We start from the raw sequence: 72,089 nt of genomic DNA on the forward strand, positions 1-72,089 counted from the left end.
TATATGTGTAGTGTATGTATGTATATGTGTAGTGTATGTATATGTGTAGTGTATGTATGTATATGTGTAGTGTATGTATATGTGTAGTGTATGTATGTATATGTGTAGTATATGTATGTATATGTGTAGTGTATGTATGTATATGTGTAGTGTATGTATGTATATGTGTAGTGTATGTATGTGTAGTGTATGTATATGTGTAGGGTATGTATGTATATGTGTAGTGTATGTATGTATATGTGTAGTGTATGTATATGTGTAGTGTATGTATGTATATGTGTAGTGTATGTATGTGTAGTGTATGTATGTATATGTGTAGTGTATGTATATGTGTAGTGTATGTATGTATATGTGTAGTGTATGTATGTATATGTGTAGTGTATGTATGTATACGTGTAGTGTATGTGTATATATGTGTAGTGTTTGTATGTGTAGTGTATGTATGTATATGTGTAGTGTATGTATGTATATGTGTAGTGTTTGTATGTGTAGTGTATGTATATGTGTAGTGTATGTATGTGTAGTGTATGTATGTATATGTGTAGTGTATGTATGTGTATGTGTAGTGTATGTATGTATATGTGTAGTGTATGTATGTATATGTGTAGTGTATGTATGTGTATGTGTATGTGTAGTGTATGTATGTATGTGTAGTGTATGTATATGTGTAGTGTATGTATATGTGTAGTGTATGTATGTGTATGTGTATGTGTAGTGTATGTATGTATATGTGTAGTGTATGTATATGTGTAGTGTATGTATGTATATGTGTAGTGTATGTATGTATATGTGTAGTGTATGTATGTATACGTGTAGTGTATGTGTATATATGTGTAGTGTTTGTATGTGTAGTGTATGTATGTATATGTGTAGTGTATGTATGTATATGTGTAGTGTATGTGTATATATGTGTAGTGTTTGTATGTGTAGTGTATGTATGTATATGTGTAGTGTATGTATACATGTAGTGTATGTGTATATATGTGTAGTGTTTGTATGTGTAGTGTATGTATGTATATGTGTAGTGTATGTATATGTGTAGTGTATGTATGTATATGTGTAGTGTATGTATGTATATGTGTAGTGTATGTATGCATATGTGTAGTGTATGTATGTACGTATATGTGTAGTGTATGTATGTGTAGTGTATGTATGTATGTGTAGTGTATGTATGTATGTGTAGTGTATATATGTATGTGTAGTGTATGTATGTATATGTGTAGTATATGTATGTATGTGTAGTGTATGTATATGTGTAGTGTATGTATGTATGTATGTGTAGTGTATGTATGTATATGTGTAGTATATGTATGTATATGTGTAGTATATGTATGTATGTATGTGTAGTGTATGTATATGTGTAGTTTATGTATGTATATGTGTAGTGTATGTATGTATATGTGTAGTGTATGTATATGTGTAGTGTATGTATGTGTATGTGTAGTGTATGTATGTATATGTGTAGTGTATGTATGTGTATGTGTAGTGTATGTATGTGTATGTGTAGTGTATGTATGTATATGTGTAGTGTATGTATGTATATGTGTAGTGTATGTATGTATATGTGTAGTGTATGTATATGTGTAGTGTATGTATATGTGTAGTGTATGTATGTATATGTGTAGTGTATGTATGTATATGTGTAGTGTATGTATGTGTATGTGTAGTGTATGTATATGTGTAGTGTATGTATGTATATGTGTAGTGTATGTATGTATATGTGTAGTGTATGTATGTATATGTGTAGTGTATGTATGTATATGTGTAGTGTATGTATGTGTATATGTATGTGTATGTGTAGTGTATGTATGTATATGTGTAGTGTATGTATGTATATGTGTAGTGTATGTATGTATACGTGTAGTGTATGTGTATATATGTGTAGTGTTTGTATGTGTAGTGTATGTATGTATATGTGTAGTGTATGTATGTATATGTGTAGTGTATGTGTATATATGTGTAGTGTTTGTATGTGTAGTGTATGTATATGTGTAGTGTATGTATGTATATGTGTAGTGTATGTATGTGTATGTGTAGTGTATGTATGTATATGTGTAGTGTATGTATGTGTATGTGTAGTGTATGTATGTATATGTGTATTGTATGTATGTATATGTGTAGTGTATGTATGTGTATGTGTAGTGTATGTATGTGTATGTGTAGTGTATGTATGTGTATGTGTAGTGTATGTATATGTGTAGTGTATGTATATATGTATATGTGTAGTGTATGTATGTATATGTGTAGTGTATGTATGTATATGTGTAGTGTGTGTATGTGTAGTGTATGTATATGTGTAGTGTATGTATGTATATGTGTAGTGTATGTATGTATATGTGTAGTGTATGTATATGTGTAGTGTATGTATGTATATGTGTAGTGTATGTATGTATACGTGTAGTGTATGTGTATATATGTGTAGTGTTTGTATGTGTAGTGTATGTATGTATATGTGTAGTGTATGTATGTATGTATATGTGTAGTGTATGTGTATATATGTGTAGTGTTTGTATGTGTAGTGTATGTATGTATATGTGTAGTGTATGTATGTATACGTGTAGTGTATGTGTATATATGTGTAGTGTTTGTATGTGTAGTGTATGTATGTATATGTGTAGTGTATGTATGTATATGTGTAGTGTATGTATGCATATGTGTAGTGTATGTATGTAAGTATATGTGTAGTGTATGTATGTGTAGTGTATGTATGTATGTATATGTGTAGTGTATGTATATGTGTAGTGTATGTATGTATGTGTAGTGTATATATGTATGTGTAGTGTATGTATGTATATGTGTAGTATATGTATGTATGTGTAGTGTATATATGTATGTGTAGTGTATATATGTATGTGTAGTGTATGTATGTATATGTGTAGTATATGTATGTATATGTGTAGTATATGTATGTATGTGTAGTGTATGTATGTATGTGTAGTGTATATATGTATGTGTAGTGTATGTATGTATATGTGTAGTATATGTATATGTGTAGTGTATGTATGTATATGTGTAGTATATGTATGTATGTGTAGTGTATATATGTATGTGTAGTGTATGTATGTATATGTGTAGTATATGTATGTATGTGTAGTGTATATATGTATGTGTAGTGTATATATGTATGTGTAGTGTATGTATGTATATGTGTAGTATATGTATGTATATGTGTAGTGTATGTATGTATGTGTAGTGTATATATGTATGTGTAGTGTATGTATGTATATGTGTAGTATATGTATATGTGTAGTGTATGTATGTATACGTGTAGTATATGTATGTATGTGTAGTGTATATATGTATGTGTAGTGTATGTATGTATATGTGTAGTATATGTATGTATGTGTAGTGTATATATGTATGTGTAGTGTATATATGTATGTGTAGTGTATATATGTATGTGTAGTGTATGTATGTAAGTATATGTGTAGTGTATGTATGTGTAGTGTATGTATTATTATTATTATTATTATTATTATTATTATTATTATTATCCTTTATTGATATGGCGCCACAAGGGTTCCGCAGCGCCTTACATAGTACATAAACATAGTACATAGACATAGTACACAGACATAGTACATAGACATAGTACACAGACATAGTACATAGACATAGTACATAGACATAGTACACAGACATAGTACATAGACATAGTACATAGACATAGTACATAGACATAGTACATAGACATAGTACACAGACATAGTACATAGACATAGTACATAGACATAGTACATAGACATAGTACATAGACATAGTACATAGACATAGTACATAGACATAGTACACAGACATAGTACACAGACATAGTACACAGACATAGTACACAGACATAGTACACAGACATAGTACACAGACATAGTACACAGACATAGTACACAGACATAGTACATAGACATAGTACATAGACATAGTACATAGACATAGTACATAGACATAGTACATAGACATAGTACATAAACAGTGGAGCAGAACAAGAAAACAGTGTCATACAGTTTAAGACACTACAAGACAAGTACATGGTATATAAACACTGCTGCAACAGAAGCAGGATGGCAAACGTCACGGGTTAGGTGCTTTTGAGTATAGAGCAGATAATATAAGTAAAGAAAGGATAAGCACAAGAGGATAGAGGGCTCTGCTCGTGAGAGCTTACATTCTAAAGGGGATGGGCAAACAGACAGGGGTGACACGGATGGGGTAGACAGTGAGCGTGGGACAGAGGGTTAGGATGACAGATGGCTGGATTCCTATTTTACAGTATGTGAGAAAGTCATTTGAATTAAGATTTACGCCACTGACATTCTACTTTAAGAGGCTGTTTTTGTAGGTGTCTGTGGAAAGCCATGGCTGTTATATCAGGGTATGTGACAGTATATGTAGGTGTCTGTGGAAAGCCATGGCTGTTATATCAGGGTATGTGACAGTATATGTAGGTGTCTGTGGAAAGCCATGGCTGTTATATCAGTGTATGTGACAGTATATGTAGGCAGGGCCGAAACTAGGATTTTTGTCACCAGGGGCAAGACAGTAATTTGGCGCCCCCCATGTAATTCCCCCTGCAGTAGTGCCCATATTGTAATGCCCCCATAGTAATGCCCATATGTTAATACCCCCATAGTAATGTAGTAATGCCCCTGTAGTGCCCACCATACAGTAATGCCCCTGTAGTGCCCATGCTCCCATATTAATGCCCCTGTAGTGCCCATGCTTTCATAGTAATGCCCCTGTAGTGCCCATGCTCTCATAGTAATGCCCCTGTATTGCCCATGCCCCCATAGTAATATCCCTGTGGTAATGCCCCTGTAGTGCCCATGCCCCAATAGTAATGCCCCTGTAGTGCTCATGCCCCATTATTAATGCCCCTTATTGCCTATGCCCCCATAGTAATGCCCCTGTGGTAATGCCCCTGCCCCCATAATAATGCCCCTGTAGTGCAGCTTATTAAAAAAAAAAAATACTTACCTTGAACCCCGCTCCTGCATCCAGCGTCGCGTCCGGTCCGCCGGCTGCTCCTTGGAACTATGGGGGAGATGTCATGACGTCTCCCCCATAGTGCCCGTGGGGAGAGCCGGAAGCTGGAGTTTGGGAGAGAACTCCAGCCTCCGGCTCCGGCTACACCGCGTCGCTGCAGAGAAGGAGCCGGGCGCCCGCTGGTAATAAATATTACCAGCGGACGTCCGGCTTGGAGCCTCTCTGCAGCGCCGGGCTGGAGGTCACTGGCACCAGGTACAGCGGTTCACCCGGTGCACGTGCACCTCCAGCCCCCCCCTAGTTGCGGCCCTGATGTAGGTGTCTGTGGAAAGCCATGGCTGTTAAATCAGTGTATGTGACAGTATATGTAGGTGTCTGTATAAAGCCATGGCTGTTATATCACTGTATGTGACAGTATATGTAGGTGTCTGTGGAAAGCCATGGCTGTTATATCAGTGTATGTGACAGTATATGTAGGTGTCTGGGGAAAGCCATGGCTGTTATATCACTGTATGTGACAGTATATGTAGGCGTCTGTGGAAAGCCATGGCTGTTATAACAGTGTGTGTGACAGTATATGTTGGTGTCTGTGGAAAGCCATGGCTGTTATATCAGTGTATGTGACAGTATATGTAGGTGTCTGTGGAAAGCCATGGCTGTTATATCAGTGTATGTGACAGTATATGTAGGCGTCTGTGGAAAGCCATGGCTGTTATATCACTGTATGTGACAGTATATGTAGGCGTCTGTGGAAAGCCATGGCTGTTATAACAGTGTATGTGACAGTATATGTAGGTGTCTGTGGAAAGCCATGGCTGTTATAACAGTGTATGTGACAGTATATGTAGGTGTCTGTGGAAAGCCATGGTTATTATTACAGTGTATGTGACAGTATATGTAGGTGTATGGGGAAAGCCATGGCTGTTATATCACTGTATGTGACAGTATATGTAGGTGTCTGTGGAAAGCCATGGCTGTTATAACAGTGTATGTGACAGTATATGTAGGTGTATGAGGAAAGCCATGGCTGTTATATCAGTGTATGTGACAGTATATGTAGGTGTATGGGGAAAGCCATGGTTGTTATATCAGTGTATGTGACAGTATATGTAGGTGTATGGGGAAAGCCATGGCTGTTATATCAGTGTATGTGACAGTATATGTAGGTGTCTGTGGAAAGCCATGGCTGTTATAACAGTGTATGTGACAGTATATGTAGGTGTATGAGGAAAGCCATGGTTATTATATCAGTGTATGTGACAGTATATGTAGGTGTATGGGGAAAGCCATGGTTATTATTACAGTGTATGTGGCAGTATATGTAGGTGTATGGGGAAAGCCATGGTTATTATTACAGTGTATGTGACAGTATATGTAGGTGTATGGGGAAAGCCATGGTTATTATATCAGTGTATGTGTCAGTATATGTAGGTGTCTGTGGAAAGCCATGGTTATTATATCAGTGTATGTGACAGTATATGTAGGTGTATGGGGAAAGCCATGGTTATTATATCAGTGTATGTGACAGTATATGTAGGTGTATGAGGAAAGCCATGGTTATTATATCAGTGTATGTGACAGTATATGTAGGTGTATGGGGAAAGCCATGGTTATTATATCAGTGTATGTGACAGTATATGTAGGTGTATGGGGAAAGCCATGGTTATTATTACAGTGTATGTGACAGTATATGTAGGTGTATGGGGAAAGCCATGGTTATTATATCAGTGTATGTGACAGTATATGTAGGTGTATGGGGAAAGCCATGGTTATTAGATAAACGAAATGACTGTATAGGAGTGGAGAGGGTTAAACTTCCTAGGCTGGGGGCAGACCAGTGTGAGGAATCATGTGATAATTAGGGCCAATGGGTTTTTAGGGTTGTAGGTTATAGCAGGGATATTAGAGATTGTTGGAGGCGGAGTCAGCCTCTTTTGTTCCTGTCTTGGGAATGGGTAAGTGCTCTTACCTGAGCTCTGTTATATTTTCTTCATAGCCATCCTTCTGTTTTTCTTTCCTCTTCTTATCTTTGTTCTTCACCTTCTTCATCTATCCCTCTCTCTCTCTGCCCTCCCCCACCTTTGCGCTCTGCATTTTCTAACAATCCTCCTAACCCTTATAAGGACTGTGACCCCCCCCCAAATTGGTAGCATGCCCCGCCCGCACCGCTCATCGCGGATCCCCGCCCGTTACCGGGCACAGGAAGAAGGCCCAGGGAGTTCTGGGGAGGCTCCTGCCTCTCAAGAGGGAGCTGAAGGGGCTAGCGCGAGTCGCGCAGCCCCGCGGCGTCATGGGCGGCCGGGCGCGGCCGCGCTTACCCGCGGCCGTCAAGCAGGTGCTGTCAGGGCGGCTGGACACAGCCGCCGGCGGGGGGAAGGCGCGGCTGCTCTGAGCAGCCGCGAGAGGCAGTTAGTGAGCCCGCGGGAGGGCAGAGCTGCCGCGATTAGGGCGGTGAGCGCTCGCCCCCCGCGGGTTCAAAGGTCACAGGCGCACACGCGCACCGCAAGGAGGGCTGCTAATAGCCCTGTTAGTGCCCGGAGGGGCAGGGGGGACTCCCCCACAGTTAATGAAGTGGGGAATGTCGAGGTGGGGGAGATGGACAGCCCTGGCAGCACATTAGGGGCTTTGTCAGTCAGGGAGGCAGCCATTTTAGGACAGGGAGAGCTGATGGAGGATGATTGGCAAGCTAGTCAGCAATCAGCAGACAGGGCCATGTCTGGGGCAGCAGCTTCTGGCTATGTGGATACTCAGGTCCCTAGTGGGGGTGCAAGTCAGTCCTTTGACCCTGCAGCTTTTGCGGCCATGATGTCATCAATGACATCTGCTTTTGCTCCCATGGTTGCGGCATTGGCTCCTAGCCAAGCAGATAGTGAAAGGGTGGATCAGAGGCAGCGTTCAATTTCTGCTACTCTAGGGCCAGCGGTAGATCAGTTCATGCAGGCTTGCAAGGCTATGGGCTCCGCTGCGGCTCAGTTGGCAAGACCAGAGGCGTCTGGGGCTAGTGCTGCTGTGTCTTCTCCTGCTGTGTCGACCGTGCCCAGGGTTTCGGCCCAGGGGGCGGCTTCATCGTCTGTTTCAGATACTGCTGAGGGCGAAGCTATGGAACAGGATTTCAGCGTCGAGGAGGCTTCATCATCGGTCGTGTCCGGGAGGGAGCAGTCCGGATCGTCAGGTGAGATCTCAGAAGATGATGATGTTGCTGACTCTGCCTCCTCTTCTTCCTCTGTCTCTGACTTGTCGTCGACCTCTTCTTCTCTGGCTTCTTCTGTCAGCAGCGCGAAAAAGGCGCGGAAGAGGGCTGCTAAATATGCGCGCAAGGAGGCGGATAGGCGGGATAAGCGGGCTAAGCAGCAGCGTCAGAGTAGTAGCGCGCGGAAGTCCAAGAAGCGTCAGCATCAACCAGGTGTGGTGCATTGCGACAATACAGCAGTATTGCGGGGTCTGCGCGATTGTTGCAAGAAAAAAATCAGGAAGGGCGATTATGTGGACATGTTCATTTTAACTGAGCAAGCCAAAAAAGATTTCAAGGCAGCTAAGCTTAAAGGCGGGGTGGGGTTGGAAGTTTTTCGTTCCTATGATAACTGGCTTGCTGGGTTTTGCGTATTCGCAGCATGCTACTTGAAAGATCGCCCAGGGGAGCACCTGAACGTAATAAGGTATATCCACCTGATTCATGGGATGCAGCGTAAATCCAGGGGCAGCGCCTGGAGAACATATGATGAGGAATTTAGGCGCAAGCAGGACGGATCCAAGCGCTTAGATTTTGGGTGCAAGGACGTGGAAGTGTGGCTTGACGTCACGCAACCACCAAAAGGTGGAGTGGAGGATTCTCGGGTAGGCGGGGATACTCATAAGGGGGGGGGGGGGGTCTGGGGCGTGGCGCCCGAGTTCTGATCCCTCCCCGGGGCGTCGACAGACGGGCCCCGGTCGGCTTTCTGCGCAGACACCTTTTAAAGGTAAATGTTTTGCCTTTAATAATGCCTCCTGTTCCCAGGGCCAACGGTGCCGTTTTCGACACCTTTGCTTGCGTTGCAACGGATCGCACCCCGCCTCTAATTGTTTCAGGTTGTCAGCCCAACAGGGATCCAAGTCGGGAGGAGGAGCTATTCCCAAAGCGGGAGGTAGCGCAGGCGCTAAATAGGGCACCAACCCCTATCCGTTTGGATGCTATGTCCAGGTGGCTAGGGTGGTACCCTAATAGGCAGGACGCTAAGTTTTTGTTTTTCGGGTTCAAGTTGGGTTTTCGTTTACCAGTTATAGGGGAAGTTCGAGTCGGTTCCCCGAGAAATTTACAATCAGCTCGACTTTTTCCTGACGTTCTTCAGTTAAAAGTCGAGAAAGAGGTTCAGTTAGGATGTATGGTGGGTCCATTTGCGCATCCTCCAATGGGGAATCTGATTCTTTCCCCAGTGGGGGTGGTGCCTAAGAAAACTCCAGGAAAATTTCGGCTGATCCAGCATCTGTCTTATCCATTGGGGTCCTCCGTTAATGACGCTATACCTCCTGAATTCTGTTCAGTGAGGTATCAGTCTTTTGATGATGCTCTCAGTATCGTTAGGGCATATGGACGCGGGGCCCTCATGGCTAAGATGGATGTGGAGTCAGCTTTTCGTTTGCTTCCTTTGCACCCCGAATCGTTTAGGTTCATGGGTTTTCGCATTGGGGGGGAATACTTCATAGACAAGTGCTTGCCTATGGGGTGTTCGATTTCCTGCGCATACTTTGAAAAATTTAGCACTTTCCTTCATTGGTGCGTAGAGTTTTCTTGTGGGGGTCATGGGATAGCGCACTATCTCGATGACTTCCTCTGCGTGGGGCCCGCTGGGTCAGAGCGTTGTAACGAGTTACTTGGTTCCATGAGAGCGCTGTTTTTTCATTTTGGAGTACCTGTGGCAGACGAAAAGACAGAGGGACCCCTCTCGTGTTTGTCATTTTTAGGTATCGAGATTGATACCTTGGCTGGATCCTGTCGGCTGCCGCGCGATAAAATTGACAAATGGCGAGATTCCATTTCAGAGTGTTTGGTTGCGCGCAAAATTTCGCTCAGGCAGGCCCAATCACTGTTGGGTTGTATGAACTTTGCCTGTAGAGTTATACCGATGGGGAGGGTATTTTGCAGAAAGCTAGAGAGGGCCACAGCGGGGGTTTCCAAACCTCACCATTTGATCCGTTTATCGTCAGAAATAAAGAGAGACCTGGAAGTTTGGGTTTCCTTTTTGGCAGATTTTAATGGGATCAGGATATGGTTATCCCCTCTGGTGGGCAATGTCGATTTGCAGCTTTTCACCGATGCAGCAGGATCTTCGGGGTTCGGTTGCTACCTGAGGGGATCCTGGTGCGTCGCAACTTGGCCAGAGGAGTGGATTCGTGCAGGTTTGACAAGAGATATGCTGCTCTTAGAACTGTTCCCAATAATGGTCGCCTTGGAGGTCTGGGGCGAGCGCATCTGCAATCGCAGCATTCTGTTCAGATGTGACAATCTGGGCGTGGTGCATGCGGTAAACGGGCAGCGAGCAAAGTCGTTGCTGGTTTTGCGTGTGCTAGCGCAGCTGGTGCTTGCCTGTTTGCGCCATAATGTGCTGTTTCGAGCTCAACACGTACCCGGAGTTGACAACGGGATTGCCGATGCGCTGTCCAGATGTCAATGGGGTCGGTTCCGTACATTGGCTCCTGATGCAGAGACTGATGGTGTGCTGTGCCCCTCTTATGTTTGGCAGGTTATCAAGCCGGACTGGAGGGGTTAGCGGAGCTGTCCATTGCACCAAGTACCCTCAAGGCTTACCGTCGGTCTTGGGAAGAATGGGAAGTTTTTTCCCGTAGCCAAGGCCTTGGAGGTAAGGGTCAGCATCAATTGATGCTTGCTTTTATTTGGCAGCTGTATGTATCTGGCAAATCGAGAGCGGTAGTTTCACGGTACCTGGCAGGTATTTCGTTTTTCTCCAAATTGAAGGGAATCCCTGACCTTACAAGGAGTTTTGTCATCACAAAGGCCTTGAAAGGTTGGGCGCGCGCTGAGCCGGTTAACCCCGATAAAAGACGGCCTATAGACATTTATCTGTTACCGTCCATTCTAGGAGCGGTTGCGGACGTGGCGGCCTCCGGTTTCGAAACGCTTTTGTTTAAGTTAGCTTTTTCCATGGCTTTTCATGGTGCTTTCCGGGTGTCGGAATTGGTTGCTCCCTCCAAGTGGAGGGATTCAACTATGCTGCGTTCGGATGTGAAGGTGGGTGAGAGGTCCTTGCTGTGCAGATTGCGTCGTTCTAAGACCGATCAGTTAGGCAGGGGTCGCTGGATAACATTGGTCCCCTCGGCGGATTGTCGAATTTGTCCGGTCGGCTTGGCCACTCGTTATGCATCTGTCAGACCCTCAGCGGAGGGCTCATGGCTGATGCATGGCGATGGGCTTCCGCTGACAAAATTTCAGTTTAGTTGGATGCTGCGGCGATGTCTTTGCAGCGTGGGCCTCTCACCAGGGGAGTTCGGCACGCATTCGTTTCGAATTGGTGCTGCCACTTCCGCCGCTGCTGCGGGATTTCCAGAGTCACAGATTCAAGCTCTGGGCCGATGGAAATCAGCCAGTTATAAGCGTTACATTCGACCGAATCATTGAGGTTAATGTTGTGCATGCACGTTACATATGGTTTGTTATGTTTTACGAAATGTCATTGGTCCTGGTCTTGTTTGTTTTCCCCTGTCTTTCCTACTCGGGGACTAGCTACTCGCCATTGATTTCAGTGGGAGTCTGGAGAGTTTTGACGATTTTTTTACCTGATCTGACGGATTTAATTCGGCTATTTGGTTTATAATTACAATTATATGTCCCTCAGCAGGTTTTACGTTTTCTCTCTGGTCGAGTTCACTTGTGTTATCCGATATCTCTCCCAAACCCCCCCCCCCCGCTCTCCCCCCCCCCTTCTTTTTTATTTTAACTTATCCTCTTGTGTCTTCATGTTGCTTCAAATTGGCACAGAAGCTTGTTGATCTTTAAAGATTCAAATCAAAATTTTTTCTTTTTGGCAGATCCTCAGTAATATGTTCCCCGTTAGATATACATGATTAAATATGCTAAAATTTTACAATAACTTTAATGTTTTCTTTGTTTTTCCCTCATTATAGGAATGGCTTTTGATGATTGTACTGTATGGATAATTGGCCATTCATTTGTTTTTTGGGCGGCTAGGTTCATGCAGGCGCAGGACGCGCCGTTGTTTCCGGGGGCTAGTGGAGTTAGATGGATAGGGGTCAGAGGTATGTTGTGGGAGAGCCTTAAGCCTAAACTCTTGCAGCAGGTTCAGCGGTATGGCTTACCGAGAGTCGTGGTTATTCATCTAGGCAGGAATGATTTGGGCAAGAGGACATCTCTGGATTTAAGGCATGCGGTGGTGGAGGATTTGGGTCAGATTATAATGGCATGGCCAGCTTGCACAATAGTTTGGTCTTTCATGGTCCCTAGATTGTGTTGGCGTGGTGTGGTTGACGGCAGAGCCATTGATGAAGCCCGGAAGAAAGTGAACTTTACGGTTTCAAAATTTGTGTTGGAAAATGGTGGGGCAGTGGTCAGACATCCTAGGATAAAATTTCGGTATACTTACCTTTTTCGGTCTGACGGGGTTCATTTAGCGGAGGAAGGTATGTTTATTTTTCTTGAGGATCTGTTTGAGGTTGTGGTTTCTGTGCGTTAGTTCTATGGTGGCGGTGCAAGGTTTCTTTTGGCAGAACCTTGCTTTTGGCGGGAAAGAACGGCAGGTTACCTATTAGCACTGTGAATATTTGTTTACTCATTGTTTTGCTCACCTTCGTTGACTCATAAAGTCTGCTGGACCACCCTGCCGGGGGCAGCATCATCACCTTACCGGGTGGGTAGTCAAGATAGAAGGCTTGAGCGTATTGTGTTGTGGTTGGAGTGTTTATAGTGTTAGGCTTGGGCTGTTGTTAGCCGTTCTTTCTTTGCCACCATATTTAAATTAATTTAATTAATATAGTAACTAATTCATTATATGTTTTTAAATAAATAGCTAACAAATTCTGCCAAATACAAGTCTCCGTGTCTTTATTTCAATTAAGTATGTTATTGTCACTGATTCACACGCAGGTCAATCCTCAGACGATGGGAAGTTTAGATAAACGAAATGACTGTATAGGAGTGGAGAGGGTTAAACTTCCTAGGCTGGGGGCAGACCAGTGTGAGGAATCATGTGATAATTAGGGCCAATGGGTTTTTAGGGTTGTAGGTTATAGCAGGGATATTAGAGATTGTTGGAGGCGGAGTCAGCCTCTTTTGTTCCTGTCTTCCCACCCTCCCTCCCTAAAGTTTATTTTTATGGGCTCTTTTTGATTTGGGTTTGGTGATTGTTTCGTTGGCTATTTTAGGCGGGAAAGAACGGCAGGTTACCTATTAGCACTGTGAATATTTGTTTACTCATTGTTTTGCTCACCTTCGTTGACTCATAAAGTCTGCTGGACCACCCTGCCGGGGGCAGCATCATCACCTTACCGGGTGGGTAGTCAAGATAGAAGGCTTGAGCGTATTGTGTTGTGGTTGGAGTGTTTATAGTGTTAGGCTTGGGCTGTTGTTAGCCGTTCTTTCTTTGCCACCATATTTAAATTAATTTAATTAATATAGTAACTAATTCATTATATGTTTTTAAATAAATAGCTAACAAATTCTGCCAAATACAAGTCTCCGTGTCTTTATTTCAATTAAGTATGTTATTGTCACTGATTCACACGCAGGTCAATCCTCAGACGATGGGAAGTTTATTACAGTGTATGTGACAGTATATGTAGGTGTATGGGGAAAGCCATGGTTAGTATTACAGTGTATGTGACAGTATATGTAGGTGTATGAGGAAAGCCATGGTTATTATTACAGTGTATGTGACAGTATATGTAGGTGTATAGGGAAAGCCATGGTTATTATATCAGTGTATGTGACAGTATATGTAGGTGTATGGGGAAAGCCATGGTTATTATATCAGTGTATGTGACAGTATATGTAGGTGTATGGGGAAAGCCATGGTTATTATTACAGTGTATGTGACAGTATATGTAGGTGTATGGGGAAAGCCATGGTTATTATTACAGTGTATGTGACAGTATATGTAGGTGTATGGGGAAAGCCATGGTTATTATATCAGTGTATGTGACAGTATATGTAGGTGTATGGGGAAAGCCATGGTTAGTATTACAGTGTATGTGACAGTATATGTAGGTGTATGGGGAAAGCCATGGTTATTATTACAGTGTATGTGACAGTATATGTAGGTGTATGGGGAAAGCCATGGTTATTATATCAGTGTATGTGACAGTATATGTAGGTGTATGGGGAAAGCCATGGTTATTATATCAGTGTATGTGACAGTATATGTAGGTGTATGGGGAAAGCCATGGTTATTATATCAGTGTATGTGACAGTATATGTAGGTGTATGGGGAAAGCCATGGTTATTATTACAGTGTATGTGACAGTATATGTAGGTGTATGGGGAAAGCCATGGTTAGTATTACAGTGTATGTGACAGTATATGTAGGTGTATGGGGAAAGCCATGGTTATTATTACAGTGTATGTGACAGTATATGTAGGTGTATGGGGAAAGCCATGGTTATTATTACAGTGTATGTGACAGTATATGTAGGTGTATGGGGAAAGCCATGGTTATTATTACAGTGTATGTGACAGTATATGTAGGTGTATGGGGAAAGCCATGGTTATTATTACAGTGTATGTGACAGTATATGTAGGTATATGAGGAAAGCCATGGTTATTATATCAGTGTATGTGACAGTATATGTAGGTGTATGGGGAAAGCCATGGTTATTATATCAGTGTATGTGACAGTATATGTAGGTGTATGGGGAAAGCCATGGTTATTATTACAGTGTATGTGACAGTATATGTAGGTGTATGGGGAAAGCCATGGTTATTATATCAGTGTATGTGACAGTATATGTAGGTGTATGGGGAAAGCCATGGTTAGTATTACAGTGTATGTGACAGTATATGTAGGTGTATGGGGAAAGCCATGGCTATTATTACAGTGTATGTGACAGTATATGTAGGTGTCTGGGGAAAGCCATGGTTAGTATTACAGTGTATGTGACAGTATATGTAGGTGTATGGGGAAAGCCATGGTTATTATTACAGTGTATGTGACAGTATATGTAGGTGTATGGGGAAAGCCATGGTTATTATATCAGTGTATGTGACAGTATATGTAGGTGTCTGTGGAAAGCCATGGCTGTTATATCAGTGTATGTGACAGTATATGTAGGTGTCTGTGGAAAGCCATGGTTATTATATCAGTGTATGTGACAGTATATGTAGGTGTCTGTGGAAAGCCATGGCTGTTATATCAGTGTATGTGACAGTATATGTAGGTGTCTGTGGAAAGCCATGGCTGTTATATCAGTGTATGTGACAGTATATGTAGGTGTTTGTGGAGAGCCATGGCTGTTATATCGGTTTACGTGAAGTCTGACGGGTAGCTGAAGCCACTTCATGTGGGGCTATTTAGAGAGTTTGGTTAACGTATAAACCAGCAGTCTCAGGAATATGTAGAAATTGGTGAAAGTAGTTATTGTAAATAGATGTTCAGATATAAAATAATAAGTTGTGATAAAGTGTGAATTCTATAAGGCACATTTATTGATTTGGAGGGTGATGGGAGACATGTGAGGTTTGCAGGATATTTATTCCATAGTAAATCCGCTGTGTGTGAGGGGCCTGGATTTGGCGATATGTCACCAGATAATAAAAGCAGAAGGATGGAGAAGTAGATATAGTTGTAGGTGTGTAAAAGTTTATTATAGTGACACAATGAGGCTGTAATAGTCAGTGTATGATGAAAAGAAATCTCATTAGTTATTAGAGGAGGTGAGTGACTGAATAGGGCGGCAGTGTGCCCAGAGAGGGGAGATGCAGGGAGAGGTAGGGATGTTATATCCTTAGAGAAAATACAAAGGAGGGAGTTGAAAAAAAGAAATGTGTAGTACATGGTGAGATTTAGGTTTGTTACTGTTAGACAAATTTTAAAGCAATCAGTTTCTTAATCTGAAATTACCTTAGATGTTGGTCAATGTTTGTTCAACTGTTTGATTAACTGTTATGTTAGTATACTTTGTGCATTAAACACTTTGTGCATTTAACCCCAGCTGCCCCTAGACTGAATATAAGGAGTGGTATCCCTTGATCAGGACAGGCTACAGCTGACTCAATTGCTCTGCTGATCAAAGGAGATAACTTGCTCTGAGTTGGAACACAAACCAGGCCAGATATATACCATAAACTATGCTTCACTGACCAATACAGACTATACAGGAAGAGAAAAAAAAAAACTATGCAAGAGAGGCAGTCACGTACATTAAATCCACACACAATTGCAAGCATGAAGTTCTATGCAGAATATAGGTGCAATAAGCAGGATGGGACAGTCACGTACATTGTGTAGTGTATGTATATCTGTATGTATGTGAAGCGTATGTTTATGTAGCATGTGTATGTATGTATGTATGTATATGTGTAGTGTATGTATGTATGTGTATGTATGTATGTATATGTGTAGTGTATGTATGTATGTGTATGTATGTATGTATATGTGTAGTGTATGTATGTATGCGTAGTGTATGTATATGGGTGTGTAAAAGTAAGTGTATATGTGTATGCGTGTCTGCACTACTGAGGCAGTAATCCACCTTGTATCCTATGTAATGAGAACGTACCCGTCATAGGCCACGGTTAGACCAGCCACAGGGGCCCTCAAGCAGTCCATTACAGACAGGGACATTAGCAGGAGATATCCTATCACAGAGGAGCACAGTAACAGCTTCGCTGTTCCCAGGATGTTTATATGGAATGTCTTTATAATGGTCCCACCAGAGAAGACCCCCAGAGCCACAGCCGGGATGTTAATGAGACCTGAGGAGACACAATCAGGACCGTTATTCCTCTCATCGCTAGAAACGTCTAATAAGCTGCAGGAAGGAAAGTATTGTATATCATTTATTACAGGAGATATACCCCATGTCACCCCCATGTCACCCCATGACTTATGGCTGCACCGTCTGTTACTATGGAATGGGGGCACATCTGTAGCAGCGTGGCAGGGGGAGAAGAAAGTGGTAACCTGTCGTTATAGTGGTAGTAACTTACCCACATAATATATAGGAGAATATTATTATCCACATTTACTATCCCCAACATACTCCATAGCGCTAAGGGGGCGCTGCAGTCTGACCATGTGAAGGGAAACACGAGTATGGTGCATCTGCTGTGTGACCATCATAAATAGGTGCTGAATTCTGAGGCGCCCTGGAGGGGGCGTGGCTTGCACCACTGAGCGGGCGTGGCTTATAATAACGCCCAGCGAGCGGCTCTAGTGTATTATGCCGCATGATGCTAAACGTGACGTGTTAGGGAACTTAGACTGTTAGCTCCAATGGGGCAGGGACTGTGAAGGCCCCATGTTCTCTGCATCATTTGTCACACTATGGAAAGAGATAATAATAACACCTAGTTATCCATAGGTGCCAGTCACCCCATAAATGTTCTGTGTTTCCCTTCTGAACATGTAGTGCCCCCTAAATACACCTCCCCCACTTCCATACTTTTTACCAAAAAGCCTCCCGGGAGACCCTGACGGGGAAGGCCCAGGCCTCACTTTCTGCTATACTATCCCGCGATTCACAGCGTATTACATTTGGGATCCTGGAGGCTGGTCTTCTCTCCTTGGAGTCACTCTGACATCCCGGGATAACATACAGTACTTCCATCTCGGTGAAATCAACTTGCCCACGAAACAAAATCCCAATTTTACAGGTTGTTTTGCCGCTGTAATGGCCCGAACTAACACTGCTATAATTTTTATTGTATTATATTCCTATTTTTCTTATCGCCACCTGCTCACTACCTTATGCTGCTCTTCTTGCCCCTATCACACTACCACCCCTGCCCCAGGGGGCTTATAACACTGCTCACATTTCTCTGTGCCGCTTCACCTACTGAAGGGAGCTAGATACACCCCAGGAACCAGCTGTGGTTAACAAACTGCTGCCATCTAGTGGTGGTATAGTGAAGAGAACAGATGCCAGTAAAGTGAAATAGCTATTTTATTGTAATAAATAGTAACAAATGTGATATGCAAATATTATTCTCTTATACATTTGTACACAGGAAGTCAGTGCTGACTGTATCCCAATATTAAAGGCTTTGTACACCCTTATAATAAACTGACTTTTTCTTCTCCCTCAAACAAGTCCAGCTCTCATACCCCCATCAACTCTACTTCCTTATACGTCTCTGACCTCACCCCCAGACCCTCGTTCTTCACCTTTCTGCCGAAATTGCCCAATGCTTCTTATTTTCATCAGAAACCCAAAACAGAGGAAAGGAACGGGGTTGCAAAAACGTTTCAATCAAGTCGCCCACTCATGTTAGGATCCAGCTAATCAGCCTGATCAACCAATGACTGGATCTGTTTATAGATCAGGCTGTGCTGCATACGGATCCATCCGTACGTTCAGCCGATGTCTGTAGAAAAATAGGGATAAGTCTGAATTATCAGACCTATTTCAGTCATACTCCAGGGTTTTTGGTGATCGGTGGATCAGCAGACAAGTCACATTTTTGAGGAAACTAGTTCTACAGCTGCCAAACTGAGAGAAAGGGACCTGCCTGGTCACCTGGAGTAAACATTGCAGGAGGAAATGAGAACGATAAGTGTGTTACTAATGTACAACTGACCAGCTCACCTATAATAAAGTTACTCCGAGCCGATGTCTGTCCGTATTGCTGCTCCATATACTTAGCTTTGTATGTAACCAGTCCCACCAGGGAGTTGTACTGGAGGACACTGCCGCACAGGTACAGGAAAAACACTGGATTCCCAAGAAGCTTCTTCAGTGATGGCAGAAAATCTGAAAGAAGAAATAAAGCAAAGTACAGAGATCGGAAGTAAGCTTAGTGTTATGTTGTTACTGTATAAATATCAGCTAGTAAGTAAGCTTAGTGTTATGTTACTGTATAAATATCAGCTAGTAAGTAAGCTTAGTGTTATGTTACTGTATAATACAGGCTAGTAAGTAAGCTTAGTGTTATGTTACTGTATAATACAGGCTAGTAAGTAAGCTTAGTGTTATGTTACTGTATAATACAGGCTAGTAAGTAAGCTTAGTGTTATGTTACTGTATAATACAGGCTAGTAAGTAAGCTTAGTGTTATGTTACTGTATAATACAGGCTAGTAAGTAAGCTTAGTGTTATGTTACTGTATAAATATCAGCTAGTAAGTAAGCTTAGTGTTATGTTGTTACTGTATAAATATCAGCTAGTACGTAAGCTTAGTGTTATGTTACTGTATAAATATCAGCTAGTACGTAAGCTTAGTGTTATGTTGTTACTGTATAAATATCAGCTAGTAAGTAAGCTTAGTGTTATGTTACTGTATAAATATCAGCTAGTAAGTAAGCTTAGTGTTATGTTGTTACTGTATAAATATCAGCTAGTAAGTAAGCTTAGTGTTATGTTACTGTATAAATATCAGCTAGTAAGTAAGCTTAGTGTTATGTTACTGTATAAATATCAGCTAGTAAGTAAGCTCAGTGTTATGTTACTGTATAAATATCAGCTAGTAAGTAAGCTTAGTGTTATGTTACTGTATAAATATCAGCTAGTAAGTAAGCTTAGTGTTATGTTACTGTATAAATATCAGCTAGTAAGTAAGCTTAGTGTTATGTTACTGTATAATACAGGCTAGTAAGTAAGCTTAGTGTTATGTTACTGTATAAATATCAGCTAGTAAGTAAGCTTAGTGTTATGTTACTGTATAAATATCAGCTAGTAAGTAAGCTTAGTGTTATGTTGTTACTGTATAAATATCAGCTAGTAAGTAAGCTCAGTGTTATGTTACTGTATAAATATCAGCTAGTAAGTAAGCTTAGTGTTATGTTACTGTATAAATATCAGCTAGTACGTAAGCTTAGTGTTATGTTACTGTATAAATATCAGCTAGTAAGTAAGCTTAGTGTTATGTTGTTACTGTATAAATATCAGCTAGTAAGTAAGCTTAGTGTTATGTTACTGTATAAATATCAGCTAGTAAGTAAGCTTAGTGTTATGTTGTTACTGTATAAATATCAGCTAGTAAGTAAGCTTAGTGTTATGTTACTGTATAATACAGGCTAGTAAGTAAGCTTAGTGTTATGTTACTGTATAAATATCAGCTAGTAAGTAAGCTCAGTGTTATGTTACTGTATAAATATCAGCTAGTAAGTAAGCTTAGTGTTATGTTGTTACTGTATAAATATCAGCTAGTAAGTAAGCTCAGTGTTATGTTACTGTATAAATATCAGCTAGTAAGTAAGCTTAGTGTTATGTTACTGTATAAATATCAGCTAGTAAGTAAGCTTAGTGTTATGTTACTGTATAAATATCAGCTAGTAAGTAAGCTTAGTGTTATGTTGTTACTGTATAAATATCAGCTAGTAAGTAAGCTTAGTGTTATGTTACTGTATAAATATCAGCTAGTAAGTAAGCTTAGTGTTATGTTACTGTATAAATATCAGCTAGTAAGTAAGCTTAGTGTTATGTTGTTACTGTATAAATATCAGCTAGTACGTAAGCTTAGTGTTATGTTGTTACTGTATAAATATCAGCTAGTAAGTAAGCTCAGTGTTATGTTACTGTATAAATATCAGCTAGTAAGTAAGCTTAGTGTTATGTTACTGTATAAATATCAGCTAGTAAGTAAGTTCAGTGTTATGTTACTGTATAAATATCAGCTAGTACGTAAGCTTAGTGTTATGTTGTTACTGTATAAATATCAGCTAGTAAGTAAGCTTAGTGTTATGTTACTGTATAATACAGGCTAGTAAGTAAGCTTAGTGTTATGTTACTGTATAAATATCAGCTAGTAAGTAAGCTTAGTGTTATGTTGTTACTGTATAAATATCAGCTAGTAAGTAAGCTTAGTGTTATGTTACTGTATAATACAGGCTAGTAAGTAAGCTTAGTGTTATGTTACTGTATAAATATCAGCTAGTAAGTAAGCTTAGTGTTATGTTGTTACTGTATAAATATCAGCTAGTACGTAAGCTTAGTGTTATGTTACTGTATAATACAGGCTAGTAAGTAAGCTTAGTGTTATGTTGTTACTGTATAAATATCAGCTAGTAAGTAAGCTTAGTGTTATGTTACTGTATAATACAGGCTAGTAAGTAAGCTTAGTGTTATGTTACTGTATAAATATCAGCTAGTAAGTAAGCTTAGTGTTATGTTGTTACTGTATAAATATCAGCTAGTACGTAAGCTTAGTGTTATGTTACTGTATAAATATCAGCTAGTACGTAAGCTTAGTGTTATGTTGTTACTGTATAAATATCAGCTAGTAAGTAAGCTTAGTGTTATGTTACTGTATAAATATCAGCTAGTACGTAAGCTTAGTGTTATGTTACTGTATAAATATCAGCTAGTAAGTAAGCTTAGTGTTATGTTACTGTATAAATATCAGCTAGTACGTAAGCTTAGTGTTATGTTACTGTATAAATATCAGCTAGTACGTAAGCTTAGTGTTATGTTACTGTATAAATATCAGCTAGTATGTAAGCTTAGTGTTATGTTACTGTATAAATATCAGCTAGTACGTAAGCTTAGTGTTATGGTACTGTATAAATATCAGCTAGTACGTAAGCTTAGTGTTATGTTGTTACTGTATAAATATCAGCTAGTAAGTAAGCTTAGTGTTATGTTGTTACTGTATAAATATCAGCTAGTAAGTAAGCTTAGTGTTATGTTGTTACTGTATAAATATCAGCTAGTAAGTAAGCTTAGTGTTATGTTACTGTATAAATATCAGCTAGTAAGTAAGCTTAGTGTTATGTTACTGTATAAATATCAGCTAGTACGTAAGCTTAGTGTTATGTTGTTACTGTATAAATATCAGCTAGTACGTAAGCTTAGTGTTATGTTGTTACTGTATAAATATCAGCTAGTAAGTAAGCATAGTGTTATGTTGTTACTGTATAAATATCGGCTAGTACGTAAGCTTAGTGTTATGTTACTGTATAAATATGGGCTAGTACGTAAGCTTAGTGTTATGTTATTGTATAAATATGGGCTAGTACGTAAGCTTAGTGTTATGTTACTGTATAAATATGGGCTAGTAACTAAGCATAGTGTTATGTTACTGTATAAATATGGGCTAGTAAGTAAGCTTAGGTTACTGTATAAATATCAGCTAGTACTTAAGCTTAGTGTTATGTTACTGTACAAATATGGGCTAGTAAGTAAGCTTAGTGTTAGGTTACTGTATAAATATGGGCTAGTACGTAAGCGTAGTGTTATGTTACTGTATAAATATGGGCTAATAAGTAAGCGTAGTATATCCCCTGGATGTGATACAGTTATATATCCCCTGGATGTGACACAGTTATATATCCCCTGGATGTGATACAGTTATATATCCCCTGGATGTGACACAGTTATATATCCCCTTGATGTGACACAGTTATATATCCCCTGGATGTGACACAGTTATTTCTCCCCTGGATGTGACACAGTTATATATCCCCTGGATAGTGTTATGTTACTATATAAATATGGGCTAGTAACTAAGCTTAGTGTTATGTTACTGTAGAAATATGGGCTAGTAAGTAAGCTTAGAGTTAGGTTACTGTATAAATATCAGCTAGTACGTAAGCTTAGTGTTAGGTTACTGTACAAATATGGGCTAGTAAGTAAGCTTAGTGTTGTTACTGTAGAAATATGGGCTAGTAAGTAAGCTTAGGGTTAGGTTACTGTATAAATATCAGCTAGTACTTAAGCTTAGTGTTAGGTTACTGTATAAATATGGGCTAGTAAGTAAGCTTAGTGTTGTTACTGTATAAATATGGGCTAGTATGTAAGCTTAGTGTTAGGTTACTGTATAAATATGGGCTAGTACGTAAGCTTAGTGTAATGTTATGTTGGAACTCTCTCCCTCTCCCTATCAGACTCTCCACCTCTCTACAATCCTTCAAACGGGCTCTCAAGACCCACTACTTCATCATAGCCTTCCAGCTCTCATCCTAACCTGCTGCAACATGCTCCTTCCTCCCCATCTACCCCATCAGTGTCATCCCTGTTTGTCTGCCTCTCCCCTTTAGAATGTAAGCTCTTAAAAGCAGGGCCCTCTACCCTCTTGTGCTTCTCCTTACTTTACTGTCATCTACTTCTTACTCCCCACTAGGGCTCATAACACTTGTTTGCTTTCCTTTGTTGCTTATCTGGGTGTTTTGGTTGCTAATGTAGCAATGTATATTATCCTTGCTCAGTATTGTATTGTATTGTAAGTCACTAGTCAACCTATTTGTTTATGTACTCTGTAAGGTGCTGCGGAAAACTTGTGGCACCAAAAAAATAAATGATAATAATATTAATGGTACTGTATAAATATGGGCTAGTAAGTAAGCTTAATGTTAGGTTACTGTATAAATACAGGCTAGTAAGTATGCTAAGTGTAATGTTGTATATATACAGGCTAGTAAGTAAGCTTAGTGTTATGTTGTTACTGTATAATACAGGCTAGTAAGTAAGCTTAGTGTTATGTTGTTACTGTATAATACAGGCTAGTAAGTAAGCTTAGTGTTATGTTGTTACTGTATAATACAGGCTAGTAAGTAAGCTTAAAGGGGCCTATCCATTAGACAACTTTTTAAACGATCTGACCAAAACCAGGAGGTTTTGGACGCATCGTTCAGAAAGTCGTCTAATGGATAGTCGGCAAGGACCAGCGATGTGCGTGCACGCTGGGTCCTTGCCGACCCCGACTATCTGCCGAACATGCTGGCCAACCTGACGACGCTCATCGGGTTTCACATGTTCCCAGATAGGGAGGTCAGTCTCCTGCACTGAATGACGCTCAGTGAACGCCATTCAGTGTGGGCACCGCACCCGGCAACCTGAAGGACTGAACTCTAGACATTCGGTTTTTCAGGTCACGTAATGGATAAGCCCCTTAAGTGTTATGTTGTCACTGGATGAATACAGTCTAGTATAGCCAAATAAAGGGGCAATATAAATATTGCATACAGGGAATCTATAACTGTGTCACATCCAGGGGATATATAACTGTGTCACATCCAGGGGATATATAACTGTGTCACATCCAGGGGATATATAACTGTGTCACATCCAGGGGATAAATAACTGTGTCACATCCAGGGGATAAATAACTGTGTCACATCCAGGGGATAAATAACTGTGTCACATCCAGGGGATATATAACTGTGTCACATCCAGGGGATATATAACTGTGTCACATCCAGGGGATATATAACTGTGTCACATCCAGGGGATATTTAACTGTGTCACATCCAGGGGATATATAACTGTGTCACATCCTGGGGAGAAATAACTGTGTCACATCCAGGGGATATATAACTGTCACATCCAGGGGATATATAACTGTATCACATCCAGGGGAAATATAACTGTGTCACACCCAGGGGATATATAACTGTGTCACACCCAGGGGATATATAACTGTGTCACACCCAGGCGATATATAACTGTGTCACACCCAGGCGATATATAACTGTATCACACCCAGGGGATATATAACTGTATCACACCCAGGGGATATATAACTGTGTCACACCCAGGGGATATATAACTGTGTTACATCCAGGGGATATATAACTGTGTCACACCCAGGGGATATATAACTGTGTTACATCCAGGGGATATATAACTGTGTCACATCCAGGGAATATATAACTGTGTCACTTCCCGGGAATATATAACTGTGTCACACCCAGGGGAGAAATAACTGTGTCACACTCAGGGGATATATAACTGTGTCACATCAAGGGGATAAATAACTGTGTCACACCCAGGGGATATATAACTGTGTCACACCCAGGGGATATATAACTGTGTCACACCCAGGGGATATATAACTGTGTCACACCCAGGGGATATATAACTGTATCACATCCAGGGGCTATACAGTATAAATGTGTCATATCCAGGGAATATATAACTGTGTCACATCCAGGGGAAAAATAACTTTGTCACATCCAGGGGATATATAACTGTGTCGCATCCAGGGGATATATAACTGTGTCACACCCAGGGGATATATAACTGTGTCACACCCAGGGGATATATAACTGTGTCACATCAAGGGGATATATAACTGTGTCACACCCAGGGGAGAAATAACTGTGTGACACCCAGGGGAGAAATAACTGTGTCACACCCAGGGGATATATAACTGTGTCACATCCAGATGATATATAACTGTGTCACACCCAGGGGATATATAACTGTGTCACACCCAGGGGATATATAACTGTGTCACATCAAGAGGATATATAACTGTGTCACACCCAGGGGAGAAATAACTGTGTCACACCCAGGAGAGAAATAACTGTGTCACACCCAGGAGATATATAACTGTGTCACATCCAGGGGATATATAACTGTGTCACACCCAGGGGAGAAATAACTGTGTCACACCCAGGGGATATATAACTGTGTCACACCCAGGGGATATATAACTGTGTCACACCCAGGGGATATATAACTGTGTCACATCCAGGGGCGAAATAAATGTGTCACATCCAGGAGATATATAACAGTGTCACACCCAGGGGATATATAACTGTCACATCCAGGGGATATATAACTGTGTCACACCCAGGGGATATATAACTGTATCACATCCAGGGGCTATACAGTATAAATGTGTCATATCCAGGGAATATATAACTGTGTCACATCCAGGGGAAAAATAACTTTGTCACATCCTGGGGATATATAACTGTGTCACACTCAGGGGATATATAACTGTGTCACGCCCAGGGGAGAAATAACTGTGCCACACCCAGGGGATATATAACTTTGTCACACCCACGGGATATATAACTGTCACATCCAGGGGATATATAACTGTGTCACACCCAGGGGATATATAACTGTGTCACATCCAGGGGATATATAACTGTGTCACACCCAGGGGATATATAACTGTGTCACACCCAGGAGATATATAACAGTGTCACACCCAGGGGATATATAACTGTGTCACACCCAGGGGATATATAACTGTGTCACACCCAGGGGATATATAACTGTCACATCCAGGGGATATATAACTGTGTCACACCCAGGGGATATATAACTGTGTCACATCCAGGGAATATATAACTGTGTCACACCCAGGGGAGAAATAACTGTGTCACACTCAGGGGATATATAACTGTGTCACATCAAGGGGATAAATAACTGTGTCACAACCAGGGGATATATAACTGTGTCACACCCAGGGGATATATAACTGTGTCACACCCAGGGGATATATAACTGTGTCACATCCAGGGGAGAAATAACTGTGTCACATCCAGGGGAGAAATAACTGTGTCACATCCAGGGGATATATAACTGTGTCACACCCTGGGGATATATAACTGTGTCACAACCATGGGATATATAACTGTGTCACACCCAGGGGATATATAACTGTGTCACACCCAGGGGATATATAACTGTGTCACACCAAGGGGATATATAACTGTGTCACACCCAGGGGATATATAGCTGTGTCACATCCAGGGGATATATAACTGTGTCACATCCAGGGGATATATAACTGTGTCACATCCAGGGGATATATAACTGTGTCACATCCAGGGGATATATAACTGTGTCACACCCAGGGGACATATAACTGTGTCACACCCAGGGGATATATAACTGTGTCACACCCAGGGGATATATAACTGTATCACACCCAGGGGATATATAACTGTGTCACATCCAGGGGATATATAACTGTGTCACACCCAGGGGATATATAACTGTGTCACACCCAGGGGATATATAACTGTGTCACATCCAGGGAATATATAACTGTGTCACATCCAGGGGAGAAATAACTGTGTCACACTCATGGGATATATAACTGTGTCACATCAAGGGGATAAATAACTGTGTCACAACCAGGGGATATATAACTGTGTCACATCCAGGGGATATATAACTGTGTCACAACCAGGGGATATCATTGTTACATTCAATACATAAGACTCACATTAATGAGATTACTGCAGTACGTATAACTACAATACATATAAATGTGTCACATTCAGGGGTTATATAACTGTGTCACATCCAGGGGAGAAATAACTGTGTCACATCCAGGGGAGAAATAACTGTGTCACACCCAGCGGAGAAATAACTGTGTGACACCCAGGGGAGAAATAACTGTGTCACACCCAGGGGATATATAACTGTGTCACATCCAGATGATATATAACTGTGTCACACCCAGGGGATATATAACTGTGTCACACCCAGGGGATATATAACTGTGTCACATCAAGGGGATATATAACTGTGTCACACCCAGGGGAGAAATAACTGTGTGACACCCAGGGGAGAAATAACTGTGTCACACCCAGGGGATATATAACTGTGTCACATCCAGATGATATATAACTGTGTCACACCCAGGGGATATATAACTGTGTCACACCCAGGGGATATATAACTGTGTCACATCAAGAGGATATATAACTGTGTCACACCCAGGGGAGAAATAACTGTGTCACACCCAGGAGAGAAATAACTGTGTCACACCCAGGAGATATATAACTGTGTCACATCCAGGGGATATATAACTGTGTCACACCCAGGGGAGAAATAACTGTGTCACACCCAGGGGATATATAACTGTGTCACACCCAGGGGATATATAACTGTGTCACACCCAGGGGATATATAACTGTGTCACATCCAGGGGCGAAATAAATGTGTCACATCCAGGAGATATATAACAGTGTCACACCCAGGGGATATATAACTGTCACATCCAGGGGATATATAACTGTGTCACACCCAGGGGATATATAACTGTATCACATCCAGGGGCTATACAGTATAAATGTGTCATATCCAGGGAATATATAACTGTGTCACATCCAGGGGAAAAATAACTTTGTCACATCCTGGGGATATATAACTGTGTCACACTCAGGGGATATATAACTGTGTCACGCCCAGGGGAGAAATAACTGTGCCACACCCAGGGGATATATAACTTTGTCACACCCACGGGATATATAACTGTCACATCCAGGGGATATATAACTGTGTCACACCCAGGGGATATATAACTGTGTCACATCCAGGGGATATATAACTGTGTCACACCCAGGAGATATATAACAGTGTCACACCCAGGGGATATATAACTGTGTCACACCCAGGGGATATATAACTGTCACATCCAGGGGATATATAACTGTGTCACACCCAGGGGATATATAACTGTGTCACATCCAGGGAATATATAACTGTGTCACACCCAGGGGAGAAATAACTGTGTCACACTCAGGGGATATATAACTGTGTCACATCAAGGGGATAAATAACTGTGTCACAACCAGGGGATATATAACTGTGTCACACCCAGGGGATATATAACTGTGTCACACCCAGGGGATATATAACTGTGTCACACCCAGGGGATATATAACTGTGTCACACCCAGGGGATATATAACTGTGTCACATCCAGGGGAGAAATAACTGTGTCACATCCAGGGGAGAAATAACTGTGTCACATCCAGGGGATATATAACTGTGTCACACCCTGGGGATATATAACTGTGTCACAACCATGGGATATATAACTGTGTCACACCCAGGGGATATATAACTGTGTCACACCCAGGGGATATATAACTGTGTCACACCAAGGGGATATATAACTGTGTCACACCCAGGGGATATATAGCTGTGTCACATCCAGGGGATATATAACTGTGTCACATCCAGGGGATATATAACTGTGTCACATCCAGGGGATATATAACTGTGTCACATCCAGGGGATATATAACTGTGTCACACCCAGGGGACATATAACTGTGTCACACCCAGGGGATATATAACTGTGTCACACCCAGGGGATATATAACTGTATCACACCCAGGGGATATATAACTGTGTCACATCCAGGGGATATATAACTGTGTCACACCCAGGGGATATATAACTGTGTCACACCCAGGGGATATATAACTGTGTCACATCCAGGGAATATATAACTGTGTCACATCCAGGGGAGAAATAACTGTGTCACACTCATGGGATATATAACTGTGTCACATCAAGGGGATAAATAACTGTGTCACAACCAGGGGATATATAACTGTGTCACATCCAGGGGATATATAACTGTGTCACAACCAGGGGATATCATTGTTACATTCAATACATAAGACTCACATTAATGAGATTACTGCAGTAGGTATAACTACAATACATATAAATGTGTCACATTCAGGGGTTATATAACTGTGTCACATCCAGGGGAGAAATAACTGTGTCACATCCAGGGGAGAAATAACTGTGTCACACCCAGCGGAGAAATAACTGTGTGACACCCAGGGGAGAAATAACTGTGTCACACCCAGGGGATATATAACTGTGTCACATCCAGATGATATATAACTGTGTCACACCCAGGGGATATATAACTGTGTCACACCCAGGGGATATATAACTGTGTCACATCAAGGGGATATATAACTGTGTCACACCCAGGGGAGAAATAACTGTGTGACACCCAGGGGAGAAATAACTGTGTCACACCCAGGGGATATATAACTGTGTCACATCCAGATGATATATAACTGTGTCACACCCAGGGGATATATAACTGTGTCACACCCAGGGGATATATAACTGTGTCACATCAAGAGGATATATAACTGTGTCACACCAAGGGGAGAAATAACTGTGTCACACCCAGGAGAGAAATAACTGTGTCACACCCAGGAGATATATAACTGTGTCACATCCAGGGGATATATAACTGTGTCACACCCAGGGGAGAAATAACTGTGTCACACCCAGGGGATATATAACTGTGTCACACCCAGGGGATATATAACTGTGTCACACCCAGGGGATATATAACTGTGTCACATCCAGGGGCGAAATAAATGTGTCACATCCAGGAGATATATAACAGTGTCACACCCAGGGGATATATAACTGTCACATCCAGGGGATATATAACTGTGTCACACCCAGGGGATATATAACTGTATCACATCCAGGGGCTATACAGTATAAATGTGTCATATCCAGGGAATATATAACTGTGTCACATCCAGGGGAAAAATAACTTTGTCACATCCTGGGGATATATAACTGTGTCACACTCAGGGGATATATAACTGTGTCACGCCCAGGGGAGAAATAACTGTGCCACACCCAGGGGATATATAACTTTGTCACACCCACGGGATATATAACTGTCACATCCAGGGGATATATAACTGTGTCACACCCAGGGGATATATAACTGTGTCACATCCAGGGGATATATAACTGTGTCACACCCAGGGGATATATAACTGTGTCACACCCAGGAGATATATAACAGTGTCACACCCAGGGGATATATAACTGTGTCACACCCAGGGGATATATAACTGTGTCAAACCCAGGGGATATATAACTGTCACATCCAGGGGATATATAACTGTGTCACACCCAGGGGATATATAACTGTGTCACATCCAGGGAATATATAACTGTGTCACACCCAGGGGAGAAATAACTGTGTCACACTCAGGGGATATATAACTGTGTCACATCAAGGGGATAAATAACTGTGTCACAACCAGGGGATATATAACTGTGTCACACCCAGGGGATATATAACTGTGTCACACCCAGGGGATATATAACTGTGTCACACCCAGGGGATATATAACTGTGTCACACCCAGGGGATATATAACTGTGTCACATCCAGGGGAGAAATAACTGTGTCACATCCAGGGGAGAAATAACTGTGTCACATCCAGGGGATATATAACTGTGTCACACCCTGGGGATATATAACTGTGTCACAACCATGGGATATATAACTGTGTCACACCCAGGGGATATATAACTGTGTCACACCCAGGGGATATATAACTGTGTCACACCAAGGGGATATATAACTGTGTCACACCCAGGGGATATATAGCTGTGTCACATCCAGGGGATATATAACTGTGTCACATCCAGGGGAGAAATAACTGTGCCACACCCAGGGGATATATAACTGTGTCACACCCAGGGGATATATAACTGTGTCACATCCAGGGGATATATAACTGTGTCACATCCAGGGGATATATAACTGTGTCACACCCAGGGGATATATAACTGTGTCACACCCAGGGGATATATAACTGTGTCACACCCAGGGGATATATAACTGTGTCACATCCAGGGGATATATAACTGTGTCACACCCAGGGAATATATAACTGTGCCACACCCAGGGGAGAAATAACTGTGCCACACCCAGGGGATATATAACTGTGTCACACCCAGGGGATATATAACTGTGTCACACCCAGTGGATATATAACTGTGTCACACCCAGGGGATATATAACTGTGTCACACCCAGGGGATATAACTGTGTCACACACAGGGGATATATAACTGTGTCACACACAGGGGATATATAACTGTGTCACATCCAGGGGATATATAACTGTGTCACACCCAGGGAATATATAACTGTGTCACACCCAGGGGATATATAACTGTGTCACACCCAGGGAATATATAACTGTCACATCCAGGGGATATATAACTGTGTCACACCCAGGGGATATATAACTGTGTCACACCCAGGGGAGAAATAACTGTGTCACACCCAGGGGATATATAACTGTCACATCCAGGGGATATATAACTGTGTCACACCCAGGGGATATATAACTGTATCACATCCAGGGGCTATACAGTATAAAAGTGTCATATCCAGGGAATATATAACTGTGTCACATCCAGGGGAAAAATAACTTTGTCACATCCAGGGGATATATAACTGTGTCGCATCCAGGGGATATATAACTGTGTCACACCCAGGGGATATATAACTGTGTCACACCCAGGGGATATATAACTGTGTCACATCAAGGGGATATATAACTGTGTCACACCCAGGGGAGAAATAACTGTGTGACACCCAGGGGAGAAATAACTGTGTCATACCCAGGGGATATATAACTGTGTCACATCCAGGGGATATATAACTGTGTCACACCCAGGGGATATATAACTGTGTCACACCCAGGGGATATATAACTGTGTCACATCAAGAGGATATATAACTGTGTCACACCCAGGGGGGAAATAACTGTTTTCACACCCAGGAGATTTATAACTATGTCACATCCAGGGGATATATAACTGTGTCACACCCAGGGGAGAAATAACTGTGTCACACCCAGGGGATATATAACTGTGTCACACCCAGGGGATATATAACTGTGTCACATCCAGGGGCAAAATAACTGTGTCACATCCAGGAGATATATAACAGTGTCACACCCAGGGGATATATAACTGTCACATCCAGGGGATATATAACTGTGTCACACCCAGGGGATATATAACTGTATCACATCCAGGGGCTATACAGTATAAATGTGTCATATCCAGGGAATATATAACTGTGTCACATCCAGGGGAAAAATAACTTTGTCACATCCAGGGGATATATAACTGTGTCACACTCAGGGGATATATAACTGTGTCACGCCCAGGGGAGAAATAACTGTGCCACACCCAGGGGATATATAACTTTGTCACACCCAGGGGATATATAACTGTCACATCCAGGGGATATATAACTGTGTCACACCCAGGGGATATATAACTGTGTCACATCCAGGGGATATATAACTGTGTCACACCCAGGGGATATATAACTGTGTCACACCCAGGGGATATATAACTGTGTCACACCCAGGGGATATATAACTGTGTCACACCCAGGGGATATATAACTGTGTCACATCCAGGGGATATATAACTGTGTCACACTCAGGGGATATATAACCGTGTCACGCCCAGGGGAGAAATAACTGTGCCACACCCAGGGGATATATAACTGTGCCACACCCAGGGGATATATAACTGTGTCACACCCAGGAGATATATAACTGTGTCACACCCAGGGGAGAAATAACTGTGTCACACCCAGGAGATATATAACTATGTCACATCCAGGGGATATATAACTGTGTCACATCCAGGGGATATATAACTGTGTCACATCCAGGGGATATATAACTGTGTCACATCCAGGGGATATATAACTGTGTCACATCCAGGGGATATATAACTGTGTCACATCCAGGTGATATATAATTGTGTCACATCCAGGTGATATATAATTGTGTCATATCCAGGGGATATATAATTGTCATATCCAGGGGATATATAACGGTGTCACATCCAGGGGATAAATAACTGTGTCACATCCAGGGGACACATAACTGTGTCACATCCAGGGGAGAAATAACTGTGTCACATCCAGGGGATATATAACTGTCACATCCAGGGGATATATAACTGTCACATCCAGGGGATATATAACTGTCACATCCAGGGGATATATAACTGTGTCACATCCAAGGGATATATAACTGTGTCACATCCAGGGGAGAAATAACTGTCACATCCAGGGGATATATAACTGTGTCACATCCAGGGGATATATAACTGTGTCACATCCAGGGGATATATAACTGTGTCACATCCAAGGGATATATAACTGTGTCACATCCAAGGGATATATAACTGTGTCACATCCAGGGGATAAATAACTGTGTCACACCCAGGGGATATATAACTGTGTCACATCCAGGGGAGAAATAACTGTGTCACATCCAGGGAATATATAACTGTGTCACACCCAGGGGATATATAACTGTGTCACATCCAAGGGATATATAACTGTGTCACATCCAGGGGAGAAATAACTGTCACATCCAGGGGATATATAACTGTGTCACATCCAGGGGATATATAACTGTGTCACATCCAGGGGATATATAACTGTGTCACATCCAAGGGATATATAACTGTGTCACATTCAGGGGATATATAACTGTGTCACATTCAGGGGATATATAACTGTGTCACATCCAGGGAATATACTCTATAACTGTGTCACATCCAGGGGATATATAACTGTGTCACATCCAGGGGATATATAACTGTCACATCCAGGGGATATATAACTGTGTCACATCCAGGGGATATATAACTGTGTCACATCCAGGGGATATATAACTGTGTCACATCCAGGGGATATATAACTGTGTCACATCCAGGGGATATATAACTGTGTCACATCCAGGGGATATATAACTGTGTCACATCCAGGGGATATATAACTGTCACATCCAGGGGATATATAACTGTATCACATTCAGGGGATATACTGTATAACTGTATCACATCCAGGGAATATACTCTATAACTGTGTCATATCCAGGGAATATATAACTGTGTCACATCCAGGGGATATATAACTGTGTCACATCCAGGGGATATATAACTGTGTCACATCCAGGGGATATATAACTGTGTCACATCCAGGAGATATATAACAGTGTCACACCCAGGGGATATATAACTGTCACATCCAGGGGATATATAACTGTGTCACACCCAGGGGATATATAACTGTATCACATCCAGGGGCTATACAGTATAAATGTGTCATATCCAGGGAATATATAACTGTGTCACATCCAGGGGAAAAATAACTTTGTCACATCCTGGGGATATATAACTGTGTCACACTCAGGGGATATATAACTGTGTCACGCCCAGGGGAGAAATAACTGTGCCACACCCAGGGGATATATAACTTTGTCACACCCAGGGGATATATAACTGTCACATTCAGGGGATATATAACTGTGTCACACCCAGGGGATATATAACTGTGTCACATCCAGGGGATATATAACTGTGTCACACCCAGGGGATATATAACTGTGTCACACCCAGGAGATATATAACAGTGTCACACCCAGGGGATATATAACTGTGTCACACCCAGGGGATATATAACTGTGTCACATCCAGGGGATATATAACTGTGTCACATCCAGGGAATATATAACTGTGTCACATCCAGGGAATATATAACTGTGTCACACCCAGGGGAGAAATAACTGTGTCACACTCAGGGGATATATAACTGTGTCACATCAAGGGGATAAATAACTGTGTCACAACCAGGGGATATATAACTGTGTCACACCCAGGGGATATATAACTGTGTCACACCCAGGGGATATATAACTGTGTCACACCCAGGGGATATATAACTGTGTCACACCCAGGGGATATATAACTGTGTCACATCCAGGGGAGAAATAACTGTGTCACATCCAGGGGAGAAATAACTGTGTCACACCCTGGGGATATATAACTGTGTCACAACCATGGGATATATAACTGTGTCACACCCAGGGGATATATAACTGTGTCACACCCAGGGGATATATAACTGTGTCACACCCAGGGGATATATAACTGTGTCACACCCAGGGGATATATAGCTGTGTCACATCCAGGGGATATATAACTGTGTCACATCCAGGGGATATATAACTGTGTCACATCCAGGGGATATATAACTGTGTCACATCCAGGGGACATATAACTGTGTCACACCCAGGGGACATATAACTGTGTCACACCCAGGGGACATATAACTGTGTCACACCCAGGGGATATATAACTGTGTCACACCCAGGGGATATATAACTGTATCACATCCAGGGGATATATAACTGTGTCACATCCAGGGGATATATAACTGTGTCACACCCAGGGGATATATAACTGTGTCACACCCAGGGGATATATAACTGTGTCACATCCAGGGGATATATAACTGTGTCACATCCAGGGGAGAAATAACTGTGTCACACTCAGGGGATATATAACTGTGTCACATCAAGGGGATAAATAACTGTGTCACAACCAGGGGATATATAACTGTGTCACATCCAGGAGATATATAACTGTGTCACAACCAGGGGATATCATTGTTACATACAATACATAAGACTCACATTAATGAGATTACTGCAGTACGTATAACTACAATACATATAAATGTGTCACATTCAGGGGTTATATAACTGTGTCACATCCAGGGGAGAAATAACTGTGTCACACCCAGCGGAGAAATAACTGTGTCACACCCAGGGGAGAAATAACTGTGTCACACCCAGGGGAGAAATAACTGTGTCACACCCAGTAGAGAAATAGCTGTGTCACACCCAGGGGATATATAACTGTGTCACACCCAGGGGATATATAACTGTGTCACACCCAGGGGATATATAACTGTGTCTCACCCAGGGGATATATAACTGTGTCACATCCAGGGGATATATAACTGTGTCACATCCAGGGGATATATAACTGTGTCACACTCAGGGGATATATAACTGTATCACACCCAGGGGATATATAACTGTGTCACACTCAGGGGATATATAACTGTGTCACATCCAGGGGATATATAACTGTATCACATCCAGGGGATATATAACTGTGTCACATCCAGGGGATATATAACTTTGTCACACCCAGGGGATATATAACTGTGTCACACCCAGGGGATATATAACTGTGTCACACCCAGGGGATATATAACTGTGTCACACCCAGGGGATATATAACTGTGTCACATCCAGGGGATATATAACTGTGTCACATCCAGGGAATATATAACTGTGCCACTCCCAGGGGAGAAATAACTGTGCCACACCCAGGGGATATATAACTGTGTCACACCCAGGGGATATATAACTGTGTCACACCCAGTGGATATATAACTGTGTCACACCCAGGGGATATATAACTGTGTCACACACAGGGGATATAGCTGTGTCACACACAGGGGATATATAACTGTGTCACACACAGGGGATATATAACTGTGTCACATCCAGGGAATATATAACTGTGTCACACCCAGGGAATATATAACTGTGTCACACCCAGGGGATATATAACTGTGTCACACCCAGGGAATATATAACTGTCACATCCAGGGGATATATAACTGTGTCACACCCAGGGGATATATAACTGTGTCACACCCAGGGGAGAAATAACTGTGTCACACCCAGGGGATATATAACTGTCACATCCAGGGGATATATAACTGTGTCACACCCAGGGGATATATAACTGTATCACATCCAGGGGCTATACAGTATAAAAGTGTCATATCCAGGGAATATATAACTGTGTCACATCCAGGGGAAAAATAACTTTGTCACATCCAGGGGATATATAACTGTGTCGCATCCAGGGGATATATAACTGTGTCACACCCAGGGGATATATAACTGTGTCACACCCAGGGGATATATAACTGTGTCACATCAAGGGGATATATAACTGTGTCACACCCAGGGGAGAAATAACTGTGTGACACCCAGGGGAGAAATAACTGTGTCATACCCAGGGGATATATAACTGTGTCACATCCAGGGGATATATAACTGTGTCACACCCAGGGGATATATAACTGTGTCACACCCAGGGGATATATAACTGTGTCACATCAAGAGGATATATAACTGTGTCACACCCAGGGGAGAAATAACTGTGTCACACCCAGGAGATATATAACTATGTCACATCCAGGGGATATATAACTGTGTCACACCCAGGGGAGAAATAACTGTGTCACACCCAGGGGATATATAACTGTGTCACACCCAGGGGATATATAACTGTGTCACATCCAGGGGCGAAATAACTGTGTCACATCCAGGAGATATATAACAGTGTCACACCCAGGGGATATATAACTGTCACATCCAGGGGATATATAACTGTGTCACACCCAGGGGATATATAACTGTATCACATCCAGGGGCTATACAGTATAAATGTGTCATATCCAGGGAATATATAACTGTGTCACATCCAGGGGAAAAATAACTTTGTCACATCCAGGGGATATATAACTGTGTCACACTCAGGGGATATATAACTGTGTCACGCCCAGGGGAGAAATAACTGTGCCACACCCAGGGGATATATAACTTTGTCACACCCAGGGGATATATAACTGTCACATCCAGGGGATATATAACTGTGTCACACCCAGGGGATATATAACTGTGTCACATCCAGGGGATATATAACTGTGTCACACCCAGGGGATATATAACTGTGTCACACCCAGGAGATATATAACAGTGTCACACCCAGGGGATATATAACTGTGTCACACCCAGGGGATATATAACTGTGTCACACTCAGGGGATATATAACTGTGTCACGCCCAGGGGAGAAATAACTGTGCCACACCCAGGGGATATATAACTGTGCCACACCCAGGGGATATATAACTGTGTCACACCCAGGAGATATATAACAGTGTCACACCCAGGGGATATATAACTGTGTCACACCCAGGGGATATATAACTGTGTCACATCCAGGGGATATATAACTGTGTCACACCCAGGGGATATATAACTGTGTCACACCCAGGGGATATATAACTGTGTCACATCCAGGAGATATATAACTGTATCACATCCAGGGGATATATAACTGTGTCACATCCAGGGGATATAATTGTTACATACAATACATAAAACTCACATTAATGAGATTACTGCAGTACATATAACTACAATACATATAACTAGGTCACAGATGAGACATAACAGTGCCACATGCAGGGGACATGTAACTAGGTCATAGACTGGAGACCTACATAGAGGGCAGAATAAGAAACACACAGGAGATATAACTGTCTTACATACAGGACGTATGACGGTGTTGCACAAAGGAGATATAATTTCAGATGCGTACACATACATCTTACACCTTCTAGTTGCGCCATGCCGTGGTGTGACTCTGTAGCGCCGAGCGTCTTTTGGACGGGAAGCAGCTGTGAAGGACATTGCAGAGACGGCTCCTTTTCACCTCAGCTGTCTCCACACCGAAGCAATGTTGAATTGCCCTTGTGGCTTAGTTCCTACTGCTGCTACTCACAGTGAGTTGGAAACCAAATTATCGGGGGTCGTCCAGCCCCCAATAATTAGCATAATGAATTGACCCCATAGTGTGGTCTCTCTGGTAACAAATTCTCCCCATACAGTATGTGTGAGCCAAAGTCAATAGATTGCAATGTACATCTGGCTGATTAGTTCACCTGTATACCTGCCTCACACACCTGTATACCTGCCTCACACATCTGTATACCTGCCTCACACACCTGTATACCTGTCTCACACACCTGTATACCTTCCTCACACATCTGTATACCTTCCTCACACACCTGTATACCTGCCTCACACACCTGTATACCTTCCTCACACACCTGTATACCTGCCTCACACACCTGTATACCTGCCTCACACGCCTGTATACCTGCCTCACACGCCTGTATACCTGCCTCACACGCCTGTATACCTTCCTCACACGCCTGTATCCCTGCCTCACACGCCTGTATACCCGCCTCACACGCCTGTATACCCTCCTCACACGCCTGTATACCTTCCTCACACGCCTGTATACCTACCTCACACGCCTGTCTACCTGCCTCACACGCCTGTATACCTTCCTCACACGCCTGTATACCTGCCTCACATGCCTGTATACCTTCCTCACACGCCTGTATACCTGCCTCACACGCCTGTATACCTGCCTCACACGCCTGTATACCTGCATCACACGCCTGTATACCTGCATCACACGCCTGTATACCTGCATCACACACCTGTATACCTGCATCACACGCCTGTATACCTGCATCACACGCCTGTATACCTGCCTCACACTCCTGTATACCTTCCTCACACGCCTGTATACCTGCCTCACACGCCTGTATACCTGCCTCACACGCCTGTATACCTGCCTCACACGCCTGTATACCTTCCTCACACGCCTGTATACCTTCCTCACACGCCTGTATACCCGCCTCACACGCCTGTATACCTGTCTCACACGTCTGTATACCTGTCTCACACGTCTGTATACCTTCCTCACACGTCTGTATACCCTCCTCACACGCCTGTATACCCGCCTCACACGCCTGTATACCCGCCTCACACGCCTGTATACCCTCCTCACATGCCTGTATACCTTCCTCACACGCCTGTCTACCTACCTCACACGCCTGTCTACCTGCCTCACACGCCTGTATACCTTCCTCACACGCCTGTATACCTGCCTCACACGCCTGTATACCTTCCTCACACGCCTGTATACCTGCCTCACACGCCTGTATACCTTCCTCACACGCCTGTATACCTGCATCACACGCCTGTATACCTGCATCACACGCCTGTATACCTGCATCACACGCCTGTATACCTGCATCACACGCCTGTATACCTGCCTCACACGCCTGTATACCTGCCTCACACGCCTGTATTCCTGCCTCACACGCCTGTATTCCTGCCTCACACGCCTGTATACCTTCCTCACACGCCTGTATACCTGCCTCACACGCCTGTATACCTGCCTCACACGCCTGTATACCTGCCTCACACGCCTGTATACCTGCCTCACACTCCTGTATACCTGCCTCACACTCCTGTATACCTGCCTCACACGCCTGTATACCTGCCTCACACGCCTGTATACCTGCCTCACACGCCTGTATACCTGCCTCACACTCCTGTATACCTTCCTCACACGCCTGTATACCTTCCTCACACGCCTGTATACCCGCCTCACACGCCTGTATACCCGCCTCACACGCCTGTATACCTGCCTCACACGCCTGTATACCCGCCTCACACACCTGTATACCCACCTCACACACCTGTATACCTGCCTCACACGCCTGTATACCTGCCTCACACGCCTGTATACCTGCCTCACACTCCTGTATACCTGCCTCACACTCCTGTATACCTTCCTCACACGCCTGTATACCTGCCTCACACGCCTGTATACCTGCCTCACACGCCTGTATACCTGCCTCACACTCCTGTATACCTTCCTCACACGCCTGTATACCTTCCTCACACGCCTGTATACCCGCCTCACACGCCTGTATACCCGCCTCACACGCCTGTATTCCTGCCTCACACGCCTGTATACCTGCCTCACACACCTGTATACCTGCATCACACGCCTGTATACCTGCCTCACACGCCTGTATACCTGCCTCACACGCCTGTATTCCTGCCTCACACGCCTGTATTCCTGCCTCACACGCCTGTATACCTTCCTCACACGCCTGTATACCTGCCTCACACGCCTGTATACCTGCCTCACACGCCTGTATACCTGCCTCACACGCCTGTATACCTGCCTCACACGCCTGTATACCTGCCTCACACTCCTGTATACCTTCCTCACACGCCTGTATACCTGCCTCACACGCCTGTATACCTGCCTCACACGCCTGTATACCTGCCTCACACTCCTGTATACCTTCCTCACACGCCTGTATACCTTCCTCACACGCCTGTATACCCGCCTCACACGCCTGTATACCCGCCTCACACGCCTGTATTCCTGCCTCACACGCCTGTATACCTGCCTCACACACCTGTATACCTGCCTCACACACCTGTATACCTGCCTCACACACCTGTATACCCACCTCACACACCTGTATACCCACCTCACACACCTGTGCGCCAGTGGAGGTAATTGGTAGATAAGTAACACTGGATTCTGATCTGTCTGGGCCAAGGATAAAGCACCAGGCCGCCAACCATATAGATTTATACACAAATGCTTAGCTGAACATTTATAGAATACAGAGTGAATATTATCTACACATATACAAGATGTTACCGACAGGACATTATACTTCTACCTTTGGCCATTGTTAGTAGCTGATACTGGTCTTGGCGAACCTTCTGCTCTTTGGTTTCTCCAAGAATAAATTTGCATTGTTCGGAGGGTATATTAGGATTCGTTTGCATGTCCGGTTTCGGTTGCTCCTTTGGTAGAAACCAAAATGGAAGAGTGGCAAGTAGACTTAATGCACCGGCTACCAGGTAACCGAGCCACCAGGCACCTACCCACTGATCATCTTCCGGAGTAATTGTTACCCTGTCTGGAGAGAAACATGGCGGACACATGTATCAAAGAGCAAACGGCAGTTGTAAGAGAGCTCACATCCCGTTATTGCTACATTGTGACACAGCGCGACCCCTGATTCCTGCGTTACTCTGTCCTATGACCCCCTAGGGATAACATCCTTCTATAGCTGCCAGGACGCCCAAAGCATTGGTTAATCAAAGGAAATCTATACACAAAGAGAAAACAGAAGAGAGTTGTCTCTTTATGGGGCACTTTTATTTCGGTATAAGAAAATGTGCATTTTGAGCAGCAAAATATTTAAAACCTTTTTATGCAAAACATAAATTTGTGAAGACAATAAAATAAAAAAGTGATTAAACCAAAAGGTTCCATTGTGTGATTTATTGATTATCCTTATTCTGTTCTTCTATCGTCTATTTTACAGATCTATTCTGGTATATTCCCAAAAATAAAGTAACATTCAGTGTCCACTTAATAGCTTGTGTTTGTAATTCATTCCATGTATACAGTAGGTCAAATATTTCAGTACTCCATATATTCTAAGTATCGTCACTTTATGTATTGACCTACTATGGTCGCATATTATATAATGTCTGATTCCTCCTAGAGCATGTGTCCCAATATAACTATTCCGCCACACTGGGGATAAAGCCAATTTATGGGAGTCATGCAATAGTACATAGGATCATTTATTGGAGAGGAATTATTACCGGATAATTGGCCTCTACTTAGTCCACTAGCGTATGGACATTAATGATGATATGAGGTCCAGTATTATTCCTCTCCATGTAATAGTACCTACAGTTCCCTATTATTATATTTGGGAGAGAGAAGTTATCGGGTAATAACCCTCTTTAGTCCATTAGCATACAGTATGGACAAACTAATATAAAATTGAGATCCAATATATCTCTTCCTCTTCACGATTGTAATGTCATATAAATATTCCCGTACTATAATCAGATATTAGAATATTGCGTAGACGTCACCGTAAGGTGATTACTAGGACACTGGTGTTACTAGAGATAAATCGTGTATCAGGCTCCAGATACAGTATCATGTATATAGAGTGCTGTACTGTAAGTGATTATATTATTGACACCTTAGTTTTTTTGATACATCGAAAATGAAACAATAGTTCCCCTATAGGATGCCATTATTCTATCTATACCATGTAGCATACCATTGTATTATGGTTCACAAGCAGGTTCTCTGGCTCTGTTTAAAATTGACCCATGAATAATGAGTATACTGTATATTACGCCTTTTATTCTAAGCAGATATTCAGTAGTCAGTTTTTCATGTATTACATTTCATGCTTCTTCCATAGCAGGGAGCGTAGGGAACACACTGTAACTACTTTGTTTCAAAATGTTCAACCCACAGTCAGATATTCATCAGTTTAATCCTGTGATCTGTTACAATTGTATCTCAGATTATAGTTATCTACCTCGATCTTTACTATAACTAGGCCCTCGGTGTGCCGGTATGTACTGTACATTGCAGGTTTGCACTCGCCTGTAATGTAAACTTAGTAACTAATGTAATTATTTCTTCATTGAATATTGGCTGCACGCCACGTCTGTGTCACTAACACGTTTACAGCGTCCGTACAGAATGAAATACGACATCTTCATTCATTAGCGCTCTGTCCACATTAGCTGGATAACGTTAATATTAGACTGCCATATTGATTCATACAACACGAATAGGATATTAACTGATTGTATATGATTCTGTCACACAGCGGGACTAACGGCAGACGCGCGTTTCGCTGATATAGAGCTTTCTCAAGGGTAACCCGATTGTCGCGTCCTCCTCCTACCTTTTATTACATGCTATAGCCAATCCATGCGGGTTATGTGAGTCACATGGTTCCTCTAGTAATTCACATTCATAATCCCAATTACCGGCCGTTATCTGCCGTCACCATTCTATATTTGAATCTGCCCTATCCAGGCTACTTATACGGGCATAAAAAAATCACACTACCTTCATGTGTTACCGTGCCGCTATCAGTACAACAGGGGCACAGTACAATAGAGTAGAATTCATTTGGGCGTATACATGTGTAGAGTTCAACCAATCAGGACACCGTATGTGGGTTTTTACACGCTAAGTCCGTATTTATTATTTTATTTCTGAATAAATAATGTTACAGATATGAAGACTAGTGCGGCTTAATAAAAGGAAGCAGGTACTACTAGTGTCAGCCATACAGTATGATGTACTGATCAGTGACATCAAAATGGAATTAGCAATAATAAATATTAGAAATCCTGATTAGGCCTCGATTACAGTCACAAAACCGAAAGAATGAATTCCCGGCGTGGTTCTAATTACCTAAATCCACAGCGCCAATGTCCACGAATAATGAGGCACAGAGAGATCCCAAAAGAAATCCAAATATCGGCCCAATAACAGCGGCGGTTTGGACACAAGCTGAAACATATAATATATATATATTGGATAATACAGTGTAATATAATATCTCCCAAAAATTATTTTGTAAAATGTTTGGCCATAACTTCTGTTCTGCCAATACATACCCACAATCCATCTGGCTCTTACACTGTTACACTAATCCATGGACCACAGTACACCTGGCCATAACCCCTGATCCACCCAGCTATACCCACAATCCAACAGTCTAGGCTCCTGACACTCAAATCCCTCCCAACGATACCCCTTGTTATACCCATTCGTGCCCATAATCCACCTGGCTATAGCCTTGATCCATTAAGCCATACCCATAATCCATGTGTCATCCCACTGTTCTACCAATCCATGGACCACACTGCACCTGGCATAACCCCGATGCAGCCAGCCACGCCTACATTCTCCCTGGTTATACGTCTGATCCATCACTCCGCCTCTCACACCAAGACCACACCCCCAATCCATAAACCACGCCTACATTCTCCATGGTTATACGTCTGATCCGTCCCTCCACCTCTGCTCTGTACCAAGACCACACCCCCAATCCATAAACCACGACTACACTCTCCCTGGTTATACGTCTGATCCGTCCCTCCACCTCTGCTCTATACCAAGACCACACCCCCAATCCATAAACCACGCCTACACTCTCCCTGGTTATACGTCTGATCCATCCCTCCACCTCTGCTCTGTACCAAGACAGACCACACCCCCAATCCATAAACCACGCCTACACTCTCCCTGGTTATACGTCTGATCCATCCCTCCGGCTCTCACACCAAGACCACACCCCCAATACATAAACCACGCCTACATTCTCCCTGGTTATACGTCTGATCCGTCCCTCCACTTCTGCTCTGCACCGAGACCACGCCCCAATCCATAAACCATGCCTACACTCTCCCTGGTTATACGTCTGATCCGTCCCTCCACTTCTGCTCTGCACCGAGACCACGCCCCAATCCATAAACCATGCCTACACTCTCCCTGGTTATACGTCTGATCCGTCCCTCCGCCTCTGCTCTGTACCAAGACCACACCCCTAATCCATAAACCACACCTCCATACTGCCTGGTTATATGTCTGATCTGTCCCTACACCCATAAACCATGCCGGACTGGAAGTGCAGTAATGTGACCATATAAATACACATGGGGGTGTATTTACTAACGATTGTGCTTTTCTCTGCTGCAATAATAGCAATAGACAAAAATATGGAGGGTGTTTCCTCTGTGTAACAGGCTGGAGTGCATAGGGTGCCTTCTGCCGCAATGCCACTTACCTTTCTAAGGGGCCTATTTATCATGACATACTGTAATTATCACAAGTGATAATTTATGTTTTAAACTCACTGCGAGTTTAAAATATGTTTTGAAGGCATTCATCATGCCTCATTCATCATGCCTCATTCATCATGCCTCAATCATCATGCCTCACTAACAAAAGTATCACTTCCCAAAAGCTGCTCTTGTTGCAGAGTCAGCTTTTTGGAAAGTTATACTATTCCCCAGCAGCTGAGCTTTCCGCAAGGATTTCCTCACTGTGTCTGTCCCCCCCCTCACTCGCTATTCCCCCGCTGTCCTGTCTTTCACCTATCACCCCCCCCCCCCACCCCCCCCGCGGCCTCCAGTGTCTGATCCGAAAAGTTAGTGATGGTAGAGTCCTCCTTTTACCGTCGGTGACGAAATCAAATCTTTTTCAACACCGTGAGCTTCCTATTCCTATCAAAAAGTTCTTCTTCCCCCTGAAGAAACGGCCTCAAGATAGGGTGGTGAAACTCATTAAGGGACTCTTCCGGGTGCACCCCGCATTTGGCACTCCACTATCAGAAGTCCCAAGCAGCAGCAAGTGGCCCTGTGAACAACGCTCAGCCACTATTTGTAGCAGATGTAAGCATGCGGATTCTCTGTCCAGGGAGACCCAGCTGTATGGTAGTCTTAGGAGCCCTAATTACACTCACTGGCGGCCGCCAGCACTTCATAGGACCCCACAGCCATGAGATACGCACAGGAGCACGAGATTCCATCTCCTGATTGGCATCAGTGACCGCAGCAGCGGCTTCCCACTGGGCTGCAGGCATGTATGGCACCCGCAGTGTTAGAGGCTCCTCAAGCCGGTAAGTTTAGTGACAATACAATGTCCAGAGGAGGGAGGACCTGGAGTAACACTGCGGGGCGGCATGTTCAGGGGGAATCTGAGAAAGTTTGAGTTAACTAAAAGTGAAGTATGTGGAAGATCCAGAGGTGGTAGTGGCTAATACAGTAGGGGTTATAAACATGCTAGGCTTCCTAAAACTGGTTATATAACTCCTACATCCCAAGTTGATGACTTTAGGAGGCATAGGAGCTTGCAGTGAAGTGGGCGGGACATGTTGGAGGCTTAGGGCAGTATTTGGGGAAGGACTAATTTTGATCTGAGTTGGCCTATATAAATGTTGGGAGGTGTAGTCCTACTGTCAGCCACCATTCCTGCACTCTGATTGGCTGAAAGAACGAAGTTCCTCTGAGGTGTGTTGTCCTCTACATGTCCTGTCCCACCGGCGCAACGTTCTTGAGGCCTTTGCTAGTTAGTGCAGCGGAATTAGCAGAAAGGATCCAGTAAGGTCATTACCTATGTAGAACGCGGAGTTATTCTCTTCGGCATAGTCATCAATATAGGAAATCCCCAGCGGCTGTATTGGAGCCTCCCCCACTCCACGCAAAAGATTCCCCAACAAGATGGAGATCCACTTGGATTGTTCAAAGTCCCTCTCACACTCTGAGTATGAAGCAGACAATAGAGGGTTCCTCATGAATTTTGGAGAATCATAAAGTGAAAAAATCACGGAGTTGAGTACAAATTAATTTCATATAAACTGAAACAACAATCGTTGTATGTCAATGAGGGTAATGTGTTACTACGGGTGTAAGGGAGGGATTGTTTTTCTACACAGGTGAGACAGGGGAATGTGTTACTACAGATGTGAGGGAGGGATTGTTTTTCTACACAGGTGAGAGAGGGAAATGTGTTACTACAGGTGTGAGGGAGGGAATGTTTTTCTACACAGGTGAGGGAGTGGAATGTGTTACTACAGCTGTGAGGGAAGGATTGTTTTTCTACACAGGTGAGAGAGGGGATTGTGTTACTACATGTGTGAGGGAGGGATTGTTTTTCTCCACAGGTGAGGGAAATGTGTTACTACAGATGTCAGGGAGGGATTGTTTTTCTACATAGGTGAGAGAGGAAAATGTGTTACTACAGGTGTGAGGCTGGGATTGTTTTTCTACACAGGTGAGGGAGGGGAAGGTCAAATGTCATACAACACGGGTGAGGGAGGGAAATGTGTTACTACAGAGGTGAGTGAGGATAATGTGTTATACACAGGTGGGGGAGTGGAATGTGTTAGTACACAGGTGAGGGAGGGTAATGTCTTACTATAGCAGTGATGCATTACTATTGAGGTGAAGGATTAATGTGCTACTGGAGTGGTGAGATGGAAATGGAAACCATAAATATCTAATGTGTACGCAGGTGAAACTGGGTACATCAGCTAGTACAGTATAAAAGCAGGGTCAGATTAAGGGTCTGCAGCTGAAAATGATCAAGGGATAGATGTGAGAAGCGGAGGAGCATTGATCAGTGATGTGTGGGTGTGACCAATGCTGAATGGGTGTGGTCAGTGCTGAGTAGGTGTGGTCAGTGCTGTGTGGGTGTGACCAGTGCTGAGTGGATGTGACCAGTGCTGAGTGGGTGTGGTCAGTGCTGAGTGGGTGTGGTCAGTACCATGTACACCCCCTACACTAACAGTCTTCCTATTGAAAATTTGCATAATTTTGTTAGGAAAAAGTACAATTTTAATGCTTGGCAGCTGGTCAGCAGGGTTGGGTACGCCATCCTGACAGTCAGAATCCCGACGCCTGAAAATCAGTATACTAACCCTCCCATTAACCCTAACCCTCCCCTTAGAGCCTATCCCGTAATCCTAAACCTAACTCACCCCCTATCCCTAATACTTACCATCAGGCTGCCGGCAGTCGGGATTCTGGTGCCGGTATTCAGAGAGCTGGCATCCAACTGCCGGGAATTTAACTACGTCCCGGTCAGCATCATTCTGACACAATGATGGGCCTATTTTATGTGGGGGCCTGGAACTGGAGATCTATCCACCCCATTGCTAATCTGGCCCTGTATAAAAGTGTACGGTTATTTTTAGAATGAGAATCAATGTCTAGGGACCTGTGTTCCATTTTGGCATTTGTCTATGATTTATTTTTACATATTTATATATTTATTTAGCTATATATATATATAATTCTATTATTATTGCTAATAGTAAATTGGTGTGTTTTAATAAATAGCTTACAGGTACAGTTCATAGCTGATAGCTATATAATTATTATATTTACATGTTTGTATATGATTTAATTAGGAGTTGGATAGGTTATAACCTGTTGATCGGAGTCTCCGGTAACAGCTGCTGAGATGTAGTAGGGCTTAGTTAGGGGTTTTCCTGTTGGCATACTGTATGTGGAATTACATGTTACATCAGGCCCTGGTGCTTATAGGTCTACAAGTGCCAGCACACCCACAAAAAACAAAGCTGCCGGGCATTGCTGTCACATGCAGATCCACTAATGTACACTAAATGAATTGTAATGTATACAGTATGTTCTCTGTAGCCTGCAATTATGGGAGATCATTATATTGTCAGCATATTTTTCATTTAATTAGTGTTAATTACTATTCCATGTTCCTATTTTGGAGATGCGTTTACTACAGTATAGTTAATCCTCTGTGTGTGACCTTATAATAGCGATCTAATTAATGTACACAATACATAGAGGCAAATAAGGGCAGATGACAATACTCACCAGGGTCGATGCTTAGATGAGACTTGTTCTCATAATCTTGTAGACAAGGGGAGCTGCTGATAGTAGAATTAGCAGAGTGTAATACGGTCCCCTCGTAGGCATAGCTGCGTAAGAACGTATAGAAATATTATTGGAAATACAAAGTCCAGAACTACGCATAACTAATATGTATATCCATCCACTGCCTGTTATTTTGTTCTACAATGTAACTGAGCAAATACTGTAATACTGGAATATTCAAATACTCTCTAAAGTCCTTTTCATGGGAGAATGAAATCAGTAGCAAAGAAACTAGTAACAAAAATTAAAAAAATACACCTTGTACAGGACCCAGATATACATAGGATATAGGGTGATTTCAAAAGCTCTGACTCATTTGCCAAAATATGTTGATATAGGGCAAAAAGATCAAATAACAAAGCATAGCATGTCAGTTATTTGCCCTTTGTATGATATGTTTATAATTCACCAGGTCAGGCTCCAGCACACGATAATATTGGACGACACAGGACCAGAGCCAATTATCCACCAGCTGCCTTTTGCAGTTTGCGTTGCGCATTTCCTGGCCAGTTTCGGTCGGCTGATTCTCCTGCTATACTAGACTTTGGGCCTGATTTATCAACGAGTTTTATCACAAAGGTCGCCAATTAACAGCGAAGGCAAATACCGGCGGAGGTTTTCGTTTAGTATCACTGTGGTACTAAAGAAAAATTCACTGGTATTTACCAATACTTACCCCTCCTGGCGAGGTCCTGCGCAGTCTTCATCCTGGTGAGGTTTTCCACTGGGCTGATGGCAGCATAACGCTGCCAGCGACGGGGCTCCGGTGTAAAGCGTGACGGTCCATCTGCGCATGTGCATGGCACGGGGACCCGGCAGTGTCTAGAAGGCTTCACTGAAGCCAGAAAGGCACCGCTGGGTCTCCATTCCCGGGAATGGGGTGCGCATCGCTCTCGCCATCTGAAAGATGGCGGGAACGATGCTTGACAAACAGAGGTAATCTTAGAAAGGTTGGCAAGTGCTAAAGGGGTCATTCTTCATTGTTAAATAGGGGCCAGAGAGTGATAAAACTCTCTGCGTATGATAAATGGTGGTGATCCAGCCAATCAGCTCCCAACTGTCATTTTTTAAACAGATGACAGTTGTGAGCTGATTGGCTGGATCACACTTATCATACACAAGGAACATTATCAGTCTCTGTGAGTGATAAAACTCATTGACAAATCAGACCCATAATAGGGGAAACACAAGTCTGAGCTTGGTGCTTTACGCGATTACAGTACACACATTGCTCCCACATTACCATAGCCAGATACAGAGTTACAGTATGTGTACAGTACACACATTGCTCCCACATTACCATAGCCGGATACAGAGTTACAGTATGTGTACAGTACACACATTGCTCCCACATTACCACAGCCGGATACAGAGTTACAGTATGTGTACAGTACACACATTGCTCCCACATTACCATAGCCGGATACAGAGTTACAGTATGTGTACAGTACACACATTGCTCCCACATTACCACAGCCGGATACAGAGTTACAGTATGTGTACAGTACACACATTGCTCCCACATTACCATAGCCGGATACAGAGTTACAGTATGTGTACAGTACACACATTGCTCCCACATTACCATAGCCGGATACAGAGTTACAGTATGTGTACAGTACACACATTGCTCCCACATTACCATAGCCGGATACAGAGTTACAGTATGTGTACAGCACAGACATTGCTCCCACATTACCACAGGTGGATACAGAGTTACACTATGTGTACAGTACAGACACTGCTCTCACATTACCATAGTCGGATACAGAGTTACACTATGTGTACAGTACAGACACTGCTCTCACATTACCATAGTCGGATACAGAGTTACAGTATGTGTACAGTACAGACATTGCTCCCACATTACCACAGGTGGATACAGAGTTACAGTATGTGTACAGTACAGACATTGTTCCCACATTACCATAGTCGGATACAGAGTTACAGTATGTGTACAGTACAGACATTGTTCCCACATTACCATAGTCGGATACAGAGTTACAGTATGTGTACAGTACAGATATTGCGGCGGACGCCCTGACTAAGCAGATTTATACCATATTCTTTTATGTGACTTTTGACAAATAAACTGCAGAAAACTCCACTTACCGATCCATAATAAAATGAGGCATCGCAATTAAAAATGTTCCGAGTGACATAATCAGGCAGCCGGCTCCAATTATTTTAGGCCTATGAAGTTTTCCTCCAAAGTAGCTGACCAGCATTATCACCAGCAGGTTTCCTGCGGGAGACAGACACTACTTCCCAATAAACAATGTAAATAATGGAAATACGCACAATCTCATGTATATTACTGCGTCCGCAGCAGTAGAAGCACAAGCTGGAATAACTTAAAGTGAACACATTATAGAGTAATTTAAACAATTGTTTCTCAATAACAGCACTTTTGTGGGAGTAGCTTTGAACCCCTGCCCCATTTGTTGCACTTAGCAGGGTCCCAGCGCACATATATATAGCCAGGAAAACTGTGGACAGAGGCAAACGCAGGATTTCTACAAGGAGGTTTCCAGATGTTTGAACGTGGAAGGGGTGTGGCCATGCAATCCAGGGGGCGTGACTGAGAACATTGATGCAACGTGCCCCCCAGCTTACTACATTCGGCTCGAATGTCATTGCTTTCCTTACAGTCCATCAATGGTCTATAATCGATGGTTTCTGACCATTGTTATAAAACCATCAATGGTTCTTGGTAACGCATGTGCAGATCACAGCCCGTGGAAAGATCGCAGCCCCACACAACAGTGGTCCCCATTGATGGTAAAACTGTTCCCCATCAGACCATCGATGGTTGCTAGCCATCCCTATCTCTCCTGCATTGCAGAGTAGTACGAGAGGGGACAGCCCCCCCAAATGTCCCTGTCATTGTGTTGTTGTTGGCACATAACCCTAGTTGTGTGGGATAGCAGTCAGAATACTCTCTATCTCTCTATCTTTTACAGTACAGGGAGACTTTTGCCTCTATTATAAATGTAAAATGTTTCTAATAATCATTTGTGAGCGCCTTTTTCATAATCCACTTGTATTTAAGGGGTTGTAGCCCTTTAACGTATCTAACAAGCTACAGACAAATTGTTAACTATCTTCTAATTAATAAAATTCTATTGTGACACTGACACAACGACGCTCACAATGTATTTCTCATTAAATATCATGGAGTGTGCTCGCTGAAGTGTCAGAAGAGGAAGGAGGGACCAAGAGGAGTTTATCACCTATCAAACCTTCCCAGTGATGTCAGAAGAGGAAGGAGGGGTCATGGTGGTTAGTCCGCTATCAAACCTTCCCAGTGATGTCCTAAGGGGAAGGAGGGGTCATGGTGTTAGTCCGCTATCAAACCTTCCCAGTGATGTCCTAAGGGGAAGGAGGGGTCATGGTGGTTAGTCCGCTATCAAACCTTCCCAGTGATGTCCTAAGGGGAAGGAGGGGTCATGGTGTTAGTCAGCTATCAAACCTTCCCAGTGATGTCCTAAGGGGAAGGAGGAGTCATGGTGTTAGTCCACTATCAAACCTTCCCAGTGATGTCAGAAGAGGAAGGAGGGGTCATGGTGGTTAGTCAGCTATCAAACCTTCCCAGTGATGTCAGAAGAGGAAGGAGGGGTCATGGTGTTAGTCAGCTATCAAACCTTCCCAGTGATGTCAGAAGAGGAAGGAGGGGTCATGGTGTTAGTCAGCTATCAAACCTTCCCAGTGATGTCCTAAGAGGAAGGAGGGGTCATGGTGTTAGTCCGCTATCAAACCTTCCCAGTGATGTCAGAAGAGGAAGGAGGGGTCATGGTGTTAGTCTGCTATCAAACCTTCCCAGTGATGTCAGAAGGGGAAGGAGGGGTCACGGTGTTAGTCCGCTATCAAACCTTCCCAGTGATGTCAGAAGAGGAAGGAGGGGTCATGGTGTTAGTCCGCTATCAAACCTTCCCAGTGATGTCAGAAGAGGAAGGAGGGGCAATAGGGGTAATCAGCTATCAAACCTTCCCAGTGATGTAATAAGAGGAAGGAGGGGTCATGGTGTTAGTCTGCTATCAAACCTTCCCAGTGATGTCAGAAGAGGGAGGAGGGGTCATGGTGGTTAGTCAGCTATCAAACCTTCCCAGTGATGTCCTAAGAGGAAGGAGGGGCCATAGGGGTAATCAGCTATCAAACCTTCCCAGTGATGTCAGAAGAGGAAGGAGGGGCCATAGGGGTAATCAGCTATCAAACCTCCCCAGTGATGTCAGAAGATGGAGGAGGGGCCATAGGGATAATCTGTTCCCTGAGAACCGAACCCACCCGAACTTCGGGGATCCGAGGCAGATACGGGTCGGCTCGGGTTTTCCCGCCTGACTTGGATCTGAAAACAAGGCAAAACATCATCATCCCGCTGTCGGATTCTCCCGGGTTTTGGATTCTATAAAGGTCCCGTGATCGCCGCTATTTTTCATTCCGGCATTGGATAGTTAAGAGAGGGAGGGAGCTGGGACCTATGCTGCGATGTGCTGTTGTTAACTTGTTATAATTATAATATTAGTTGCACGCTGACGCTGTGCATAGGGGCTGACTACTGTTGTCAATAAGGGCTGGCTGGCTGTTGTCTATAGAGGGGCTGGCTGGCTGTTGTCTATAGAGGGGCTGGCTGGCTGTTGTCTATAGAGGGGCTGGCTGTTGTCTATAGAGGGGCTGGCTGGCTGTTGTCTATAGAGGGGCTGGCTGGCTGTCGTTGTCCTGTCCATAGGTGCTGGCTGTAGTGCTGTGTTCTCCAGGGGGTGCTCTGTCCTTCAGGGTGCTCTTCACCCACCCCCAGTGTGAATTTTTTTTTAAAAAAATTAGTGTTAGCCACACTTGTCATCAGTGCAGGGGTGCTGTGCTGCTGTCTGTTAAGGAGCTGCTGCCTCTTTCAGGGGTTCACCCCAGTGTTAAAAAAAATATATTAACAATTTTTTTTGTGCGGTGTGTTAGCCACACCTGTCATCGGCGTAGCTGCGCAGGGGTGCTATGCTGCTGTCTGTCAAAGGGCTGCAGCTCAAAAAAGAAACAATATTTTTTGTACGTGTCAGCCACACCTGTTATCGGCGTAGCTGCACAGGGGTGCTGTGCTGCTGTCTGTCAAGGGGCTGCATGAATATTGCAATGAAAACTTTTTTTAAAGTTATTGGGTTACAAAAAGTTGTTTTTATCATCTTAAACATAGCAGAAATGTTATCCGAACAGCTTATAAAGTTATATGCAACTAAAGCCTATATTTATTTACAAACCTATATAGAGTGGACATTCTAAATTCCAAAGCTGTTCTATTCAAAAACGTAAACAAAAGCAAAGATTATAAGTCTAGTGTGTTATAGTGTGTTATTATGATGTTAGAATGTAGAAGGCCAAATATTGGGTGGACCACACATGGCTGATTGATCAACCATGGTGACTGGATTAGTATCATAAGGAAGAGGAGGCTGCAAACTGGGTGTCATGTTATGAGTTGGCCATATGGGGTATGTTGCTGTTAAATGATCAGGCTGGTTACCAGTGGACATATTATTAATTATAGTTGTTGTTATTTTTTTGTTGCCATCTCCTGAAGGGCGTTTACCAACAGACAGAGACTACCTATCAAGTCAGGCATAGACACTTCCTGAGGAACAGAGCTCTGCTCTCTGGAGGGAAGCCAAATAGGTGGGAGCCGCTGTTCCAACATCTGAAGCTCTTCTCTCTCCACATCATCTTTTATAGATGAAAAAAAATGTCATCGGGGACATCTAGCTCCTCTTTCTGTACCCTGCTCACCCTTTTTGGACAGGAAGTCCAGGATGGATGGTTTGGAAGAAGAAGGCCTAGCAACAGATGGGGATGGTCATTATCAAGACCTGGTCCCCCAGTGGGTGTAGTCTGGGAGGTAATGGTTGGCATACAGGCAGCGGAATAACAAAGGCCTCCATGTTGTCTGTGCTTACTATTCTGTATTTCAGTTTGTGATTCAGGTAGGAATAAAGTGGGCTACAGAACACAGTGACAGAATCACTGGATGTCTTAGTGCATTCAGGCCAGATACAATCCATGAATTCCCAGACAGATTCCGGACAGATGAATCCTTTGCTTGTGATAATCTTTGGTAATTCCTGGCAAAGGTGGGTGTTATAGCCAGACACTTTGAATGCTGTAACTTTGAACTGCCTTATAGAAAACATGTGAAGGAAACCTTTTCACACTGCAGAACATAATGGAGAAATCCCTTGAAGTTCAGCATCTATAGCATTTTTTTTCTTGTTCTCTGAGGCCTCTACTGACTGTGGAGAAAGATTCTCCACACTGTAGTCTTCTATTGTGACTTTTAATGGTGATTTCAGTGTTGTCCACTGGCTGAGATCCATCTCATCTGAGGGTTGGGTTTTCCCCATGCAAATGAGACAATTCACATCCAGAAGGTGACTCTTATGTTTAGCCATGGTGTCGGTCTCTCTTTTGGCAGAATTTTCACAATCTTGGGGGCACCATGAAGAATCAGAAAGATCCTCCAGGGTAAACATCTGATCTGGTGGTGTATCTATTTCTATTAAATCTTTGTGTGTGAGTTTAGTTATCTGCCGCTTGTGGTGGAGCTTTTTTCTGCTTTCTAAATGATCTCCAGACACAACGTACAACTTAAACCTTAAACTGAAATGTTGCATTTAATGCTCTGTTCCGCTTAGTCACATATCTAAGTAATATGGTTAAGTGGACAGTAGGAACAATGGCAATTTGAAGGCCACTAACTATGTTTTTTTTAATGTCCCTATATAGGTTGGGAAATTCCTTTACAGAACAGAAGGTTTGCAAAGGATTATTTAAGGCAATTGTTTATTTTTGGAAAGCATGCTTCCTGTTCCTGGTCCCCTTCTGGGATGAAAAAAATCCACTCCCAGCAAGCAGGCATGGCACTCAGGAAAGAATTCCCAAGAAAGACACAACGTAAGACTTAAACCTTAAATCTGAAATGTTGCATTTAATGCTCTGTTCCGCTTGTTCACATATCTGATATGGTTAAGTGGACAGTGGGAACAATGGCAGTTTGAAGGCCACTAACTAACTGTTTTTTTTATGTGTGGTTGTACAGGTTGAAGAATTCCTTTCCAGAAGGTTTGCAAAGGATTATTTAAGTCAATTGTTTTTGGAAGCACTCTTCATAGTCCCCTTCTGGGATGAAAATCCACTCCTAGCTGCCGAAGCAGGTGCAGGATTCTCAAGAAAGACACAACGTAAGGCCTTAAATCAGTCCTCGAGAGCTCATGTTTTCCAGACGACCTAGCTGGTAGACAGGTGTATTCAATACTCACCAAAATATTTCGAAAGATCCACAGGTGGAGTTAAGTATTACAGTTGTGATTCTGTGAGGAGACCTGAAAACATGCACTGTTAGTAGCTCTCGAGGACCAGGGTTGGCTACCTCTGCCTTATATCATAGATCTTACACTTGTCCACATATTTATGCTGGTTAAGTGGCACTTTGAGGCCACTAACTATGTTTTTTTTTATGTCCCTGTACAGGTTGGGAAATGCCTTTATAGAAGATTTGCAAAGGATTATTAAAGTCAATTGTTTATTTGTTTTTGGAAAGCGGTCTTCCTGGTCCCCTTCTGGGATGAGAAAATCAACTCCCAGCAGCAGCAGCCATGCTCAAGATTCTTCTGTGGCAAGGACTGATGTGAATGTATCACATTTTTTTTGTAAATTACTCCTCCCCTTCACTTCTTCAGAATCAAAAATGAAATGAAATTTACTACCAATCAACCCTTCCTGTCCCTGCCCTGCCTTCAACTACATACATATTCCAACGCCCTCAGGCCTCTCTTGAATAATTAAAGTGTTTCCTGATGTGCATGTTTGAAATTGAACTACCATGTGTTTGTTCCTTCCACTGCTGCCGCTTAGCGTAGTCAGCCGGCTATCTTGGTGCAAATTTTGGGCCTAAACTAAATGAAAAAATCAATATTGTGAGCTGTGAGGTGGTCAAAATTGACTGGAAACGAGTGGAAATAAATGGTATTGAGGTTAATAATACTGTAAGAACAAAAAAAGGCCCATTTTAAATGATTTTAGCTGTTTTTATGACTTAAAGAAAATAAAAAATCCAAATCCAAAACTGAAAAACAAGACACGGAGGTGAGGTTTTGGCAAAACCAATCCAGATCCAAAACCAAGGGAGATGCAGATCCAAAGCTAAAACACGAGGGTCAGTGCACATCTCTAGTTAATACACTGCCAATCCTCCCCAGTGATGTCAGAGGAGGTAGGATGGGCCATGGTGGGTAATCAGCTGTCAAACCGTCCCAGTGATGTCAGAAGAGAAAGGAGGGATCAAAATAGGTAATCGGCTATCAAACCTTCCCAGTGATGTCAGAAGAGGAAGGAGGCGCCATAAGGATAATCAGCTATCAAACCTTCCCAGTGATGTCAGAAGAGGAAGAGGAGTCATAGGGGTAATCAGCTACCAAACCTCCCCAGTGATGTCAGAAGAGGAAGGAGGGGCTATAGGGGTAATCAGCTATTAAATCTTCCCAGTCATGTCAGAAGAGGAAGGAGGGGCCATAGGGGTAATCAGCTACAAAACCTCCCCAGTGATGTCAGAAGAGGAAGAAGGGGCTATAGGGGTAATCAGCTATCAAACCTTCCCAGTGATGTCAGAAGAGGAAGGAGGAGCCATAAGGATAATCAGCTATCAAACCTTCCCAGTGATGTCAGAAGAGGAAGAGGAGTCATAGGGGTAATCAGCTACCAAACCTCCCCAGTGATGTCAGAAGAGGAAGGAGGGGCTATAGGGGTAATCAGCTATTAAATCTTCCCAGTCATGTCAGAAGTGGAAGGAGGGACCATAGGGGTAATCAGCTACCAAACCTCCCCAGTGATGTCAGAAGAGGAAGGAGGGGCTATAGGGGTAATCCGCTATTAAATCTTCCCAGTCATGTCAGAAGAGGAAGGAGGGGCCATAGGGGTAATCAGCTATAAAATCTCCCCAGTGATGTCAGAAGAGGAAGGAGGGGTCATAGGGGTGATCAGCTATCAAACGTTCCCAGTGATGTCAGAAGAGGAAGGAGGGGTAATAGGGGTAATCAGGTATCAAACCTTCCAAGTGATGTCTGAAGAGGAAGGAAAGGCCATAGGGGTAATCTACTATCAATCCTGCCCAGTGATGTCAGAAGAGGAAGAAGGGGCCATGGGGGTAATCAGCTATCAAACCTTCCCAGTGATGTCAGAAGAGGAAGAAGGGGCCATAGGGGTAATCAGCTATCAAACCTTCCCAGTGATGTCAGAAGAGGAAGAAGGGGCCATAGGGGTAATCAGCTATCAAACCTTCCCAGTGATGTCAGAAGAGGAAACAAGGGCCATAGGGGTAATCAGCTATCAAATATTCACAGTGATGTCAGAAGAGAAAGGAGGGACCATAGGGATAATCAGCTATCAAACCTCCCCAGTGATGTCAGAAGAGGAAGAAGGGGCCATAGGGCTAATCAGCTATCAAACCTTCACAGTGATGTCAGAAGAAGAAGAAGGGGCCATAGGGGTAATCAGCTATCAAACCTTCCCAGTGATGTCAGAAGAGGAAGAAGGGGCCATAGGGGTAATCAGCTATGAAACCTTCCCAGTGATGTCAGAAGAGGAAGGAGGGGTAATAGGGGTGATCAGCTATTAAACCTTCCCAGTGATGTCATAAGAGGAAGGAGGGACCATAGGGGTAATCAGCTACCAATCCTACACAGTGATGTCATAAGAGGAAGGAGGGGTCATAGGGGTGATCAGCTATCAAGCCTTCCCAGTGATGTCAGAAGAGGAAGGACGGGCCATAGGGGTGATCAGCTATCAAACCTTCCCAGTGATGTCAGAAGAGGAAACAAGGGACATAGGGGTAATCAGCTATCAAATATTCCCAGTGATGTCAGAAGAGGAAGAAGGGACCATAGGGATAATCAGCAATCAAACCTTCCCAGTGATGTCAGAAGAGGAAGAAGGGGCCATAGGGGTGATCAGCTATCAAACCTTCCCAGTGATGTCAGAAGAGGAAGGGGGTCATAGGGGTAATCAGCTATCAAACCTTCCCAGTGATGTCAGAAGAGGAAGGAGGGGCCATAGGGGTAATCAGCTATCAAACCTTCCCAGTGATGTCAAAAGGGGAAAGAGGGGCCATAGGGGTAATCAGCTATCAAACCTTCCCAGTGATGTCAGAAGAGGAAGGAGGGGGGTCATAGGGGTAATCAGGTATCAAACCTCCCCAGTGATGTCAGAAGGGGAAGGAGGGGCCATAGGGGTAATCAGCTATCAAACCTCCCCAGTGATGTCAGAAGAGGAAGGAGGGGCCATAGGGGTAATCAGCTATCAAACCTTCCCAGTGATGACAGAAGGGGAAGGAGGGACCATAGGGGTAATCAGCTATCAATCCTCCACAGTGATGTCAGAAGAGGAAGGAGGGACCATAGGGGTAATCAGCTATCAATCCTCCACAGTGATGTCAGAAGGGGAAGGAGGGACCATAGGGGTAATCAGCTATCAAACCTTCCCAGTGATGTCAGAAGAGGAAGGGGGTCATAGGGGTAATCAGGTATCAAACCTTCCCAGTGATGTCAGAAGAGGAAGGAGGGGCCATAGGGGTAATCAGCTATCAAACCTTCCCAGTGATGACAGAAGGGGAAGGAGGGACCATAGGGGTAATCAGCTATCAATCCTCCACAGTGATGTCAGAAGAGGAAGGAGGGACCATAGGGGTAATCAGCTATCAATCCTCCACAGTGATGTCAGAAGAGGAAGGAGGGACCATAGGGGTAATCAGCTATCAAACCTTCCCAGTGATGACAGAAGGGGAAGGAGGGGGGTCATAGGGGTAATCAGCTATCAAACCTTCCCAGTGATGACAGAAGGGGAAGGAGGGGGGTCATAGGGGTAATCAGCTATCAAACCTTCCCAGTGATGTCAGAAGGGGAAGGAGGGGCCATAGGGGTAATCAGCTATCAAGCCTCCCCAGTGATGTCAGAAGAGGAAGGGGGTCATAGGGGTAATCAGGTATCAAACCTCCCCAGTGATGTCAGAAGAGGAAGGAGGGGCTATAGGGGTAATCCGCTATTAAATCTTCCCAGTCATGTCAGAAGAGGAAGGAGGGGCCATAGGGGTAATCAGCTATAAAATCTCCCCAGTGATGTCAGAAGAGGAAGGAGTGGTCATAGGGGTGATCAGCTGTCAAACGTTCCCAGTGATGTCAGAAGAGGAAGGAGGGGTAATAGGGGTAATCAGGTATCAAACCTTCCAAGTGATGTCTGAAGAGGAAGGAAAGGCCATAGGGGTAATCTACTATCAATCCTGCCCAGTGATGTCAGAAGAGGAAGAAGGGGCCATGGGGGTAATCAGCTATCAAACCTTCCCAGTGATGTCAGAAGAGGAAGAAGGGGCCATAGGGGTAATCAGCTATCAAACCTTCCCAGTGATGTCAGAAGAGGAAGAAGGGGCCATAGGGGTAATCAGCTATCAAACCTTCCCAGTGATGTCAGAAGAGGAAACAAGGGCCATAGGGGTAATCAGCTATCAAATATTCACAGTGATGTCAGAAGAGGAAGGAGGGACCATAGGGATAATCAGCTATCAAACCTCCCCAGTGATGTCAGAAGAGGAAGAAGGGGCCATAGGGGTAATCAGCTATCAAACCTTCACAGTGATGTCAGAAGAGGAAGAAGGGGCCATAGGGGTAATCAGCTATCAAACCTTCCCAGTGATGTCAGAAGAGGAAGAAGGGGCCATAGGGGTAATCAGCTATGAAACCTTCCCAGTGATGTCAGAAGAGGAAGGAGGGGTAATAGGGGTGATCAGCTATTAAACCTTCCCAGTGATGTCAGAAGAGGAAGGAGGGACCATAGGGGTAATCAGCTACCAATCCTCCACAGTGATGTCATAAGAGGAAGGAGGGGTCATAGGGGTGATCAGCTATCAAGCCTTCCCAGTGATGTCAGAAGAGGAAGGACGGGCCATAGGGGTGATCAGCTATCAAACCTTCCCAGTGATGTCAGAAGAGGAAACAAGGGACATAGGGGTAATCAGCTATCAAATATTCCCAGTGATGTCAGAAGAGGAAGAAGGGACCATAGGGATAATCAGCAATCAAACCTCCCCAGTGATGACAGAAGAGGAAGAAGGGGCCATAGGGGTAATCAGCTATCAAACCTTCCCAGTGATGTCAGAAGAGGAAGAAGGGGCCATAGGGGTGATCAGCTATCAAACCTTTCCAGTGATGTCAGAAGAGGAAGGGGGTCATAGGGGTAATCAGCTATCAAACCTTCCCAGTGATGTCAGAAGAGGAAGGAGAGGCCATAGGGGTAATCAGCTATCAAACCTTCCCAGTGATGTCAGAAGGGGAAGGAGGGGCCATAGGGGTAATCAGCTATCAAACCTTCCCAGTGATGTCAGAAGAGGAAGGAGGGGGGTCATAGGGGTAATCAGGTATCAAACCTCCCCAGTGATGTCAGAAGGGGAAGGAGGGGCCATAGGGGTAATCAGCTATCAAACCTCCCCAGTGATGTCAGAAGAGGAAGGGGGTCATAGGGGTAATCAGGTATCAAACCTTCCCAGTGATGTCAGAAGAGGAAGGAGGGGCCATAGGGGTAATCAGCTATCAAACCTTCCCAGTGATGACAGAAGGGGAAGGAGGGACCATAGGGGTAATCAGCTATCAATCCTCCACAGGGATGTCAGAAGAGGAAGGAGGGACCATAGGGGTAATCAGCTATCAATCCTCCACAGTGATGTCAGAAGGGGAAGGAGGGACCATAGGGGTAATCAGCTATCAAACCTTCCCAGTGATGTCAGAAGAGGAAGGGGGTCATAGGGGTAATCAGGTATCAAACCTTCCCAGTGATGTCAGAAGAGGAAGGAGGGGCCATAGGGGTAATCAGCTATCAAACCTTCCCAGTGATGACAGAAGGGGAAGGAGGGACCATAGGGGTAATCAGCTATCAATCCTCCACAGTGATGTCAGAAGAGGAAGGAGGGACCATAGGGGTAATCAGCTATCAATCCTCCACAGTGATGTCAGAAGAGGAAGGAGGGACCATAGGGGTAATCAGCTATCAAACCTTCCCAGTGATGTCAGAAGGGGAAGGAGGGGCCATAGGGGTAATCAGCTATCAAACCTTCCCAGTGATGTCAGAAGAGGAAGGAGGGGGGTCATAGGGGTAATCAGGTATCAAACCTCCCCAGTGATGTCAGAAGGGGAAGGAGGGGCCATAGGGGTAATCAGCTATCAAACCTCCCCAGTGATGTCAGAAGAGGAAGGGGGTCATAGGGGTAATCAGGTATCAAACCTTCCCAGTGATGTCAGAAGAGGAAGGAGGGGCCATAGGGGTAATCAGCTATCAAAACTTCCCAGTGATGACAGAAGGGGAAGGAGGGACCATAGGGGTAATCAGCTATCAATCCTCCACAGTGATGTCAGAAGAGGAAGGAGGGACCATAGGGGTAATCAGCTATCAATCCTCCACAGTGATGTCAGAAGGGGAAGGAGGGACCATAGGGGTAATCAGCTATCAAACCTTCCCAGTGATGTCAGAAGAGGAAGGGGGTCATAGGGGTAATCAGGTATCAAACCTTCCCAGTGATGTCAGAAGAGGAAGGAGGGGCCATAGGGGTAATCAGCTATCAAACCTTCCCAGTGATGACAGAAGGGGAAGGAGGGACCATAGGGGTAATCAGCTATCAATCCTCCACAGTGATGTCAGAAGAGGAAGGAGGGACCATAGGGGTAATCAGCTATCAATCCTCCACAGTGATATCAGAAGAGGAAGGAGGGACCATAGGGGTAATCAGCTATCAAACCTTCCCAGTGATGTCAGAAGGGGAAGGAGGGGCCATAGGGGTAATCAGCTATCAAACCTTCCCAGTGATGTCAGAAGAGGAAGGAGGGGGGTCATAGGGGTAATCAGGTATCAAACCTCCCCAGTGATGTCAGAAGGGGAAGGAGGGGCCATAGGGGCAATCAGCTATCAAACCTCCCCAGTGATGTCAGAAGAGGAAGGGGGTCATAGGGGTAATCAGGTATCAAACCTTCCCAGTGATGTCAGAAGAGGAAGGAGGGGCCATAGGGGTAATCAGCTATCAAACCTTCCCAGTGATGACAGAAGGGGAAGGAGGGACCATAGGGGTAATCAGCTTTCAATCCTCCACAGTGATGTCAGAAGAGGAAGGAGGGACCATAGGGGTAATCAGCTATCAATCCTCCACAGTGATGTCAGAAGGGGAAGGAGGGACCATAGGGGTAATCAGCTATCAAACCTTCCCAGTGATGTCAGAAGAGGAAGGGGGTCATAGGGGTAATCAGGTATCAAACCTTCCCAGTGATGTCAGAAGAGGAAGGAGGGGCCATAGGGGTAATCAGCTATCAAACCTTCCCAGTGATGACAGAAGGGGAAGGAGGGACCATAGGGGTAATCAGATATCAATCCTCCACAGTGATGTCAGAAGAGGAAGGAGGGACCATAGGGGTAATCAGCTATCAATCCTCCACAGTGATGTCAGAAGAGGAAGGAGGGACCATAGGGGTAATCAGCTATCAAACCTTCCCAGTGATGACAGAAGGGGAAGGAGGGGGGTCATAGGGGTAATCAGCTATCAAACCTTCCCAGTGATGACAGAAGGGGAAGGAGGGGGGTCATAGGGGTAATCAGCTATCAAACCTTCCCAGTGATGTCAGAAGGGGAAGGAGGGGCCATAGGGGTAATCAGCTATCAAGCCTCCCCAGTGATGTCAGAAGAGGAAGGGGGTCATAGGGGTAATCAGGTATCAAACCTCCCCAGTGATGTCAGAAGGGGAAGGAGGGGCCATAGGGGTAATCAGCTATCAAACCTCCCCAGTGATGTCAGAAGAGGAAGGGGGTCATAGGGGTAATCAGGTATCAAACCTTCCCAGTGATGTCAGAAGAGGAAGGAGGGGCCATAGGGGTAATCAGCTATCAAACCTTCCCAGTGATGACAGAAGGGGAAGGAGGGACCATAGGGGTAATCAGCTATCAATCCTCCACAGTGATGTCAGAAGAGGAAGGAGGGACCATAGGGGTAATCAGCTATCAATCCTCCACAGTGATGTCAGAAGGGGAAGGAGGGACCATAGGGGTAATCAGCTATCAAACCTTCCCAGTGATGTCAGAAGAGGAAGGGGGTCATAGGGGTAATCAGGTATCAAACCTTCCCAGTGATGTCAAAAGAGGAAGGAGGGGCCATAGGGGTAATCAGCTATCAAACCTTCCCAGTGATGACAAAAGGGGAAGGAGGGACCATAGGGGTAATCAGCTATTAATCCTCCACAGTGATGTCAGAAGAGGAAGGAGGGACCATAGGGGTAATCAGCTATCAATCCTCCAAAGTGATTTCAGAAGAGGAAGGAGGGACCATAGGGGTAATCAGCTATCAATCCTCCACAGTGATGTCAGAAGAGGAAGAAGGGGCCATAGGGGTAATCAGCTATCAAACCTTCCCAGTGATGTCAGAAGGGGAAGGAGGGGGGTCATAGGGGTAATCAGCTATCAAACCTTCCCAGTGATGTCAGAAGGGGAAGGAGGGGCCATAGGGGTAATCAGCTATCAAGCCTCCCCAGTGATGTCAGAAGAGGAAGGGGGTCATAGGGGTAATCAGGTATCAAACCTCCCCAGTGATGTCAGAAGGGGAAGGAGGGGCCATAGGGGTAATCAGCTATCAAACCTCCCCAGTGATGTCAGAAGAGGAAGGGGGTCATAGGGGTAATCAGGTATCAAACCTTCCCAGTGATGTCCGAAGAGGAAGGAGGGGCCATAGGGCTAATCAGCTATCAAACCTTCCCAGTGATGACAGAAGGGGAAGGAGGGACCATAGGGGTAATCAGCTATCAATCCTCCACAGTGATGTCAGAAGAGGAAGGAGGGACCATAGGGGTAATCAGCTATCAATCCTCCACAGTGATGTCAGAAGGGGAAGGAGGGACCATAGGGGTAATCAGCTATCAAACCTCACTAGTGATGTCAGAAGAGGAAGGGGGTCATAGGGGTAATCAGGTATCAAACCTTCCCAGTGATGTCCGAAGAGGAAGGAGGGGCCATAGGGCTAATCAGCTATCAAACCTTCCCAGTGATGACAGAAGGGGAAGGAGGGACCATAGGGGTAATCAGCTATCAATCCTCCACAGTGATGTCAGAAGAGGAAGGAGGGACCATAGGGGTAATCAGCTATCGATCCTCCACAGTGATGTCAGAAGGGGAAGGAGGGGCCATAGGGGTAATCAGCTATCAAACCTCCCCAGTGATGTCAGAAGAGGAAGGGGGTCATAGGGGTAATCAGGTATCAAACCTTCCCAGTGATGTCAGAAGAGGAAGGAGGGGCCATAGGGGTAATCAGCTATCAAACCTTCCCAGTGATGACAGAAGGGGAAGGAGGGACCATAGGGGTAATCAGCTATCAAACCTTCCCAGTGATGTCAGAAGAGGAAGGAGGGGGGTCATAGGGGTAATCAGGTATCAAACCTCCCCAGTGATGTCAGAAGGGGAAGGAGGGGCCATAGGAGTAATCAGCTATCAAACCTCCCCAGTGATGTCAGAAGAGGAAGGGGGTCATAGGGGTAATCAGGTATGAAACCTTCCCAGTGATGTCAGAAGAGGAAGGAGGGGCCATAGGGGTAATCAGCTATCAAACCTTCCCAGTGATGACAGAAGGGGAAGGAGGGACCATAGGGGTAATCAGCTATCAATCCTCCACAGTGATGTCAGTAGAGGAAGGAGGGACCATAGGGGTAATCAGCTATCAATCCTCCACAGTGATGTCAGAAGAGGAAGGAGGGACCATAGGGGTAATCAGCTATCAAACCTTCCCAGTGATGACAGAAGGGGAAGGAGGGGGGTCATAGGGGTAATCAGCTATCAATCCTCCACAGTGATGTCAGAAGAGGAAGGAGGGACCATAGGGGTAATCAGCTATCAATCCTCCACAGTGATGTCAGAAGGGGAAGGAGGGACCATAGGGGTAATCAGCTATCAAACCTTCCCAGTGATGTCAGAAGAGGAAGGGGGTCATAGGGGTAATCAGGTATCAAACCTTCCCAGTGATGTCAGAAGAGGAAGGAGGGGCCATAGGGGTAATCAGCTATCAAACCTTCCCAGTGATGACAGGGGAAGGAGGGACCATAGGGGTAATCAGCTATCAATCCTCCACAGTGATGTCAGAAGAGGAAGGAGGGACCATAGGGGTAATCAGCTATCAATCCTCCACAGTGATGTCAGAAGAGGAAGGAGGGACCATAGGGGTAATCAGCTATCAAACCTTCCCAGTGATGACAGAAGGGGAAGGAGGGGGGTCATAGGGGTAATCAGCTATCAAACCTTCCCAGTGATGACAGAAGGGGAAGGAGGGGGGTCATAGGGGTAATCAGCTATCAAACCTTCCCAGTGATGTCAGAAGGGGAAGGAGGGGCCATAGGGGTAATCAGCTATCAAGCCTCCCCAGTGATGTCAGAAGAGGAAGGGGGTCATAGGGGTAATCAGGTATCAAACCTCCCCAGTGATGTCAGAAGGGGAAGGAGGGGCCATAGGGGTAATCAGCTATCAAACCTCCCCAGTGATGTCAGAAGAGGAAGGGGGTCATAGGGGTAATCAGGTATCAAACCTTCCCAGTGATGTCAGAAGAGGAAGGAGGGGCCATAGGGGTAATCAGCTATCAAACCTTCCCAGTGATGACAGAAGGGGAAGGAGGGACCATAGGGGTAATCAGCTATCAATCCTCCACAGTGATGTCAGAAGAGGAAGGAGGGACCATAGGGGTAATCAGCTATCAATCCTCCACAGTGATGTCAGAAGGGGAAGGAGGGACCATAGGGGTAATCAGCTATCAAACCTTCCCAGTGATGTCAGAAGAGGAAGGGGGTCATAGGGGTAATCAGGTATCAAACCTTCCCAGTGATGTCAGAAGAGGAAGGAGGGGCCATAGGGGTAATCAGCTATCAAACCTTCCCAGTGATGACAAAAGGGGAAGGAGGGACCATAGGGGTAATCAGCTATTAATCCTCCACAGTGATGTCAGAAGAGGAAGGAGGGACCATAGGGGTAATCAGCTATCAATCCTCCACAGTGATTTCAGAAGAGGAAGGAGGGACCATAGGGGTAATCAGCTATCAATCCTCCACAGTGATGTCAGAAGAGGAAGAAGGGGCCATAGGGGTAATCAGCTATCAAACCTTCCCAGTGATGTCAGAAGGGGAAGGAGGGGGGTCATAGGGGTAATCAGCTATCAAACCTTCCCAGTGATGTCAGAAGGGGAAGGAGGGGCCATAGGGGTAATCAGCTATCAAGCCTCCCCAGTGATGTCAGAAGAGGAAGGGGGTCATAGGGGTAATCAGGTTTCAAACCTCCCCAGTGATGTCAGAAGGGGAAGGAGGGGCCATAGGGGTAATCAGCTATCAAACCTCCCCAGTGATGTCAGAAGAGGAAGGGGGTCATAGGGGTAATCAGGTATCAAACCTTCCCAGTGATGTCCGAAGAGGAAGGAGGGGCCATAGGGCTAATCAGCTATCAAACCTTCCCAGTGATGACAGAAGGGGAAGGAGGGACCATAGGGGTAATCAGCTATCAATCCTCCACAGTGATGTCAGAAGAGGAAGGAGGGACCATAGGGGTAATCAGCTATCAATCCTCCACAGTGATGTCAGAAGGGGAAGGAGGGACCATAGGGGTAATCAGCTATCAAACCTCACTAGTGATGTCAGAAGAGGAAGGAGGGACCATAGGGGTAATCAGCTATCAATCCTCCACAGTGATGTCAGAAGAGGAAGGAGGGACCATAGGGGTAATCAGCTATCAAACCTTCCCAGTGATGACAGAAGGGGAAGGAGGGGGGTCATAGGGGTAATCAGCTATCAAACCTTCCCAGTGATGACAGAAGGGGAAGGAGGGGGGTCATAGGGATAATCAGCTATCAAACCTTCCCAGTGATGTCAGAAGGGGAAGGAGGGGCCATAGGGGTAATCAGCTATCAAGCCTCCCCAGTGATGTCAGAAGAGGAAGGGGGTCATAGGGGTAATCAGGTATCAAACCTCCCCAGTGATGTCAGAAGAGGAAGGAGGGGCTATAGGGGTAATCCGCTATTAAATCTTCCCAGTCATGTCAGAAGAGGAAGGAGGGGCCATAGGGGTAATCAGCTATAAAATCTCCCCAGTGATGTCAGAAGAGGAAGGAGGGGTCATAGGGGTGATCAGCTGTCAAACGTTCCCAGTGATGTCAGAAGAGGAAGGAGGGGTAATAGGGGTAATCAGGTATCAAACCTTCCAAGTGATGTCTGAAGAGGAAGGAAAGGCCATAGGGGTAATCTACTATCAATCCTGCCCAGTGATGTCAGAAGAGGAAGAAGGGGCCATGGGGGTAATCAGCTATCAAACCTTCCCAGTGATGTCAGAAGAGGAAGAAGGGGCCATAGGGGTAATCAGCTATCAAACCTTCCCAGTGATGTCAGAAGAGGAAGAAGGGGCCATAGGGGTAATCAGCTATCAAACCTTCCCAGTGATGTCAGAAGAGGAAACAAGGGCCATAGGGGTAATCAGCTATCAAATATTCACAGTGATGTCAGAAGAGGAAGGAGGGACCATAGGGATAATCAGCTATCAAACCTCCCCAGTGATGTCAGAAGAGGAAGAAGGGGCCATAGGGGTAATCAGCTATCAAACCTTCACAGTGATGTCAGAAGAGGAAGAAGGGGCCATAGGGGTAATCAGCTATCAAACCTTCCCAGTGATGTCAGAAGAGGAAGAAGGGGCCATAGGGGTAATCAGCTATGAAACCTTCCCAGTGATGTCAGAAGAGGAAGGAGGGGTAATAGGGGTGATCAGCTATTAAACCTTCCCAGTGATGTCAGAAGAGGAAGGAGGGACCATAGGGGTAATCAGCTACCAATCCTCCACAGTGATGTCATAAGAGGAAGGAGGGGTCATAGGGGTGATCAGCTATCAAGCCTTCCCAGTGATGTCAGAAGAGTAAGGACGGGCCATAGGGGTGATCAGCTATCAAACCTTCCCAGTGATGTCAGAAGAGGAAACAAGGGACATAGGGGTAATCAGCTATCAAATATTCCCAGTGATGTCAGAAGAGGAAGAAGGGACCATAGGGATAATCAGCAATCAAACCTCCCCAGTGATGACAGAAGAGGAAGAAGGGGCCATAGGGGTAATCAGCTATCAAACCTTCCCAGTGATGTCAGAAGAGGAAGAAGGGGCCATAGGGGTGATCAGCTATCAAACCTTTCCAGTGATGTCAGAAGAGGAAGGGGGTCATAGGGGTAATCAGCTATCAAACCTTCCCAGTGATGTCAGAAGAGGAAGGAGAGGCCATAGGGGTAATCAGCTATCAAACCTTCCCAGTGATGTCAGAAGGGGAAGGAGGGGCCATAGGGGTAATCAGCTATCAAACCTTCCCAGTGATGTCAGAAGAGGAAGGAGGGGGGTCATAGGGGTAATCAGGTATCAAACCTCCCCAGTGATGTCAGAAGAGGAAGGGGGTCATAGGGGTAATCAGGTATCAAACCTTCCCAGTGATGTCAGAAGAGGAAGGAGAGGCCATAGGGGTAATCAGCTATCAAACCTTCCCAGTGATGTCAGAAGAGGAAGGAGAGGCCATAGGGGTAATCAGCTATCAAACCTTCCCAGTGATGTCAGAAGGGGAAGGAGGGGCCATAGGGGTAATCAGCTATCAAACCTTCCCAGTGATGTCAGAAGAGGAAGGAGGGGGGTCATAGGGGTAATCAGCTATCAAACCTCCCCAGTGATGTCAGAAGAGGAAGGGGGTCATAGGGGTAATCAGGTATCAAACCTTCCCAGTGATGTCAGAAGAGGAAGGAGGGGCCATAGGGGTAATCAGCTATCAAACCTTCCCAGTGATGACAGAAGGGGAAGGAGGGACCATAGGGGTAATCAGCTATCAATCCTCCACAGTGATGTCAGAAGAGGAAGGAGGGACCATAGGGGTAATCAGCTATCAATCCTCCACAGTGATGTCAGAAGGGGAAGGAGGGACCATAGGGGTAATCAGCTATCAAACCTTCCCAGTGATGTCAGAAGAGGAAGGGGGTCATAGGGGTAATCAGGTATCAAACCTTCCCAGTGATGTCAGAAGAGGAAGGAGGGGCCATAGGGGTAATCAGCTATCAAACCTTCCCAGTGATGACAGAAGGGGAAGGAGGGACCATAGGGGTAATCAGCTATCAATCCTCCACAGTGATGTCAGAAGAGGAAGGAGGGACCATAGGGGTAATCAGCTATCAATCCTCCACAGTGATGTCAGAAGAGGAAGGAGGGACCATAGGGGTAATCAGCTATCAAACCTTCCCAGTGATGTCAGAAGGGGAAGGAGGGGCCATAGGGGTAATCAGCTATCAAACCTTCCCAGTGATGTCAGAAGAGGAAGGAGGGGGGTCATAGGGGTAATCAGGTATCAAACCTCCCCAGTGATGTCAGAAGGGGAAGGAGGGGCCATAGGGGTAATCAGCTATCAAACCTCCCCAGTGATGTCAGAAGAGGAAGGGGGTCATAGGGGTAATCAGGTATCAAACCTTCCCAGTGATGTCAGAAGAGGAAGGAGGGGCCATAGGGGTAATCAGCTATCAAACCTTCCCAGTGATGACAGAAGGGGAAGGAGGGACCATAGGGGTAATCAGCTATCAATCCTCCACAGTGATGTCAGAAGAGGAAGGAGGGACCATAGGGGTAATCAGCTATCAATCCTCCACAGTGATGTCAGAAGGGGAAGGAGGGACCATAGGGGTAATCAGCTATCAAACCTTCCCAGTGATGTCAGAAGAGGAAGGGGGTCATAGGGGTAATCAGGTATCAAACCTTCCCAGTGATGTCAGAAGAGGAAGGAGGGGCCATAGGGGTAATCAGCTATCAAACCTTCCCAGTGATGACAGAAGGGGAAGGAGGGACCATAGGGGTAATCAGCTATCAATCCTCCACAGTGATGTCAGAAGAGGAAGGAGGGACCATAGGGGTAATCAGCTATCAATCCTCCACAGTGATGTCAGAAGAGGAAGGAGGGACCATAGGGGTAATCAGCTATCAAACCTTCCCAGTGATGTCAGAAGGGGAAGGAGGGGCCATAGGGGTAATCAGCTATCAAACCTTCCCAGTGATGTCAGAAGAGGAAGGAGGGGGGTCATAGGGGTAATCAGGTATCAAACCTCCCCAGTGATGTCAGAAGGGGAAGGAGGGGCCATAGGGGCAATCAGCTATCAAACCTCCCCAGTGATGTCAGAAGAGGAAGGGGGTCATAGGGGTAATCAGGTATCAAACCTTCCCAGTGATGTCAGAAGAGGAAGGAGGGGCCATAGGGGTAATCAGCTATCAAACCTTCCCAGTGATGACAGAAGGGGAAGGAGGGACCATAGGGGTAATCAGCTATCAATCCTCCACAGTGATGTCAGAAGAGGAAGGAGGGACCATAGGGGTAATCAGCTATCAATCCTCCACAGTGATGTCAGAAGGGGAAGGAGGGACCATAGGGGTAATCAGCTATCAAACCTTCCCAGTGATGTCAGAAGAGGAAGGGGGTCATAGGGGTAATCAGGTATCAAACCTTCCCAGTGATGTCAGAAGAGGAAGGAGGGGCCATAGGGGTAATCAGCTATCAAACCTTCCCAGTGATGACAGAAGGGGAAGGAGGGACCATAGGGGTAATCAGCTATCAATCCTCCACAGTGATGTCAGAAGAGGAAGGAGGGACCATAGGGGTAATCAGCTATCAATCCTCCACAGTGATGTCAGAAGAGGAAGGAGGGACCATAGGGGTAATCAGCTATCAAACCTTCCCAGTGATGACAGAAGGGGAAGGAGGGGGGTCATAGGGGTAATCAGCTATCAAACCTTCCC

General features: G+C 44.3%; 1 protein-coding gene across 1 annotated transcript; it reads right to left on the minus strand.

Moving 5' to 3' along the window:
• Nucleotides 1-16,695: 16,695 nt before the first annotated feature.
• Nucleotides 16,696-51,891, minus strand: LOC148473212 (solute carrier organic anion transporter family member 1C1-like; the record flags this gene model as incomplete). The annotated part of the gene is made up of 8 exons (XM_088459944.1): nt 51,852-51,891; nt 51,348-51,480; nt 49,176-49,279; nt 46,936-47,082; nt 44,230-44,328; nt 41,657-41,899; nt 18,724-18,888; nt 16,696-16,891 (listed from the first exon to the last, which is right to left on the minus strand). Coding segments are annotated over exons 1-8 (1,127 nt in total), but the record flags the coding sequence as incomplete, so codon positions are not given.
• Nucleotides 51,892-72,089: the final 20,198 nt, after the last annotated feature.

Source organism: Taudactylus pleione, unplaced genomic scaffold (assembly GCF_031769625.1).
Source record: "Taudactylus pleione unplaced genomic scaffold, aTauple2 ptg000958l, whole genome shotgun sequence".
NCBI classification, from domain to species: domain Eukaryota; kingdom Metazoa; phylum Chordata; class Amphibia; order Anura; family Myobatrachidae; genus Taudactylus; species Taudactylus pleione.